Genomic DNA, 72089 nt, shown 5'->3' on the forward strand with positions numbered 1-72089 from the left:
AAGGAAGACCTAAAAGTCCCTTACTACTTAAGGTACATGGGAAGATTTTCACTACCGATGAGTATAGCCAAGAACTACAAGAATATTTCCAAAAGATTAAGGAGGCTATATCCATCTCGCAAAAAAGGCAAAAAGTTGCTGCTAACAAGCACAAAAGGGCCTTAGATTTCAAGCAACATTTCCCAAGGCTCGATTGAGGCAGACGATGGGCAAAAATCCTACGGGCCACCAAAAGTATTATGTTAAGCTAGCAAAAAGATTGTAACATTTAATGGCCTAAAATCTTATTTGTAGCGGAAATTAGCATGAACATAGTGGGCATTTCATTAGAATAGATTCCTAATGAGAATTACAAGAGTGCTTGGGTGGAGAGAGCAACAAAAAGCATAACACCTAGTTAGATAGCATCGACAATACTTTCAAAAGAGAGAGCAATTAAGCTATTGACAACAGTTGAGGACCGGATTTGCATGGAGCCGGTCCCCCCTCCAAAAGGCTTTGTATTATGGTTTCTCCCATCAAGAGAGACATTGTACAATACAATTCTTTGTGTTCCTTCAAGACGAGCTAGTGCAATGAAGATGGAAGCTTCATACACCAAGCAAAACACTTAATCAAACACAACTTGAATTATCCCCGTTCTCAGACCCAAGACCTCACACACCTTCGAAGATGGTGAGAGCTAGCAGGGTATGAGAGTAGATTGAGAGGAAAAAGAAGTATCTTACGAGAAAGAAGTACATCTCCTCACATAATCACTCATATTAGCATAGCTTAGCTTAGTAATTAGCTTGGTAGAGAAGATGAGCATGCATTGAAGCTTGGCTCTTGGTTGGATTTGCATCCACATGCCAAGAGAGTGTTGATGTAGGCTTCTATCTCACAAGCTTGGAGTAGGTGATGAGCTCTCCATTAAAGCTTGGGAGGAGATAGAGTATTTTCCCTTCACACATGGTCAAGTGTGAGAGTGTGAGTGTCAATGCCAAGCAAAAATCAGCCCCCTCTCTCTCTTGGGCGAGCCCTAGCTGCTAAGTTAGTCTGGCTTTTGCCTCATTGGACCTCCCCAGGTCAAGCCAATAGGTATTAAGCAGCATAAGTGATAGCCTTCTGACATGTGTCCCCCTTTCCCCTTTTGTGAGAGCTTTAGATAATTAAATAATTAAACTAAACTCTCATTGGACCCCTTTGCCTCCTGGCCAATAGGAATCAGGCAAGCCATGGGGCTCCTGAATGCTCATTGGACCCCTTGGGAGACTGCCCAATAGTCTTCTAGGACACTTAATTCTTATTGGTTTCTTTTATTAAATGTTTTTAAATTAATTAAACTAGATTTACTCTAGCCTAATTCTCATTGGTCCACTTCAAGGGTCTTCCAATAGGAATTGGGCACACCTTGTGGGCATCTGGCCTAGGGAGCTGACATGTGTCCCTCATTCCCTTTGTGTAAAGGGAGCCTGTGTGTGTGTGTGTGGCTTTCTCTCTCATCCCCTAGCTTTGGGGCTCGCCCCCTCCCATGTAGGGATGTAGAAAGACTTTTTGGGCACACACTAAGCATCCAATTTTCCCTAAGGTTGACCTTTGGACACAACCTTTGAATTTTGGAACCTTAGCATTTTGGAAGTCTTAATGGGCTGAACCTTAGGGTCTTTTTAGCCCATTGTTTCACATGGCTCTTTTGCAGATGGCCCCCCCTTTGGATCCCTATTTTCCCTCCTTTGGATCCCTACTGTGGCCGGTCTGCTAACTTAACCAATATTCTAGCTTTTTCTCCCTTGGCACTTCCCCACATTAAATGATCAGTTTAATATGAGAAAATCATTTAGGAGAATTAGATATTGATTATTATGACAAAGATACTATGGTCCTTTTCAGATCTTAAAACCAATCAATGAGATGGCCTATCAACTCAAGTTGCCCAACCATTGGCTCATTCACAATGCTTTTCATGTGAGCCTACTTAAGCCTTACAAAGGAGAGCCACCACAAGAGCCAATCATTGAGAACCCGCCCGAGATCAAAGATCGAGAAGAGGTGCTTTAGCTCGATCAATTCTTTGACATGAAGACAAGGTACTAAGACATGGTAAGATTATCCGATGGTATCTTATTAAATTCAAAAATTATCCTTTTGAAGATGATAGATGGATGCAAGGAACACAGCTTAAGGATAGTATGAACCTTGTCAATGCTTACAATGGTACAATAGAGTAAGCAAATGTAAATACTTTTTAAATGAAAAATGTTTTTGTCTTAAAAGACTAGCAGGCGAGCCCTACAAGTAGGAGATGCGAGAGACTATCACTTGCACCCACTCAAGGGTCACCCTTTCCACAAGAGGCAACAGGGACACATGTCAAGCTCCTCCTCATGTTGCCCTCACGGTGTGCTTGAATCCTATTGGCTAGGCTTTAAAGGGATCCAATGAGCATTTAGTCTAATTAAATAATTATCTAGGCATTATCAAGCCCTCTCTCTCAAAGAGGTAAGGAGGACACTTGTCCAAATGCTACCCTTGTTGCTTGATATGCACTAAGTATGTGATTGGCTAGGCTTGTAGGGGTCCAATCATATTCAATCATGAGCTACAAGGAGGGGTCGACCAAGGCAAGTTGGGGTGTGTGCTTGGGAGTATACTCTCTCTCACACACACACTCACATGCTCTCATTCTCACTTTGTGAAAGTGCAAGAACTTCATCTCCTTCTCCAAGCTTAAGAAGTGGAGAGCCTACACCAACATTCTTGGCTATGGAATGCAAATCCAACCAAGAGCCATGCTTCAATGCTATGCTTGCCATCTTCTTCATCTCCATTACTATGCTACTATGCTATGCTAAGCTCTATGAGTAATGGTATGAGAGGTCACTACTTCTTTTTCGTAAGAATACTTCTTCTTCCTCTTCCCTACCCTCATTCCCTGCTAGCTCTCTCCACCTTTGAAGGTGTTTGAGGTCTTGGGACTGAGGGCGGGGACAAGTTAATGCTTTCATTTAGCTAAATTACGAGCATAATTGTGGTGCATGAAGCTGTCTATCTTCATTGCACCATCAAGGTCTCAAGGAACACAAAGCTTATATTGTACCAAGTCTCTCTTTATGGGAGAAGCTATAATACAAAAGCCTTTTGGAGGGGGGACCGGCTCCACATAAATCCGGTCCTCAACTGTTGTCAAGTTCTCTAATTCTCTCTCTTGCAAAGTATTGTTCATGCCAAGCTAATTAAGTATAATGGCTATGTTGCTACCTCTAATCAAGCTCTCGCTCTATTTTCTCAAAGTATTCTCATCAAAATGCTCACTACAGTTCTTTAAATTCCGTTATTCTCAATGTTCATAGTCCAATTCCATTACTGAGCGTGACCCGCGGAAGGTCGATTGCGCGAGCTAGTTACATATACTCGGCAAAATTACCAAAATACCCTTCTAATTTGTAAAAATTTCCAAAATACCCCTCAAATTTCAAAAATTACCAAAATACCCTTGTATGTATTTTGGTTGGATTGTTTAGGATTTTCTAATCTTTATTCCTTTTGAATAATTAAGATCAGTTTCGGCGTGCTTAGCATGTACAAATTACCTCGCAAAAAAGGGCAATTATGTCTAAAAATAATGGAGCAATTCATCTCCAATGCTTACGTAACCGACTCAAATTCTAGTTTTAGCATCTTCTATTGATAGACAATCAATTTTCTTATGAAAAGCTATAAATTTTTTAATCTTAAGAGAAATTTAATCTGACGACCAGGGGCATTTTGGGCTTTTGGAAAAATTGAAGGGCACTTTGGGAAATTTATGATAAAAGATTGGGGGTGTTTTGGAAATTTTTTGAAATTTGAGGGAATAATTAGAGGGTACTTCGATAGTTATAAGGACAGAGCGGGGGCCTCAAAATCGTTTTCCCAGGTCTTGGGCGCTCATCTGCGCCACAAAATGAAGGGTTGTGCGCATTCTCAATGAAGTGTTCTTTCGGCATATGTACAGTGCATCGTCTCCTCACTATCGGGCATTGTATGCCGTGAGGTTGTATCAGTAGTTTCGATCAGGTACTCTCGCCATTCCCTTCTTTACATTAGCTGGTCCCTCTTGCAATGAGCACATGAAGGTGATGCGGCCGGCCAGCAATGGTTGCCTCTCTCGCTCTCTCTCTCTTCTCTCTCTCTCTCTCTCTCTCTCTCTCACACACACACACACACACACACACACACACACACACACACACACACACACACACACACACACACACACACACACCCATCCTTCAACTAAGCCTTCATTCACACTCATCATTCTTATCGGGGTTGTCTTAGATTCACTGCACTGAATCAATGCGCACAGATTACTGCGTCCTTACTTGTTCGTTTCATGCGTATTGATCTGCTTCAAAGTTGACATTTGTAAATCAAGAGCTGCGCGGTTTCCATTTTATATTGACAAGTTAAGCTTGAATCAATGATTTTACCTTGAGTGAAAGAATCAACCTCATGTATGGATTATGGTTGGGTTTTATCAAGAATCCAGCTTGTTCAAGGTCAATTTTGTTTGTTAATTGTGAGAGTTAGGGAGGCAACCAGGCGTCAGGTTTGCATAATACTCTTTTCATGTCTTTTGCCTCTTTATCTCGTTCACTCTAATCTTTGTGGTTGTTTCTCATTTCAATTACTGATATAAGATGCATAATTTATCTTTGCACAGGCCGCATTATGCGAATGAACTCTTGTATTTGTCATGTTTTACTCGTTTCTCAGACCCTTCCAGGGTTGATGGTTTAGTTTATGTATGTGCATATAATCATTTTGAAGCATGTCTGTTGGGGAAAGAAATTTTTTGTTTTCAGTGGAAGGAATGATTTGATTACCTCATATGAGAAGCATCGACCTTCATTTTCCAATTGCTTTGGAGTGTAAAATATTGTGTCTATTTATTTGCAGATGAGTTTCAAATATGCTGGGATTTCCAAAGGAAGAAGCTTCACATCTTTCTGAAAACCCAAAATTTATCGTTGGGCCAAGGGGGACTGCTGAGGCTCTTGCACGGTTGAAAAGGAATCTGAAAGGGGCATGGAGACTACATAATGTAAATGTAGTGTAGGGAGCTGATTGTATATGGAGGACAAACCTTCCTCTTCGAATGTATGTGGGACAGCTGAGGTTCTTACATCTACTCAGGCAAATTTTAAGGAGGTGAGCTGCAGTGTTGTGTGCTCTACTATTTTGCCACAGCTACTTGATTCGACATGCAACCTATCTGAAGATAGAGTGGAAGCCAGTTCCTGTGGAGGAGATCTGTTTGAGATTCTTCCAGATCATCTTATTGTAGAGGTGCTCACAAGATTGCCAGTGGTTAGTTGGGTCTCCGCTGCTTGTGTGCAAAAGAGGTGGGCAGCTCTTTTTAGGAGTGAGAGTCTATGGCAAACAGCTCTCAGGAAACGTTGGCCTAATGCAGAGAGGGATCGAAGATGGCCTGGACCCATAGGACGGGGGTCCCACAAAAGGTGCTATTCTGTTTTACTTACGAAAGCTAATTGGATACGACTTGTTTTTGCTCCCTTAGGCCTCAAACATGTCACACGTCATGCATTGCTTACAGATATGCAACTCAATTGTCTTTATTGCATGGTCTTCTTGTCTTTCTCGTCGCATTTTATGAAGAGCTCTATGTATTTCACTCAGTAATTGTAGTTGTGACTTTTAACACCTGCAAACATCTTTTTGGAGGTGTTACTTGTCCTTTGTGAAATGGTCAATTCTTTTCTGCACATTTGTGAACCCTTGTCTGCTGCTCTAGCCACTACAAGCTTGTGAAAGTTTGATTGTGATTACATGTTTTAAGAAGCGTTGGCAGCTTGCTAGCTTTCAACATGGGCTTTTGTACATTTTGGCAGACAGTATATAGCTTTACACACAAGCAATTATCTCTTCAGCTTTGAGGATCAAGATGGGGACATTCATGAGTTGGTTGGTCATGCTTATCTTTTTCTCAAGGAGCAGCTTCAGGTATCGGCACCCTTATCATATGGATTGCTTCATGGGACTGTTATAGGTATGCTTACATTTCTAAACTTTGTGACCTAATTTGTAGCACGAGTCAAGGGACCTATGGCGTGCTAATTGTGTTAAGATATATGCATTATCTCATGCGAATCACAATCCTTGAGAGGATGCTTTGAATGTTGTGACGGTTTGTAGGTATTTGTTTTATTCTTTCGTTGCCCTTGGAGAAAGAGGTGGGGTGGAATGGTAAGGGTTCTATAAGCTGAGCATGTGACCCTTTGTAGTGGATTAAGCAAGGTCCTCATTTGAGCCCCTTGATGAATGGCCTAAACTTTTTCATACAAGCTTCTCAAGTTACGTGTTTTAACTGTTTGTGTGTAAAGATGGCTCTTGAGGTTAAATAGGATGATGTTGTACTTCTTGAGTCACATCATGTCCACTTGTCTCCTGGTTGAGTTCAACAGTGCATTAGAATATAGCTAAGTAGAGTTTTTTTGCCATCAAGTTAGTTGTGTGCACGCAAATGATGGCTAACCTCTTATCCTTTTGATGTGTGTGAAGTGTCCAGTGTGTCTTTATGTCAAAGGTGCTACGGACAAGACCAATCAAATAATGATCAAGTCTACACTGTGAGCACAAGACCTCTCGATCAAGGGCACCCACCGGAGCTCAGATCCACCATGAGAAATTTCCTCTGAATCAGCCTCCAACTGCGGACAACCCTCTTTAGCAATAGTGCAAGGCCTAGGGCAGCCAGTATTGTGCACATGTGCTAGGGAACATGTCATGTGAAGCGGAAGGGTTAAGGATTTTAGCTCAGATCTAGTACTTCACACAAACACTAGGTTACTTTACTTTACTTGAAAGAAATTGAACACAATGAAAGAGAGAGATAAAGAGAGAGAGAGAGAGAAAATGATGCAAAAATGTTGGGCTGAATTGATGCAAAAGCACTGGCGACAGAAATGCTAGCTATTGAGGTGCTATGGGCCTTGGATTCCCCTGCGGGTATTGGGTTTTGATGTGATACTAGAATGATGAGGCAAGGGCTCTCTTATATAGGATCTTAGCTATTTTCTCTACGTACTTTTTATGAATGTTATGTCAAAGTTACTTATTAATAAATGACTTAAAAGTGACTTGTTCACATGCCTATATGCTTAAGTGACTATATTGTGCAAGTGAGGGTATGCAACTATGACCTGCGGAGACTCCACCTAACTTACGGATACTGTGGATGTAGGTACTGCTGCGATGTAAACACTGAGTAGCCGAGTTACTAGGTAGCCTTACTACAGAATACCCGTCTTGATGCTCACTCTATCTTGCGAGCAAGTGCTACCACCCGAATTGTCCTGTTTTGAAAACATTGCAGGTGAAGATGGAAGGTAAGGGTGCTTGGAGGTAATTTCCAATTGTTCATGTCGACAAAAGTCGATGCACGCCACATGCGAATGCAAAAGCAAAAGAAGGTTAGGGATCCTTTGTTCAACACCTTCCATATCCGCATAGGAGTTAAGTAGTTTTTGGTACTCAAGATCTAGATTGTCATGTATTCGATACCGATCTTCGCTCATGATGAAGAGATTATGCCTTAAGGGCATCCAAGACATAGCGATGAAGACGGGAGTGTGCTCGATGCGTGATGGCCTAAGAGTGGAAGTGGCTAATAAGTATGGGGCAGGAACATGCAACGTCTTTGAGAAAAAAAAAAACTGAGATAGGTTTCTTGGGTTCTTTGTTCTTCTTGTTTTTGGTTTTTCACTCGAGTTTGTGAAGCCGAAGCATGTCCAAAATTTTGATACCAATGTAGGTGCAACGAAAGGGTTTAAGGATTTCAGCTTAGATCTAGTACTTCGCACGAACACAAGGTTACTTTACTTCGCTTGAAAGAAACCGAACACATTGAAAGAGAGAGGCAATGTAATGTGCAGTGGTAGTGAATTGACGGTGTATGGCTCAGGATGAGTGATCAATGAGCCTCAAGGTTCCTTTTACTTAGCGGAAGGGAGAGCCTTCAGTACTTAGATAGAGAATGTGCAATGACCAAAACAAAGAGCGAGTGGAAGCTGTGAGTGCAAGTGCATGAGAGAGAGAGAGAGAGAGAGAGAGAGAGAGAGAGAGAGAGAGAGAGAGAGAGAGAGAGACGACACTAGATGGGGTCCTAAAACCCCCTCCAAGGGCCCCCCTCTCTATTGCTAGAGAGGTATTTGCTTTAGATTGCACAAATCTGGTACAATGGTTCTATGATGCTGAGATGCTTGAGGTATTGTCCCCCTCTCTATTGCTAGAAAGGTATTTGCCATAGTCACCCGGAATGCGGAACGGGAATGGTGACGGGCCTCCCCGCAGAACGAGGGAACGAGGAGGGGTCCGGAACGGGTACGGCACGGAACGGGAGGCATAAAAAACACCCAAATAATGCAAATTTTACCTTTGTGTGATTGAACAAAGTAGTAATAGAGTCCTTGACTCCTTTGACTCTACTACTCACAAAAACCTTGATTTGTATGGCAAACGTGGCACGACGTGTGCAATGTAGACTTGAGAGCTTGAGAGGGGGAGAGGGAGAGGAAGAGGGGGAGAGAGACAAAGGGAGAGCTCGAGAGGGATAGGGAGAGAGATTGTACTATGTAGACTTGAGAGCTTGAAAGAGGTTACAGCTTGAGAGTCAAGACTCGAGAGGGTAGAGCTTGAGGCTTGGCCCTTCAAAGCTTGAGCCTTGTGTGCATTGTGAAGGCAAGGGGTGGGGGAAGGGGCATTTTATAAGCTAGAGGCTCACAAGATAGAAAACCAAAACCTGAAAATTTGGCTCACAAGAACAAAATCTGAAAATTTGGCCGTTTTGGGCGGTTCCGAACTGTTACAGGCCGTTCCGATATCAATTGCTTGTCCGGAACAGCCAGCTGTTCCGAAATGTTCCTTGGCTTGATTGGATCCTGGAACGCCGTTCCGACATTCCCCCCACTTAAATGGGCGTTCCCCGATAACTATGATATTTGCTTTAGATTGCACAAAGATGGTACAATGGTTCTATGATGCTGAGATGCTTGGGATGCTTGAGGTACTATGCTGATGACGATGGCGAGCTAGAGCTAAAAATGCAAAACGCTAGGGCTGATGCTGGCTGAAAAATGCTTGTTGGTCTAGGGCTGAATTCTGCAATTGTGGTGGCGGTGGCGGTGGCGGCGATGACGATGCTATGCAAAAACTCTGAAATCTGAAAACGTTGGCAGTGTCTTGGAAACCCCACGATTTGGAAAAAGGCTAATAAGTCACTTAGTATTAAATAAGAGGTGGTTCACATGGTCGGCAGGTGGTGCTTCCCATGCGGTGCTATGCTTATGCTGGGTATTGATGCTCATGCTGGGTATTTATGGGTTGTGCAATCAGAGGGTATGTAGCTACTCAGTGCTTGGACATGCACGGCTTGTGTATAGGCTCACAAGGGTGCCAAAACGCTTTCTAGGCTGTCCTAAACCCTAGAAGTAGGTCAGCTTGTGCACATGCACATAGGGTTAGATGTGCACGTGACATCCCCCCCTTTTAAGGTGAGGTACTGATACCGAGCTGCATGGCTTCTTTGTAGTCTGCCAACGACTCGGGGTAATCTGTGAAAAAAGCTTCACCAACCCACAGTGCCTCGTGTGTGCCTCAATCTTTGAACTTCAAAAGGTACTGTCATGCTTGCTTCTGTGATCCATGGCGAAACCGATGTAGCAAAATCTGCTATGATTTCATGACTTTTGCTTCAATAATGATCTCTAGTTCTTCTTCTTTAGAAATGTCCTTTGGTGGGTCTCCTTGAAACAACTTCAACTAAGAAACATAAAAAACGTTGTGCATTGACCATGAGTTAAGCAACTGCAATCTCATAGAAACCTCGTTATCTTTTTAATGACTGGAAATGGACCATACATGCGAAAAGACAACTTTGAACTTGCTTAAGACGTTGCTTCATGATCCTAAGATAGACCCAATCCCCTTGCTTGTTAGTAACATCTTGACGATGCTTATTAGCCTGACATAAATAAGACTCCTGATCCTTGCTTAGTTGAAGCTTCACACTCTTAGTAATCTCATCCATAGATTGCTCTCAGCATTGGCATCGGGCAACCGACTCACTGATCGAGTGAACAAAGACTGAAACGGACGGTTAAGTGTTGCCTCATACGGAGTTCTACCAATGGCATTGGAATGGGTGATTCAAAACTGCTTGAACTAAAGGGAGATACTGCTCCCAATGAGACTGTTGATCATGCACATAAGACCTCAAAACATCAAAAGCCAACTGATTGTAGATCTCAGTTTGACCATCGGATTGTAGATGAAATGCGGACGAAAATTCAACTTGGTGCCAAAATTTTAAAAAATGCTTTCCAAAAATGTGATGTGAATTTGACATCCCTATCAGACACAATCAACTTTGGCAAACCGCAAAGGGGATACCGGTGTTTAATGAACAGACGTGCTACATCTTATTGTGGCCTTACAAGGAATCAACATGCAAAACTTGCGGAAACGATCAACGATGGTTAGACGCTAAGTATTCCTTGAATGCGAACTAGGTGGAAGATTAGTCACAAAATCCATGGAAATGTCTTGAAATGGGCTTTCGGGAATAGGCAGCGGGAGCAAGAGGCCTTGCTGCTTACCCTATGGGCTTATACTTTTTGACAAATAGAACAGTGTGTGACATACTTAAACACATCTTTTCGCATTTTAGGCCAAAAAAGAGTCTTTCTACCTTTTCTAAAGTGGTATTCATGCCTCTGTGCCCACTCGTGAGTGCATCATGTGCATCGTGCAATATGGCTTGCCTAAGAGGAGGCAACACACAAAGACGATGATGAAAATAGAAAAGACCCTCATGAATGAGATAGTTGCTAGGCCCTTCGGAAGCAAGGGCCTGCAACCATTGCTTACCAAACTCGGAATCTGCATACTTGTTGTTTGTCATGCTGTCAAAAGAGACTCCTTGAATGGAGACTTCCGAGCTTGACTCAAGAGCCAAGATCTTTTCTTTGCGACTTAACGCATCTGCAACAAGGTTCGCTTTACCTAGAACATAATCAAACCTCCAAATTGCTCAAAAAATTGAGACCACCGTGCTTGGCGGTCACCCCAATGTGCACTAGGCATAGACTGAAGCCATTCAAGGGCTTGATGATCAGTACGAACAATAAGCTCTCTATCATACAAAATATACTTCCAATGCTTTAGAGAATGAATGACAGAGAGAAGTTCCATATCATACACAAAATAATTCTCTTTCCTGCATTGTTTAACTTCCTATTGAGAAATGCAACTGGGCGGCCATGCTGTTGTAGCTTAGCTCCTATGGCGATGTTGCTCGCATTCGTCCATACCTCAAAGGGGGTCATCCCAAGAGGCAAGGATGAGACACGAAGCTTCAGTCACCACAACCTTGAGAGCTTTAAAAGCCTTAATGGTTGCCTCGGGCAAAACAATGTGCTGACAGCGAATTTTCACCCCTTTCAAAACATCAGTCATGAGTGGCAATGCGTGCAAAATTCTTTATATGCGAACTATATGCCCGACACAGACCGATGAAGATGTTGTCAAGGATACTATGCTCCTTGACAAAACCTGTCTGTGTCAAGGATACTACGCTCCTTGACAAAACCTGTCTGTGTTCCATGTATAATGCTCTCAAGAAGTGGCTTGATCCTCAAACTTAGAGCCTTTGCTAGAATTTTATAGGTTGAGGTGAGAATGGTGATGGGTCGCCGCTGCGGAATCTCATCCAAGGAGCCTTTTTCCTTGGGAATAACATAGATCAAGCCCTCACTCATGCTGTCAGGCATCTCTCCAATGTGTAAGATGTACTGATAGGGGCTGCAAAGATCCGAACCAAGCAAGTCCCAATACTCCAAAAAGAAGCTGGGAGTCAAACCATCCTCCCTTGGATAGCTACCTCGGAGAGTGCTCTGAGGGCCTCATGGAGCTCCTCTAGCTTGAGAGGAAGCTCTAGTCTCTGACGCATCTCCTCAGTAACAAGGCTAGGCATATGCGCTCAAGCCTGCTCTCTGCAACCATAGTTACCAGGGAACGCCACCCCATGGACTGGGAACGTTGGAATGGCGTTCGGGGGGGTTTCATGGTTTGGAACGGCCCGAAATGGCCAGACGTTCCAGACAGGCAGTTGAGGACTGCAAAGATCCGAACCAAGCAAGTCCCAATACTCCAAAAAGAAGCTGGGAGTCAAACCATCCTCCCTTGGATAGCTACCTTGGGGAGTGCTCTCAGGGCCTCACGGGGCTCCTCTAGCTTGAGAGGAAGCTCTAGTCTCTGACGCATCTCCTCAGTAACAAGGCTAGGCATATGCGCCCAAACCTGCTCTCTGCAACCATAGTTCCTGGGGAACGCCACCCCATGGACTAGGAACGCTGGAACGGCATTCTGGGGGTGGTTTCATGGTTTGGAATGGCCCGGAATGGCCAGACGTTCCGGACAGGCAGTGATATCGGAACGACTGAGAATGACAATGTTGCTAATTGGACTATTTTCTTATTTTTTTTAATGATTAAATCTCTTTTTTAGGATATTTTATATGTGCACTAAGAACTGTTAAAAAGATTGTAGCTACAGGAACTGCCATCAGGAACAGACAACTCTGATGTGTCATTTGATGAGTGACGGTAAACATCGCGAAGGAGTTTCCGTACGTTCGGTGGAAAGGGCCGGGTTACGAGTGCCTCTGATGCGTCACATGATTGGTGACGGGTGCATCAGTAAGGGGGCATCCCGTAGGCTAAGGAGGAAATCCGAACTGAGTAAGAAAATACGCGTAAGAACGCAAGCACAAGAATGAAGATGGGTTCAATGAAGCTTTTTACGAAAAGCAGGAACAATCGCGGGAAGGCAGACACTTTCCCGCGAGGAATCTATGTTTGCATTGCATTCGTGCATGTGGTTGCATCCAGGGACGCCTGGGAAGTGTTGTGAAATGCATTGGTTTTAACTTATAAGGTTTTATTGAGTTTTTGGGCAGGTTCAGACCAATTTTAAAATATGCCGGCCGCCCACTTAATAAGTGGGCATCCACTTAGAAGATAAAGCAACAAAACCAGCCAGCGAATTCTCTCTCCCTATTTCGGGTAGAACAACGAAAAAAAAAAAAAAAAAAAACCCGGCCGCGGTCTCTACGCGAGCTGCTATTCGTGCCGTGGCCAGGGAGCTATAAAAGCACCACATGCCCTCACTCAAAGGGGGTACCAACGTAAGCAAGAGAAGACTCTGCCGCAAGAGATCTCGAGACTACGAAGCACAGAAGTCGCTTTTTCCCGCGCAAGAGCGACATGTATCTATTGTGGATTCACCATACGAATTGTTGTCGCGTGTTTGTGTGGTTTGTTTTGCAGGAATCTCCCGTCTTACGGGAAGGCCCTTCACGGGAAGTACGGCTTCACGCCTAAGTCACTTACGGGAAAGTACGGCTTCGCGCCTAAGTCCCTTACGGGAAGGAATGGCCTTGTGCCCAAGCCCTTTACGGTAAAGCACGACCTACGGGTCTAAGATTACAGAACGGAGGGGTTTCCTCGGGTTCTCGTGCTTGTATAAGAATTCTCCCTGAATAAAAGAATACTCTTAACGGGGGGGGGGGGGGGGGGGGACAAGCCCATCTTCTGGTCCCCAATACTGTGTCGATCTTCTCCCTTCTCTCCCTTTTGCAAAGTATTATAATTTACAGATTTCTAAGTGCTCGTGTACGCTCTCGTTTGGTGACAGACAAATTTTCAAATCTGGGTGTTTTACCTTGTGAGCCTCCCCCTAATTAAATGCCGTCCCCCCCCCTCTCCTTCACAATGCACACAAGCTTTCAAGGGCCAAAGCTCAAGCTCTACGCTCTCGACTCTGGAGTCTTGATTTTCAAGCTCTAGGCTCTTTCAAGCTTTCAAGTTTAGACTCTAGAGTCTACAAGGCTAAAAAAGCTCTCTCCCTCTCCCTCTCTCTCTTAAGCTCTCTCCCTCTCTCTCTCAACTTTCAAGCTCTCTCTCCCCGTCCCTCTCTCAAGCTCTCAAGTCTACACGACATGTTTGCCATAGTAAGGTTGAATGGTCTTCAAATCAAGTTTTTTGTGAGTGTTAGAGTCAAAGGACTCTAATACTACTTCTATTCAATCACACAGAGCTTAAACTTGCATTGTTTGGGTGTTTTTATGCCTCCCGTTCCGTGTCGTTCCCGTTCCGGACCCCTCGTCGTTTCCCCGTTCCGCAGGGATCCCGTCGTCGTTCCCGTTCCGCATTCCGGGTACCTCTACTCTGTATGCATCCTAACGCTCTGACTGAGGCTCAGCTGACAACAAATCACGATAGAAGTCAATAGCAACTGCACGCATATCCTCAGGCTCTGAGACAATTGACCTGTTAGGTCTCCTCAATTGACTGACACTGGTGTGCGCATGGCGAACTGTCACCAGGAGGTGTATTTTTCTTGTTGCCTTCCGTAAATAAGTGCTAGATATTTTTATTTATTTTTATTTTTACTTGTTTTCCCCGGAACCCTTGAAAAGGTGCAAGTGGACATTGCATGGCCAGTGTGAAACGACTGCGGCCGAATAGGTTTCTCACAGCGGGAGTCTAGGTCGGTCAGTCTGGGACTGGTCGGGCCAGTTAGCATTGAATTCTGATGAGTATGGAAGCCTGTGTGCGCCAAATGAAGTCTGGGCCACTCGGAAAGTCACTTATAACTTTATAAGTCAGTGGGAACTAGAGAATTAACTCAAAAGGGGCAAACTGGACACATGGCGGTTCCAGGTGGATTTTCCACTTCCATCAGCAAGGGGGGGCGCCCAATTTGGGAGAGGAGGCTGATTTTTGCATTAAGTGACCTACAGTGTGTGTGTGAGTAGTGGGTGCAGGTCTACAGCTTTAATGGAAAGCTTGCCTTCTCCTCTGTCTCATGTAGCGCGATGACTTGCTCTCGTGCATCTCTCTCTCCCCTTTGGAACATATGGTAATGTCGCACTAGTTGGGCTACTCAGATGAACATGTACAGTTCTGGGGGTTTATGCGCGTTTACCAAGGCAAGAGCCTTCTGAACAGGAACCGGATTAGCTAATTGCTAATCCCCCACAGGTACGCATAGTTCCATCGCGAAAGATTGCGAGTTTGGAGAGTTTTCTCGCGTGAAAACTTGTCCAATTCACAAGGGAACTGTCCCATTGTGTGCGGGAGCCGCTCCGCTAAAAACGATCCGAAACAGCGAATTACAGCCTGCTGTGTTTTTCTGCAGGTTTAGGGTTTCGCACCTAAACTGCAAGGGAACACCGGGGAAGCCTCGTGAGAGCCTTGGGATGTGTGTACAGGCTTTTGGGCACCCGGCAGTGAAAAACAGGGAATTACAGCCCGCTGAATTACTGTGACAGCTCACCAGAAAGCTTCCAGATAGTGAGGGAATCCATCCTGGACAGGTGCTTTTGACCTACAGGGTTTTTGCGTCGTTATGTTGCCAAAATCAGGTTGAAAACCTGCGTTTTCAGCCCTCGCCAGGTTTGGACAGCTTTGTGAAAGCTTGTGCTAAGTGGTCGGATCGTGTACCTTAATTTGAATAAAGAAATATTGAAAGGGACGCCAGTCTTTGGGGCCTACAGGGTGTCGGTCTCGTGTGCGCAGTGACATTCTAGTCGCTGGACGCAACTGTGTTCTCTTCCCTTCTCAATGCTCTATGTAAAGTTAACAGGTAATTGAAGTAGTATCGCCCTCTACGTTGTACAGGCCGGTTATACGGGCCCTCTTCGTCTCAAAGAATTCGTCTCAGAATTCCCCAGTAACTTTGTCACCCACCTGGGTCCACTGAAATGCTAGTTAGCTCATGTCGAGCCTGTTGCATCTACTCCTCCAACCAAGGACTGTCTGGGTGGTGCTCGTGCATCCTCTGCAAGGAAACAATGCCCCCTCAAAGACGCTTCTCCTCCTCCCTAGCTGCAGCTAAGTGAGCTTCAGACTCTTGGAGGAAGAAGCAACTAAGCTCAGTGAGTCTAGAGGCCACTCTACCAACAGGGGTGTTTTGCGTGTCCAAACTCTCTGTCCAAAGTGCCACCACCCGCTCTCTAAGCTCTGGATCCAACACTCCCCCAACACACCATTGCTCTGCATGCGGCAAAGATACTACAATATGTGACCAAAACTCTGTTGGTGCATTTGCCGCATTGGGTGCATATATGTTCAGGAAACTTATAAGGCAACCCTAGATCTGCATAGTAATCCATTGAACCCTGCCTAGCACAATAATACCTCTGCCCACAATGGCCTGCTGTCATGAGTTTGCAATAGTCATACATACCCCTCCCTGGATGTAACAAACTGCTGACGTGTCAAAGCCCTGAAGAAGGGAGCCAACTTGCAGATGTCGGCCGAGGGGCCTAAACCCTAAGAAGAACAAGTTAGAGAAGAAGAAGTCCTACCAACTTATGGGGACCCCGTTCGATGGGGCCCCAAGTGACATAAAGGATTAAAATAAAGCAAGACCCGCACACACACACACAAATTGATGACGTGGCAGATTTTCGAAAATTGCATTGACATGATGACGTGGCAGGTTGTACGGATTTTCGCGTTTTTGTGTTGGCTGATGACGTAGCAGGCTGTACGGATTTCTGTGATTTACGTTGGCAGTTTTTTGGCTTTGCTTTTGGACGAGAAGCTTTTGAGTTTTAAAGGCTTTTTACTGTAACTGGTTTTCAGGCCAAGGGCCTTTAAATATGAGGTTAGGGCTCATTCTTTGGGATTCTTCCTGGAGAAGGTGCAGAGTCTGGAGTACCGGCTTGTATTGTGTTGATGCAATATAGAGAAATACGGAAAGGGGCGCCAAGGTTTGGGGCCAATACTCTCTGGGGTGGAATTCCGCCACTCCGTGTCGCGTGTGGTCTCTCTCTTTCAGTTCAGTTGTTATTGAAGTGCTAAAAGTCTGTTCAGTCTGTTCTTTTCTATTGGCACGTGGTGCCCGTCTTGTGACAGTGGTATTAGAGCATCATGCATGTGCTTTTCTGAAAGCATACCGGTCCTACAAAGAGCAGACAGAGCTATTGGAAATTTGTTTGAGGTATCTTCGCCCTCCAACCCGGCCACTCCCACCATTACTTCATCGCGCATCAGGCGCGCTCCCGTCTTCACCGCTCATGTCTTACAGTGCATAAGCCATTAAGAACCCAAGACTTGGAATTAATGGATTGAGCAGAGTATTTGCAGTTTTTGCTCAACGAACTCCACGACATTCTTTCGCGGTATCTTCAGCAGAATCTTCCGATGCTGCAAAGTTTTCAACAAATTTTGAACTACACGTTACCCCCTCTGATGCTGCAGGTGGTACCTCCTCCTCCGGCACCAGAAAGTACGAGAGCTTCCAACCGGCAACCTTCTCAGCCATCTGTTCCAATCGGGGGAGTCTTCAGGAATATGGTGCAGCCATCTGACCGTGATCCAGTGCAACCGCCTTTGCCACTGCCATTGCCCCCACCACCACCACCGCCGCCACCAGGCTACAATGGTTGGAGCCCATATGGATACCCTTATTATCCATACCCGGGATATGCGCCTAACCAACCCAAAGATTTCAAAGATGTTGGCACGACAGTCAAATTTTTCACTTTTTCCGGGGTGAAAGATCGCAAGAAAGCATTGCAATTCCTACAGCAATTCGACAACATCTATGCTTTAGGGAACTATACAGAAGAATCCAAGATTTCTTGAGCAGCGGGATTTCTTAAAGATAATGCTATGCAATGGTGGAGTTCAATCGCGACACAACCGCATGCTCCAAGGACCTGGCAAGCTTTCAAGTCAGTTTTTGCATGTAGTTACATGACTTCTATGTTTGAAGTCCGGATTTTGGCAGTGGAGCAACTCGAAAATGCTTGCCACTGGAACCATGGACGAATATAACCAAAGGTTTCTCGACGTGTACCTTCCAGTGTCCTTCTTTAGATCTGTTCCCTTGGAGGCCCAATGCGAGCGATACACCATTGGATACCATCACCAACAGGAATATTGTCTATCCAAGCAAGTCTCTACCATGCAAGAACTTATGGACTATGCCGCGGTCGGCTACAAAACTGATGAAGGGAAAGCTAGAGTTTACCACAGAAGAATCTTTGGCCACTAACCACAACTCTCGGCAACAACGACAAATTCTCGAGAGTCTCGTAAAAATCAACCGCAAAGGCCTCGTTTGATGCCTCAACAACGAGACACCTTACTACAAGAAGGCCGATGCTTTGGATGCTTTCAAACATGGCATATTCATTCTAATTGTCCCAAGCGCACTAATAGACTAGAGGAGCCGACGTCCGCACCAACGGTTGACGGAACCCCAACGCCACCTCCTGTTAAGAGAGCTAGACCCGCTATTGAACTAGTTCTGATATTTATGGCATACGCCTTGAGAGTACAAATGAATTGTGTCGAGCATGTGGCAAAGTCAATGGCTTCAAAGCCCTTATTTTCTTTGACCCCGGAGCTACAGAGAACTTCATCCATCCAAAATTCTTAAAGCAGATGCACGTTGATTATGATGTAGAGGGTGGAGAAATTGAAGCTGAGCTAGCCACAGGGCAAACTCAGAAAGTAGTACCGCTCATTGGTGCTCTTCCAGCGACTATTCAAGATTATCATGGAAAAGCTGATTTCCACATCATGAAGTCCAGCAATTGTGACGTTCTATTAGGCCTGCCTTGGCATGACAAGAATGATGCGACTCTCCAGGTTCGGAACCGAACCATCATCGTGATACAGAAGGGCAAGCCAGTCGTCCTCAAAGTTCGGCTGTCCGAATAAAATCCTGAATGAACTCTCTAGTCGTTTTATAGTTAGATACTTTTGAACTTTGTTTGAGAAAGTATTGTTTGAAACTTTGTTTAAAATGTATGGTATTTGTTTGAACCTGTCTTGGTGCTGATTTGAAATGTTTGACTCTAGTTTTAATACTGGTTTCATTGATTGGTGATTTTACTTCCGAGTGGAGAAGTGCGAAATACTGTTTTGGTATTGTTTGAACCTCGGAACGACGCAGGCCGATGCCTGGGGAGCGTTCCGTTGTATGCTAGAAAACCTCCGAACGACGTAGGTCGATGCCTGGGGAGCGTTTGGTTGTATGCTTGTAAAATAATTGTTGTTGTGACTCCTGGCCCGGACCTAGATGGTTATGCGGGAGGAGTATTAAGAAGTTTGAGCAGTGGTTACTCTCAGCACCTCCAAATGACGCAGACTGCGGTCTGGGGGGCGTTTGGTTGTATAAGGCCTCATATCTCCCGGCTCAGATCTTTTTAGGTTATGCGGGAGGAGTGATGAGGGAGTCGTTGAATATCTTCCGGCCTAGACCTTGTTAGGTTATGCGGGAGGAGTGTTCATCGGCGGCTTTATGTTTCTCTATCTTGTAACATGCATATGTGAGCATTTGTGTTGCATTGTGATGTGCCAACCATTGAATATTCTTAATTGGATGAGATTGCCTGGGTATGTAATTTTAGTGCATCAAGACACCCGTGGAAGATCAGTACGGTCTGGGTGTGATGGCTAATTTTACTACGCCGGAATATCAAGAGTTCCGATTTGGACGAAAGGAGAAGCTAACTCCTTGATCAAAAGAGCAGAAAGGAGAAGCTAACTCCTTAATAAAAAGGGCAAACTGATTGTCCCTCGGAATGTCCCTCGCAGATATGCTGTAATCGCGGACGATTACTCTCTTTCAGGAAGGGGAGATGTAACAAACTGCTGACGTGTCAAAGCCCTGAAGAAGGGAGTCAACTTGCAGATGTCGGCAGAGGGGCCTAAGCCCTAAGAAGAACAAGTAAGAGAAGAAGAAGTCCTACCAACTTATAGGGACCCCGTTCGATGGGGCCCCAAGTGACATAAAGGATTAAAATAAAGCAGGACCCGTGTACACACACAAATTGATGACGTGGCAAATTTCCGAAAATTGCACTGACATGATGACGTGGCAAGCTGTACGGATTTCCGCGTTTTGCGTTGGCTGATGACGTGGCAGACTGTACGGATTTTCGTGATTTACGCTGGCAGCTTTTTGGCTTTGCTTTTGGACCAGAAGCTTTTGAGTTTTAAAGGCTTTTTATTGTAACTGGTTTTCAGGCTAAGGGCCTTTAATATGAGGTTAGGGATCATTCTCTAGCATGCTTCCTGGCAAAGGTGCAGAGTCTGGAGTACCGGCTTGTATTGTGTTGATGCAATATAAAGAAATACCGAAAGGGGCGCCAAGGTTTGGGGCCAATACTCTCTGGGGTGGAATTCCGCCACTTCGTGTCGTGTGTGGTCTCTCTCTTTCAGTTCAGTTGTTATTGAAGTGCTAAAAGTCTGTTCAGTATGTTCTTTTTTATTGGCACGTGGTGCTCGTCTTGTGACACTGGATGACTCCAGGCCCAAATGCAGCTGACGAAAATGTCTCATAACGACCATGCAAAATCTGACCACGTCGTCTAACGCGGCTCTCACAAAGATATGCTCTTGAAGTATAAGAATATCAATCACACCACCCACAAGGCATCGCTGAAGCTCTTGACGCAAGCTACCCCGCTGACATTGAAATTGGGGTCCACTTAATCCCTGCACATTCCATGAGACAATCCTCATGGAGTCAATGGGAGAAAACCGATGCTGCAACAACAACCAACCTCGCTATCTTCGAGGCCGGCTTGGATGGGAAGTAATCCGAGGCCGGCTTGGATGGGAAGTAATCCGCATCTGAGCGACCCCGAGATAGTCGTGACTGTAAAGACTGTCAAACCCATGCCCAAGAAGAGCGTGACGTCCGTTTGGCTACCTCCTCTGTCCAGGAGTCCTCATGTATATATACATAGCATGGTGGACTCTGCATGCGAGCAAAAAAGTGTACCACAATGTGTGTACATCCTTCTATGTTCGGAGGTCTCACCTAGAACTTCGCCAACGGCCCCAAAGTCTGTATCAAATCTGTCACCCTCAAGCAACAGCGAAACGAGCAGCAACAGCGAGCGCATTTTTGGCTTTTCCATGGGTCATATTTAACGGAGCCTGGCCTCTAAGAGCAATTTACATGAAGAGAATTCAAGCTCTAAGGGCTTCTGGCCTAAAAGCAGATGCCCAAAAAGCTGCCAGCACAAAACCAAGAAATCCGTACAGCTTTGCCACGTTAGCAGCATGCAACGCAAAATGTGGGCGTCCGTACAGTGCCGCGTCAGGATGTCAGCGAAATTTCGGAGGTGTTCGTAGAGGTTTGCCACGTCATCAGCTAGCTGCACAAAGTTTTCTTAGTGCGTTTTCGCTTTATTTAATATCTTTGTGTCACTTGGGCCCCATTGGACGGGGTCTCATAAGTTGGTAAGGCTTCTTTTGTTGCTTCTTCTTAGGGCTTAGGCTCCTCAGTCGGGAATTGCAGGTTGGATCCGTTCTTCAATTGTAAGGTGAAGCGGAATGAATGTTGAACTTTGCTCAAGATGAGTGCTCCGAACTGTGCTCAAGGTTCCTTTTACTTACGGAAGGGAGAGCCTTCCGTTCCCTTAATGAAAGTGTGCTATGGACACAACAAAGTGAATGGACACTGTGAATGGACACTGTGAATGGAAGTGCATGAGACCGAGAGATAGAGAGAGAAGAGAATACGACACCAGAGACGTTGTAAAACCCTCCTCCAAGGGCCCCACTCTCAATGGCGAGAGTGGTCTACTATTGATTGCACAATCTGGTACAAGATGCTGATGCAAATCTAATGGAGCTATGTCGAGGCCGACGGTGGTGCCGACGATGACGAGACTGGCTGAAAACTGAATGCTGCTATGACGACGGTGACAACGACGACGACGCTATCTGCTACTGTGACTTTGTGTGCAACAAACGCTGTTTTTCTTATGGCTGAAAACGCTGGACTGTTGTCATACAACTCGCTGCTCTGCTGCTGTCCAGAAACGCTGCGCTTGCTAGGTTTCAAGCGCTGAATTTGCAGGTGCAAAAACGCTGTGGTATGGTGCTGGAGTGCTGGTGCAAAACGCTGATGAAGGCTGTCAGAAACGCTGAGGTGGTTGTCCCAAAAACGCTGGCTGAGGCTGTTCAAAAACGCTGAAGTTGCTGGTCTTTGGAATCGCTGATTTGGCATGCTTGAAAACGCTGGTACAGGAGCTGCAATGGCGTTGTCCAAGGCTGAAAACGCTGATGCACCAATGCTGAAAAACGCTGATACAAGGGGGCTGAAAACGCTAGCCTGATGTGAGGGAAAAATGCCCGGCTGAGGGTTCTTGTTCTTACTTGAGATTGGCCTGTTGAGCAATGCTCATGCTGCCTCTTCTGCCAAAAAGTGCTAACTCTGGTTTGCTTATATATTATCTTAGCAAAATTGCCCTACTAGTTTCCAACAAAAGTCACTTAATAAATAGTGAAAAATGTCAAAAAATAGGAAAAATAGGTTTAATGCATTGGAAAACTCCCCTGATGGATTTTGATGGTAATGCTGATGATCATGCTGCGTGCAACCGGAGGATATGCATCTACTCTACGTGACTGGTCATGCATGGTCTGCGAACAGACTCACAAAAGTGCCAGATCACTTCCTAATCTAGATTGACTTGACTGAACTGAACCCTGGTCATGCTGTAGCTTGTCCACGGACACATAGGGTTGGATGTGTTACATGACATCCCCTCTTTTTCAAAGTGAGGTACTGGTACCGAACTGTATGGCGTCGAGAGAGATCGCCAATAACATCCGGAATCCTGGAAAGGACTCTTCGCCGGCCTACTCTGATGCGTGGATTGTGCGATACTTGAACATCATAAAGGTCTGCAACGTTTGCTTCTTTGGGCCGCGCCAAAAGCGACAAAGTCTTTTGTGGCTCCTTCAATGCTTCAACTTCGTCTAGAGTCATGCTTCTTCCTTCTTCAAGGATCTCCATGGCTGAAAATTCCTGAAACCACTTCCAACACAAAAACATGAACATCCCTATTCCATGTAAAGTGACTGGAAGAAATCTTGTCTTCCTCAAAGACTGTGCATGCAATGTAGATGAACAAAGAGACGGAGTGCCAAACCGTTCACCACACACACGCAAACAATGAGATCGAATCTTGTCGTGCCGATCTAAATCAATCAATTGTGGCAAAACACAATGGAAATGCCCATGCTTGGTGCTCATAATTTCTTGTTCGCTTTCTACAATTGTGTCGTGCCAAGGAAGAGACATGAAATGTGACCTCCTTGAATGTATACTTTTCAGCTTTTCATGAACAATCCGCATACATTTGTGCTCATTCATGAGTGAAACGTGCTCAACGTACAATATGTCATGCCGAGGAAAAGGGATCACATAAAGACGATGACTAAAATACAGGAAAAGATCACGAATGAAACACTCGAATAATGCGTGCTGACGGATCATTCGAACACATAGTACTTTCTGTAAGGGTTCTTTGGACCTATGCTCGAGAGCCCAGATTGGTTCTTCTTGATTGGTCGAATCTTCCTGTGGGGATTCTTTGGACCTCGACTGGAGAGCCAAAATCGGTTCTTCATGATCGATTGAATTTGCAATGAGGTTAGCTTCGCTAGAGAAAGTATCAACCAACACATCATCCTTGGGAACAATCCCGTCTTGATCACACAAATCATCATGCTTGTGAAAAATCACATCTTGATCATGCAAATCATGATGCTTGTCCTTGTCATACAAATCATCATGCGTATCATTATCAATCAATTCATCATGCTTATCATCATGCAAATCTTGTGTGTCATGCTTTGGAGAAGACGAGACTGAGAGAGTCTCCGTCTCGTGAATCCTTTCAATCTTCGTTGCACGTTAGAAATGAGAGATGAAGAATGAACAACTTGCTCCACAAATGACAATGGGAGAGTCACTTTTGGCATTGAAAGTGAACGTATTTTCTGCCCAATCAATGAAAGGATTATGCTCACAAAACCATCGAATGCCCAAAATCATATCACATCCTGAAAGAGGAGAGACGAAAATTTTTCTACAGAAAGCAGCTTGTTGAACTGTAAACAACACATCAATGCACTCTTTCGTGATGAGAGAGTCCATATTGAGAGCGAAGCCAATTACCTCGAGAGGAGATTTCTGACTAACCTCTAAGCGGGCTTTCTCAACAAGAGAGGGACTAATCACATCATGCATACTGTCTGGGTCAAACAATATGACAAAACGTTGCCCCATCATATGACCATAACATTTAATGAGAGACTCATCAATGGGAGGATCACGAGAAACTTGGGGCACACTCGTGTTCTCATTTATTGCATTGACAGAGGAAGTGAGTTCAGTGGATTCTTTAGATTCATTTGATTCAAGCTTAGGACAAATTCCTTGTGCTACCTTTTCATCTGGAGTGAGCTTAGGTTTAGCAATTGTGTTAGCTTTACCCTTAGGTTCATTTTGAGAGTTCTTTTCTGAGAGACTATTGGAAGATTGGTTAGAAGAGTTACTGTTCTTACCAGTCCTACCGTTCTTACCATTCTGAGGGTTCTGAGAAGTTTGAGATGTAATTGTGGAAGTCTTGTTTTTCTTAGGCTTTCCCTTGTTGTGCTTCATCTCCTGTGCGAGAGCAATCGCTACCGCCTTGTTGAGATTGATTGGATCGAGCACCTCGACATCATACTTGATATACTCGTCCAATCCATAAAGGAATGCCTCCCTGCTCTCCGCATCCGATTTGCGTAATTGAGTGCTGAGCTGCAAAACACGATTAGAGAAAGACATCACTGGCATACCATTTTGCTTGAGAGCGCGCCAATCGTCCTTCAATTGTGTGAGGTACTAAGGTGGCATAAACCGCGCCTTGAGCTTGTCTTGGAAATCGGCCCAATTGAAGGAAAGGGGCGTGAATTTGTCGGCTTCATCTAGGTGCACGGCTAACTGTGCCTCTTGCCTTGCGTGGTACCAATTGATGGCATCACCGCCAAGGTACATAGCTGCCGTCAAAACCTTCGTATTTCTTGTCTTCTTAGTTGTCGCAAAATAAGCATTAATTTGATGCAACCAAGAATGAATAACCGTAGTATCCATCTTACCATCATACTTACTGAACTGGATCTTCTCTGTGACTGGGTTATTGGAGTCCGAATCTCGGCTTGCGCCACTTGAGGAACTACCAACATCTTTGGTTGGCTCGGACTTCGAGACGAGAACATGTCGTACAAACTCTTGCATGCATTGTTCACTCTGTGCCGCACGCGCTGCCTGTTGTTCTTCGGTCGCCAAGCGCGCTTGATCATGCTCACGCTCCAAGGTGTCTTGTCTGAGTTGGCGTTCACGCTCCAAGGTTTCTTGTCTGTGTTGGCGTTCACGCTCCAAGGCTTCCTGTCGTTGTGCTTTTCTTTCTAGTTGTGCCATCGCAACGCGATTCGTTTCTTATTGTTGTGCCATCATCTCCATCATCGACTTGACCATCGCCTCCATAGGATTAGGTACAACTCGTGGCATAGATGGGGACGGGGGAGGGTCGGGAAAATCTCCTGGTGGGGAAAACTCTTCTTCGCCACTCCCATGCTCACCACCTCCATGCGAAGTATCCATTCCGCTTCGGGTGATGACTATACACTGTGATATTTGGTTCTTAAGTTCACGAGGAACTTGGGTTCTTGTGCGTCTTGGGTTCTTGGGTTCTTGGGGGTCTTGAGTTCTTGAGGTTCTGCTTTTGCTTGCAACCTGTGTTAGAGAAGGATCTTCTCTTCACCCGCCAAGGTTGCCTTTTCCCACCTCACGTCGATTGGCCGGCTGCTAAGTGCACGGTCCGCTCTCAATGAGTGAAAAGAGGCACAAGGGGATGCTGGACAAGCCCTTCTTTCTTGGGTTTCCTGTCACTCTTCAAAAACACGACTAAGAATCGACACGCCCAAGTATCCTTGGGTTACGTGCGACCGCAGCAAGCAAAAAAAATTATGTGGTTCTTTCCTTGAGTGATATAGAACACTGCCAGAGCTCTGATACCAATGTAAGGTGCAGCGGAATGAATGTTGAACTTTGCTCAAGATGAGTGCTCCGAACTGTGCTCAAGATTCCTTTTACTTACGGAAGGGAGAGCCTTCCGTTCCCTTAATGAGAGAGTGCAATGGGCACAACAAAGTGAATGAACACTGTGAGTGGAAGTGCATGAGACTGAGAGATAGAGAGAGAAGAGAATACGACACCAGAGACGTTGTAAAACCCTCCTCCAAGGGCCCCACTCTAGATGGCGAGAGTGTTCTACTATTGATTGCACAATCTGGTACAAGATGCTGATGCAAATCTAATGGGGCTATGTCGAGGCCGACGGTGGTGCCGACGATGATGAGACTGGCTGAAAACTGAATGCTGCTATGACGACGTTATCTGCTACTGTGACTTTGTGTGCAACAAACGCTGTTTTTCTTATGGCTGAAAATGCTGGACTGCTGTCATACAAATCGCTGCTCTGCTGCTGTCCAGAAACGCTGCTCTTGCTAGGTTTCAAGTGCTGAATTTGCAGGTGCAAAAACCCTGTGGTATGGTGCTGGAGTGCTGGTGCAAAAGGCTGATGAAGGCTGTCAAAACGCTGAGGTTGTTGTCCCAAAAACGCTGGCTGAGGCTGTTCAAAAACGTTGAAGTTGCTGGTCTTTGGAGATTTGGCCTGCTTGAAACGCTGGTACAGGAGCTGCAATGGCCTTGTCCAAGGCTGAAAACGCTGATGCACCAATGCTGAAAAACGTTGGTACAAGGGGGACTGAAAACGCTCGCCTGATGTGAGGGAAAAACGTCAGGCTGAGGGTTCTTGTTCTTGCTTGAGAATTGGCCTGTTGAGCAATGCTCCCGCTGCCTCTTCTGCCAGAAAGTGCTAACTCTGGTTTGCTTATATATTATCTTAGTAAAATTGCCCTACCTAGTTGAAAGTTCCCAACAAAAGTCACTTAATAAATAAGTGAAAAATGTCAAAAAATAGGGAAAATAGGTTTAATACACTGGAAAATTCCCCTGATGGATTCTGATGGTAATGTTGATGATCATGCTATGTGCAACTAGAGGATATGGATCTACTCTACGTGACTCATCATGCACGGTCTGCGAACAGACTCACAAAAGTGCCAGATCACTTCGTAATCTAGATTGATTTGACTGAACTGAACCCTGGTCATGCTGTAGCTTGTCCACGGACACATAGGGTTGGATGTGTCACGACATCAATGGCTTGACACGTCAGCAATTTGTGACATGCCAACGGAAAAGATGAACAACTTTAATCACTTCAAATAACACTGAAAGAGATGCACGACACACGAGACGGGGAGTGGCGGAGTTCCACCCCAAGAGAGCATTGGCCCCATACCTTGGCGCCCCTTTCGGTATTCCTTTATATTGCTTCAACTTAGTACATTGCCGGTACTCCATCCTTTGCACCTTCACGCAGAAGCATGCAAGAGAATGAGCCCTTGGCCTATGAAAAACAGTTACATGAAAAGATTTAAACTCAAAAGCATTTGGCTCAAAAGTTGTCAGCGTAAACTGTGGAAATCTGTACAATCTGCCACGTCTGCAGTCAAAGCATTTTGCGGACGTTCGTACAATGCCACATCAGCATGTCGGCGCAAAATCCAAGGCGTCTGTATTGGCTTGCTACATCATCAATTGGTTGCGCATCTTCTGTGTGTGTGTGTGCGTGTGTGTGTTGGTCTTGCTTTTTTTTATCTCTAGTCACTTGGACCCCCTCGGACGGGGTCCCATAAGTTGGTGGGAACTCCTCTTCAAAAATAGGCCACTCATCAAGACTTTGCCTGTTGGTGGAACTTCTTTTGTTGTTTCTGCTTCTTCTACTAGGGTTTAGGCCCCTCGGCCAGGATCTGCAAGTCGGCTCCGTTCTTTAGTGGCCTTACACGTCAGCAGTTTATGACATCCTCCCTTCTCGAAAGAAAGTAATCGTCCGCGATTACAACATATCTGCAAAACGACTCAAGTTAGCTCAAAAATTTCCGAGGGACAATCATTTTTCTCATTCCAGATTAGAGCTCTTGATATCCTGGGTCGTTGGCTTCTCAGAAAAATCTCATCCAATAAGGAGTCTAATTCCAGATTGGAGCTCTTGATATCTTGGGTCGTTGGTTTCCCAGAAAAATCTCATCCAATAAGGAGTATTCAGTGGTTGGCACATCACAATGCAACTTAAATGCTCACATATGCGTGTTACAAGACAAAACAAACAGCGTCGTTGAGCACTACCTCGAGAGACGGTCTGTGGTATGAAGCTACTTAACAACTACCCCCCCCCCCCCGCAAATAACCTAAAAAGGTCTAGGCCATGAGCTCAGAGGAGTGATACAACCAAACACTCCCCAGACCGTAGCTTGTGTGGCTTGGAGGCTCAAGCATACAACCAAATGCTCCCTTGACATCTTGTCTATGTCGTTTGAAGGGCATCCGTCTCAAAAGCTGTCAGCGTAAACTGTGGAAATCGGTACAATCTGCCACGTCAACAGTCAGCGCATTCTGCAGACGTTCGTATAGTGTCACGTCAGCATGTCAACGCAAAATCCGGAGTGTTCGTACTGGCCTGCCACGTGATCAGTTGGTTGCGCATCTTCTGTGTGTCACTTGGGCCCCCTCGGACGGGGTCCCATCAGTTGGTGGGAACTCCTCTTTAAAAATAGGCCACTCGTCAAGACTTTGCCTATCGATGAAACTTCTTCTGCTTCTTCTGCTGCTTCTTCTAGGGTTTAGGCCCCTCGACCGGGATTTGCAAGTCGGCTCCGTTCTTCAGTGGCTTGACACGTTAGCAGTTTGTGACAACTGTACCACTACCGCCGAAGAAGTCAAAGCATCTCCAGCTCGCTTTGGACACTTCCTCCAATAATGGCCTTCCTCACCACAACTGCAGCAATGCTGTTCCGCCTTCAAGGCTTCCCGCTCAGCATCACTTCTCTTGTCTTTGGTATTGTTGCTGTTCTTCTTACTCTTGTGCTTCTTGTTGTTATTAGAAGAACCGATCAAGGCTTCGGAGATTGACTTCTTCCCCGTATTGAACGGCTCCTCCTGGCCCAACACCATTGAAATAATCTCGTCCCAAGAGATAGTATTCAGCCGGCAACTCATAATCAATGAAGAATAGAAGTTGGGCCAAAAGCTGGATAGCCATATCCTCTGAACTGATAAGCTTTCCCATATGAAGTATCTCTTGTTGAAGCTCCTGCATCTTGATCCCGCATGGAAGAGTTCTTCGCATCGAGGGTCCTTAATTGCACCTCAAGGGATGTCCGCTTCATTGGAGAAACTCGATCAGATAGAGAAGAAAGCCGATCAATAATCAACTTGGCGTCTTTTATCACATGTATGTGACTAATAACTGATGGTGTACTGTTGGGATAATGAAAGACCGGATTCGAGCATTGACTCGCTCCCGCAGGGTCCTTTGCAGAGAGAGAGATCGATGGTGAGAGAAGACGCTAGAGAGAGGGGGTGAAGCCGCGCACAACCAAAACCCTAGCAAGATGAAACACTAGAGAGAGTGTGCCCAAACGTTGGAACTCTGCAATGATCACAACATGCCAAAAGTACAAGGGGAAGGGTTGCACATATAGGCAATTGCCAATTTGCCCTACCTACTGCAAAACCCCAAGATCTTGATAAATGGCCCTAAAAATGCTAATAAATATGTAAACTCATTAAAAGTGACTTGACACAAATATTTAGTAGCAGATTTGCAGAACACTTGGGATTGACCCCGGGAAACCCTAGGAACGGAGTCCCACCTCATTTTTGCCTACCGGGTGAGCAACATAGTGGAGTGCATCGTCGAAGAAAGGTATGTCTACCTCAAATACAGCCGGGCACAACCACAAAACAGCTCTTACTCTCTAAACTGCTTCTGGGAGATACTGGAGCCACCACCGGACATGAATCTGAACTTCAATAGTTACGGCAGCAGGGGTGGTGGCGTTGACTTCTATAGAAGTGAGCAGCAGGGCGACGGTCGCACGAATGAGCGGCAGCAGCACGGTCGCACGAATGAGCGGCAGCAGCAAAATAGGGTAGGGCGGTGGCACCAATGAGCGGCAGCAAAGGGCAATATATAGCGAAGCAGTGCGGGTGGGGGGCGCTAGGTTAGGGTTGCAGTTAGGTAGGCGGCGCTAGGGTTAGGCTTACAAGCGGGGCATCTTAGGGTTAGGGTTAGGCGTGACTTTTCTCTCTCCTCATAACCTCCCTCTCTCTCTCTCTCTTTTTTTTGTGGAAAAAGTCAGGGTTGTATATTACTGAGTACAATATAATCCCCAGCGGATGCCAAAATAGCCTATCACGTGGGGTGTACAAGCTGAATGTAAGGAGGAGAGCCACTATAGTGACAACTCGACTAGAAGAATCTCATGGTGGTCGGTGTGACGAATGGAGGAGAAACCACCGAGGAGGGGCATAATGCCACGTAATCTCGCCACTTGTAAGTGTGAAGAAGAGTGGGGATCGCGCCCAACGCCGACGGAAGGCAAATCGGCGAGCCTCGGTTGCTCGAGATGTACGTGAGGAAGAATCCCACTGCCAAATCAGGGTGTGAATGATGTCCAACCAAATGGCAGTGAGGGTATCCTGAAGGAGCTGTGGAGCGGCACTTAGAATGTGGAGACAATGAGCTCTCCAAACATTCCATAGTGTAATACTAGTGACGACTGAAAAAACTTCATCACGTGTCTGAGAATCCCCTGCCAAGCAATCTGTGGTAGCATAGCCAAAGTCCCTCGCCGATAGCCAGCTGAGGTGAGCATAAAGACTGGATCTGTGTCTGAGCCCTCGTAGAAAAGATGGGGGCCGGGCATCGGCATAACCATGAGACAGATCCCCAAGTAAGAAATCCATGCTGAACACCTGCTCTGCTAAGTAGAAAGCAAACTGCAAGCCACACTACATGGGAAGCTGAGCATGACCAAAGACAGTGTGCAGGTGACTCAAGTAGTCGCAAAGGACAGCGAGTACATAACGGATCATGACCCATAGTAGCTAGCCAAGTCCCAACTGGAAGTCCCGCATGTGCAATCATCCACATGAAAAAAGAAATACGACGAGCTGCATGTAAATCCTAGATGGCGGACCAAAAATGCTGCAAATAGGCATGGGAGAGGCTTGAATGTAACCAAAAACGCATATGAGTGGGCTGCCCTGGCTGCTGTCTCATCAATGCTAACCGTCCAATCCTGACAGTGTACTCAAAGAAGGATACAGGTGCACCGGTGGGGTCAGAGTGAGGCCAATGCCACTCGCCTGGGTCCTAATAAAGCTGAGATAGGGCACGACCCTCCCACACCCAAAGCCTCCAAAGTGCAACATTAGCGGAAGCGAAATGGGGGTCAACACAACGACGCTTCCTGCGGGAGCCAACTACTCTGATGGCCTCCCATCGAGCTCCGGGAAGGGCAAGGTGCGGAGAGGTGGCATCATATGTCAATCTAGCATGAATCCCCTGAGACTGGTCAGTATCAACTGTGAATAGCATGGTGTCTAAACGAGCTAATAAGAGAGTGCTCTGAGTAAAGAGGCCTTCCCAGCCACAATGGGGAGGCATCTGAAGCGTGCCTCTCATGATTGCATCCCACTGTGAAGGAACGGCGGAATCAATCTCAAGCAGTCTGTCTGTCACCCCACGACCAATGTCATAATGTTCTGCCACAAAATCAGCATACGTGTCTCATGAAACAACCGCATAGAGGTAGCAGGGCCAGTGTCCCAGGCAGCCCAATCAATGTGAGTCCTCTCTCCAAGTTGACGGGGTGGATCAACCGAAGAATCAAGATCTGCAACATTCCAAATGAGAGGCTTGCGCTCAATCTCCTCACGACATGAGGGAGGTGAGCGAATGATAGCCCGTCGCATGGAAACCCAAATCTGAAGGAGCGATCGGATGAAGGGTGAGAGGGAGGCGGTGGACAAGGGGGCATTAGTAAAGAGAAAACGATACCCTGTCTGCCAAGTATTACCATCTCTAGTGCCGAGTCGTGGAGTCACTGCGCAAAGAGCGGCCTGAAGAAGCATCTTCTTGTCCGAGAAAAAGACCCCGAACAATAAGCTTGGTAAGAGGGGCGTGACTCTGTAACTCTGGATCAATAATGCCAAGGCCTCCCTTTGACCTAGGACGAATAATCGTGGACCAACGAACTCGAGCACGGGTATCAGTAGTCCCATCTGTGCCACTCCATAAAAAGTTCCGCACTAAGCGGCGGAGCGGAGCTGTCACACCAGAATGTAACATCCAACAAGAAGCCGTATACCATACTGTAGCCTGAATGACTTGGTTGGCGACCAATGCACGGCCAGCCAACGACAGATGACGTGAAGACCAATGGCATAGCTTCTTGCGAATAGACTGTAGTACGGGTGCAAACTGCTGATGTGAGGTAACATCGAATCCAACCTGAAAGCCCAGATATCTGCATGTCTGACCCGATCGCAGCCATGTGAAACCATCAGCTACCCCCCAAGCAGGTATGTCATCACTGCCAACCAGTAACCCATAGGATTTATGCCAGTTAATGCGAGCGCCACTGGCAATGCAAAAAACCTCTAGGGCCTCGCGCATGGCATCAAGAGCAGCTAGCAAATAGCATAACATGAGCATAGTGTCATCAGCGAACTCCTGATCGATAAGGTCTGGAGCTGTAGGTACTGGCATGGTCAAGCCACAAAATGCTTGACTCTGAGCACGAAGAAAGTCAGACATAGTCTCTCCTACAACCATATACAGATATGCTGCTAGAGGACATCCCTGACGGACAGATCGAGAAAGCTCAAAACTGCGACTGACACGGCCACCAATAGTAATAGCACTGCTGGCAGTCCTGAAGAGAGCGGAAATGCCTGAGATCCATCTCGAAGGGAAACCCATCCTGGCTAAAGTTCCTTCAAGAAAGTCCCACTCAACACGATCGTATGCTTTCTCGAAGTCAAGAATGAAAAAAGCGAGAGGCTCAGAAGATGATCTGGCCCACTCTACCGCCTCATAAAAAGTAAAGATATCATGACAAAGCCTGTCTGAGAAGTATGAATAATATCTGGTAAGAACAATCGCAAGCGATGGCTGATCATTAACGCTAATATCTTATAGACCGAAGGGAGTAGGGTAATAGGTCTCCACTGTCGGAGCTGAGTGGTGTCACCCCCCTTCGGAATAAGAGATATGAGACCCGAACAAAGATCCGGATGCATAAATCCTGATGCAAAGATGTCCTGACAACCGCGAAGCAGTGGTATATGCAATACATCCCAATATGTCAAAAAGAAAGCTCTAGTGAGGCCATCCTCTCCTGGACAGGAGGATGGATCAAGACTCTCTATAGCAGCATGGAGCTCTGCAAGTGTGAAGGGTGCCAACAAGATCTCTGCCATAGTGTCTGTACAACGGTGTCGCGTGTGATGCCAGATCTGCTCACGGGCAAGTAAAACCTCAGTAGTGCATACATCAGCAATGAACAATGTCTCAAAATAATCTGCAGACATATCAAGTATAACATCAGGATGCATATGTAGTGTCCCTTGAGCATCGCACAAAGTCCGAAGGGTGGTGCCAGGAGGGCGCTCTTTATGCGCAGCGAAGAAGTCTTTATTCATTCGATCAGCTTTAGCTATCCAATGAGATACTGAAGCATGATGAGTGCACTCAGACCTAGCATCCTGTACGCGACGAATCTCCTCTGTGAGCTCTGTCTGTCTAGCAGCGAGGTATGCATCCTGAGGCCACTCCTCAAGCAAGCGCTGAGTGGAACCAAGAGGGATGTGAAGATCAGACTCCCGTACTCTCAACTGACGATGAATAATAGCGGTCTGATCACGGCAGTAAATACTAGACTGAGTAATGCAATGAGCAAGAAACTCTCCAGGGGGTCCACAATAAGAAGCATCCGTGGACCATAAGTCACGAATCTGCTGCTGCAATACTGGGGTGGTGAGAACACTGTCAGGGATGCGGCAGCCTCGTCTCTGTGCAGAGGATCTAGTGAAGGAGATAAACAATGAGATGGGTAAATGATCTGAGAGGTTGGTCCCTCTCCATATAGTAGTGAATCCGCCTAGAGCTGCTGCCCAAGGGCCAATGTAAAAACAATCAAGTCGCTCTAATAATCTCCCTTGCTGTCTCTGAAACCCCCAAGAGTAATGAAGTGTAGCAGAGTGGTGATAAAAAGAGGGTATGTGCCAGGCGTCAACACCTTGAATAGCTAGAAGAAATCGATCCCAAGCTGGTTGCTCATCGGGAGAGATGGATGATAGAACTGGAGGTGTGATGGCTCGCCAATCAGAGTCGCTCTCAACGTTGTTGAAGTCACCTCCAACAACCCAAGAGTCTACTGCAGGTAGAACAGCAGCCAAAGAGGACCAAAATGTAGCCCTCTCCCGAGGAGTAGTGGGTGCATAGACTGACATAAAACCAATGATAGATTCCCGAATCCGAATAGAAACATAGACTGCTCTGCCAACGACAAGGGTGCCATGTTGCTGAACTGAGGCCAAGTAACGTGGTCCCACTGAGATCCATACACCGCAACTTTGTCCATGAAGGCCTAGAGCAGGCTCCCAAAATGTGCGGGCGCCCGAGGGCATGAGATTGCCAAAGGGAATGGCAATCTTATGCTCCTGTACTAGCAATATATCCACAGTGCCCACTACATGAGCGTGTAAATCTCTGCGAAGTAAAAGCTTACAGGAACCTTTTGCTCGAGAAGTTTGTAAACCATTAGCATTCCAAGAAACTACATGTAAATCCATAGACTGCATGAAAGAGTTTGAATAGCATCTGTCTAACTGCGCATCTTCTTGGAGACAGCTGGGCCATCCAAGGAGTGAGCTTCAGGTGGTAGAAAAGCTACCCGCAAGCCCTCTCTAAGATAGGGTGTCTCATTGCACCAACTGCGTACCTCAGCTTGCTTACATTGCATTACTGATGCTGCAGCTTTGACACCCCAAATGCGCATAGACACAGGAAGCACCACATCTGAGGATACATGAATGACCATAGGCAATGAATAGCAAGCATAAACATCACTCCACTCCATAGCACCAATACATGAAGGGTAGTGAGGAGACAAAACATCAGGAGCGGAAGTAGACAACCATAAATGAAGCTGAGCCATAGTCTGTGTGTGCACAAAATGTAGAACCTGATCCTCGGACCATTCCTGAGCAGCGTGGAATGGAAGGAAAAAGGAATGGGCATTAGGTAGGCTGAGAGCGACAGCCTATTAAAGAGGGAACACAACCTGTCTTGTGATGCATAAGATGGAGCTGCACCCACAATGGCCCTTTTGAGTCACCGCACATGTCAGCCCGATGAGTGCCCCAGGAAAGAGGGCAAGAGCTGAGAAAACTGCGTGAGACGTAGGTATGAGCTGCTGAGGGAGGGAGAGGACCAGAAGGAGGAGGGGGGAGAGTCAGGGTGATAGGAAGAGGAGGAGAAGGGAGAGGTAGTAGCGGTGAATGATCCATCTGCATGGGAACAGGGACCTCGGGAAGAGGGGAAGGAGCGGGCGGGGGAACTGCAGGTGAAGGAGCTGGTAGCAGAGGCCAGTGATCCTGTCGCGAAGAAGAAGAATGGCGAGGAGATGCAGGGGTAAGGGGGTGGTGGAAACTTGAGAGGGAGCAGGAGAGGTAACACTAGGAGCTGGCTACGTTGTTGGTTGCTGACGAGGACGGAAGGAATGATTACGACCCACTGTCTGCCATGCTTCCTCAGTGGGAGCTGAAGCCGAGGGAGGAACATGGAGGACAAGAGCTCGAGGAGTGCCTGTAGGCTGCTGAGGTGCTTGAGTAGTAGATGGGAAAGAAAGAGGAACCGGCTGTTGACGCTAACCACGTGGCTGAGCATGATTGCCGCGGGCCGGCTGTTGTTGCCGCCGATGTCGTGGCAGGGTGGGGCCATATCGCGCCAAGTGTCCCATCTCGTGACAGCGTAAGCACTGTCCTGGGCGGCCAGTGACTACCATACGGAGAGAGTAGTCTCGATCGCGCACAGCCACAGTAACTCTATCTGGTAGTGAAGTATCCCCAAACACCAAGACCTGAATGCGAGGTGGGCTAGATGAGAAGATGCAGGATCCTGGAACTACCGTGCCAAAATGAGCAGCAATCATCTGGAGGAGATGTTCATCGATAAAATGGAGAGGCATATCCGGTAAGGAGAGCGTCAGAGGGAATCTGGGAATAAGGTGTCGATTGTCAAACTCCTCAGTGGAAAACTCGGGATACCACCTCGTCAAGTATATCATCCTGCGAATTAGAGAGTATCGGAGAGCGAGCCAGGAGAGCTGAGGCAGTGGCGGGATTTGAAAGACGTACCATGAATATGCCTCTGCCAAGGAGTGTAAGCTCCGAGATCCGTCCCTGAGTAGTGCCCAATGCAGTCTGACACCAATCACGTATAGAAGATCGGGGTGGAGATTGTCCAATCATTCGGCCAACTAAGGCATGCTGAGCCAAGTGTTGTACTTTGGAGTCAATGCGTGTCAATAGGTCGCCAGTGCAATCCACGCGACAGGTAAGTGGTGATGGAGCGCCGTGAGGAGCACTCGAGACCGGCAAAGCCGCCATGAAGAATGGGCGAGACTGGCAAATGATAAAAGCAGGACCCAAAGTCTCTCTCTCTCTCTCTCTCTCTCTCTCTCTCTCTCTCTCTCTCTCTCTCTCTCTCTCGCAGGCAGTAGGCAGATGCGCGCAGCCCACAGTTAGGGTTTCGCACAGTTAGGGTTTCGGGCAGTTAGGGTTTTGCACAGTTAGGGTTTCGGGCAGGCGGCAGCAGGTTCGCGAAGGCAGGGAGAGACGCGCGCAGGCAGCAGATTCGCGCGCAGTTAACTTTCGCGCGCAGGCAGCAGGCAGACTTGCGCAACAGCAGCCATAGTTAGGGTTCGCGCACAGTTAACGTTCGTGCGCAGGCAGCAGGCAGAATAGCTTGGACTCTCTTTCTCCCTCTCTCTCTCTCCCCCCCTCTCCCCCTCCCCTCTCAAACCCCCAAAACTTTTCCATGTTTCTATGGGTATTTTATGGTTTTTCTTGCCAATTTAGTGCTCTTTATATGGGAGGTGATGGGATCCATAATTGTATTGTCACATGTGCTTCATCCATGTGGATGGAAGTAGACACCTGAGAGACACCTCGAGCTTTTGTAAATCATAAAAAAGACTCGACATTCGTAATGTTCTTTATGAGGGCCAGCATGTTAAGTCATGTTTCAAATGTGTTAATCACGTAAATTTGAATGTTTGAAAACTATCTTGGTGATTCTGGAGTCCGTGATGTGTTTTATCTTGTTGCGCCATCATTTCCATTGACCGTACTTGGTCCCTTTCCACGGAACTCGTCTTGGAGAAATTGCTGTGCGGCCTGTCGTTACACAGCCACACGATGTTCCCTCCCCTTATCACTGCTACATTGAGTTTCTTGCAAAATCGTCGATCATGCATGGCATGTCTTCTCTAGTGGTGACATATTTTAGATCCACTGAAGACTACTTGAGAATTTTGGGAGGACATCATATTGTGGTTCGGGCTACTCTGTTCACCAAGCTAGAGGTGCAGTTGGCTCCGATGCCAACCATTTGGTAAGAGCGGAAAATGGCGTATGGCTAAAGACTGCTTTCCCCATGTGTGCAGTAGTTGTAGGCATACTTCGATCCTAGGCAATATTTCTAAGCATCAATTTATGAAACAAGGTCAGTGAAGCAAGCAGGTGGTTGGCAGTAAAACGATGAGCATTGTATACCTTCTTCACAACTCCGACTACAAACATAGCACCTCAACCCCCTGCTCCCAAAATGCTAATGTCTTTGGCAGGAAAGCTGAAAGGTCACTTGTTTTGTTTTTAAGGGGAGTGTACTTTGAAATGGTATCGGCCACCGATTATATAGTGTTGTCTAGCATCATTCATTGTTCATAATCTGTATGTCTTGGTTGGCAGATCAATTTCTTGCTTGTGGAAAAAAGGGACACTTGGCGCACGAACTAGCGTCTCAGATATGGTTGGCTGTAATTGACAATCTCGATGAAAGTGAGCATACGTTTCATCTCCTCATGCAGATTGTGGAAGAATGGGAGGTATAAGGCTTTACGTTGATTTTTTCTTGATTTCTGGTCTGCCAATATGAAGCCCCCCCCCCCCCCCCCCCCCAAAAATAAAAAAATTAAAATAATAAATAAATAAATAAATAAATAAATAAATAAATAAATAAATAAATAAATAAATAAATAAATATATATATATATAGAGAGAGAGAGAGAGAGAGAGAGAGAGAGAGAGGGAATCTTCGTAGATTGTGTCAGTATTTTGGATCAATTTTGACACCCTTGATTGCTGTGAGTCTTGGAGAGATGGATGATGCTGTCTTGCTATTCCTAACAACCCAAATTTCTTTGTTCCAGGTATTCCTTCCCTACCCATATTCAAAATCCCACGCCGTGCAATGGAGACTCTTCGAACGACTTTTTACTGATTTTCGGGATTGTCTCACTCGATTTGACTACTATAGTGTTTTGACAAGAGCAAAGCACAAGTTTGAATGCATTCCGGCCACGTGGTTAGGCTATTAGGAATTGGATGTGGGAATTGCATTGACTATTCGTCTGAAAAATGTTATGTAAATAATGAATTGCATTTATTTGTGTGCATGCACACATTGTACATTTTGTAAAGAATCTATTTACAGGTTTGTACACCACACCATTGATTGAAAGGTCCGTCATTTATGTAGATCGTTATTGGAAGGATCAATAAGGGTGCCATCTTCAGGAACTTTGTAATTGGCTTTCAAAAACAAGCCTTAGTGCAGAACAGAGTTGGGAATACATTTGATGTGAAGTATTGATAGGTTGAATTTATTTCTTTGATATTTTACTTTGTAATGGAGTTCTTTCATTTAAGACATATGGGTCCATTTCATTGAATTGTTCAAAATGCCAATGTGACCCTTCACCTTGTTATATTAAAAATATGTGAGACATCATGACATTTGAGGAATTGACAATTGACATCTAACCAATTTGTACCCGGTAATGAATGATGTGCATATATGTTCTCCCCCACATTTTTGTCCCAGCATCCATGGTGTGCATTTTTACTACTATGGAAACAATGTCAACCAAGACTTTGAATTTTTCCCAAGACGTTTGCACATGGTCATTACAAGTGAGCTCTGGCCTACTTGGCCAATTTTTAATTTCTTTGTATGTTGTGCCCTAAATCCATTGAAGTTCCATGTTTGGTGGGCTTATTGCATACACTTGGCTGGCATCTACAGTGTGATTATGGGTTATTGCAAGTCACAAACAGGATGCGTATCCGTCTTAATCACCAATTAAGGCTCTAATATTATTAACTTAGCTTCAATCTCATTGAAGCATCCATGATTGGGCTTTTTCTAATGATGAGCACCACATACAATCTTTGGAGCCTATTTGCATTGATTGATTTTGGAGCTTGTTTGCATCGCTATCAATGACAATACTTGTCACCGCAAATCCTTTGTATTGAAATGTAGAGGATAGTTGATCATGCTGAAGTAATCAGCACCAATTGACGGATCTTGTGTAGGTATCATACTTCAAAGAGTTTTGACAATTGGATGCATGAGCAAAATCAACATGATTTCTTTTGCCAACATTCATGATCCATCTCACTACTTTCTCCTGAGGTACACATAATTATAAGTTTTGTCTAGTTGGGTCTCGAAGTAGAACAACTTGATGAGTTCCAAATGACCCTTTTGTAGAAAGTGGTTTTATGTGGATCAGCTACAGTTTATTGAAGTATTTACATTCTGTCCTCTTGATTCCTTGATAGAAAGGATAAAATAGGTACTGTAAGTTGACTAGAAGAAAATGGGTTTGTAAGTTATCTTGTTGCCTTGGTATTGGGTTTGCTTCATACACATGGTAGATGGGGATGATCGTATCACATACAAATCATCCCGTAAGGTAATCATCTCATTGTAGGAATCACATGGGTTTGGTTCATACACATGGTAGATGAGGATGATCATATCACATACAAATGATCCCATAAGGTAATCATCTCATAGGGTCTCATAGGGTAATCATATCATAAGAGAAAGGTTTAGAATCATACATGAAACCCCATTTTCTAGCATTTCTCCCCTTGTGATTTAGACCATGACAAGATGGCTATAAGAAACATGTCTAGCCTTACCATATGTGAAGTTTCTCCCCTTGATTGTGCATCCCTCTTGTTTCTAGACTTTAGCTTGAAGTGAATTTATGACATCTTGTAGGTTAGGGTTTGATCATTTTCTTCAATGATGGTCACTAAGTCATCATAGCTAGAGAGTAAATGTCACCACTGTACAAATATCTTGTCCTCTTTTGGTACTTGACTAATCCTGCATTTAAGGTGGTTAACAAGACTAGCCATATCCTTTCTTTACTCCATTTTGACTTTATACAATTACTTATTCGGCTAACTTCGTTTTCTTTTTTCTTGGCCCAAAGTTTTTCTCAAGGACTTCCCATGTGTGTGTGGATATGTAACACTCATCTTTTAATTGACATAATTGTTATGCAGAGAGGTAATTATTGTTCCCAGGGCTTGCTCATCTTTTGCTAGGTTTTGTGCACTCATAGAGTGGGTTTGTGCACCTTCATTAGTAGATGGGTCCCTAAGAGTTAGCTCGACATTTCCCCATAGCGTCTTTTTCATTAGGCACCCTTTTAGCTTGGCTTGTTATGTGTAGAAACAATAACTACCATTTTATCTCTCCATCCCCTTTTCTCCATTGTGCTTATGGAGGGGTCCTTGCACTTGGCAGACTCTGTAAGACCAGTGTCTGGACTCCTTACACTCCCAATAACAACATCTCCATAGATAAAGAAAATTTAAACATCCATTGCAAATAGATCGTGTTAGGTTGCAAAATTTAGAGAGAGAGAGAGAGAGAGAGAGAGAGAGAGAGAGAGAGAGAGAGAGAGAGAGAGAGAGAGAGAGAGATCTTCCTTTACCCAAATAAAATGCCCTTTGTAGGTTGTTGCTTGCTTGAGAGACAAATCAAAAAAATTACACAGACCAACTTCTTAGCTATAGATAGATGTGGTTCAAATTCTACGGGAGTACCTTCTTGAGAAGCAATAACTCCAAGTTGTACTGGGAAGTGCCTCCTAACTGGGCATAGCAATGGGAGTTCTATGGGAATAAGCCCTTAGATGTTATTAGGATTAGTGGTAAGGCCTCAAGGGACATTTGCTTGTGGGAATGACACTTTCGGACCTGACCAAAGAAATACGGTGTTCTAAATAGGCCCTTACATTCTCCATTGAGAAATGTCCGAAGAGCGAGGAATAGTTCAAGATCTTTGTACAACTTAGACATGATAGTGATTTTGACTTCAAAAGCCATGAAATCCATTAATTTGGAAATATTTAATGGCACTTTTTGAGGTTCTATTCCGTGACCTAAGTTTGGTGAAGATGGGATCTCCACTTCTTTGACGGGGTTAGATATTCCCTTACTAAACATCCTCTCAAATAGATAATGTGTATGCCCAATTTGTGATGTCTTACACTCACTTTCTTCTTGGATGATACTAGGTATGGCTAATGACTAATGGTGTTCCCTCACTAAACATCCTCTCAAATAGATAACATGTATGCCTAGTTTGCGATGTCTAACACTCACTTTCTTCTTGGATGATACTAGGTATGGCTAATGGTTTATGGTCTTTGTGAGGTTGAAGTTGCATGGGAAACATTATGCGTGTAATCCTAATCTACCTAGGTATTGGCTCTAGTTCCCTTTGGGTCTCCTCTACCAGGCTTCTTCAGTGTTTAACCCGCTTAATCTCCTCTATAGGTTTTGGGTAGGTCCCAATCTTCTTCGTGGTTTCCTTGGGTTTTGTCTCTTGTGGCTCCTCTTGGAGGTTCTCATCCCTTTTGGTTAGCCTTGAGGACACATGTTGAATCATTGGTGGTATGGGAGTGGTTTAATATGCTCCCCCCTCTCCCTCCCCCAGTAGTGTCCTTGCGTGACTTCTCTTCATAATCTATGCCTTTTTATTGTGCATAACCTTTTGCAACAAGTCGAGCCTTATAGCGATCAATATCACCATCCAGCTTGCGTTTCAACTTGTAAACCCACTTTGTATCAATGGCCTTTTTGCCAGGAGGCAAATCACATAAAGTCCATATGTCATTTTCTATAAGTACATCATATTCTGATTGCATGGTAGCCATCCAATTTTTTGAATTCTGTGCTTCATCAAAAGATAGAGGTTCCTCAACATCACGTAAGCTAGACACAGCCAAAGCATAACAATTTGATGCATGAGATGCATGGCGAGAGCCTGAATGAGTGCGGCTAGACAAAGGTGCATCCAATTTACTGTCATGCAATGTATGCACCAACCATTTTGGCATACCTCTAGGCTACTCATTTTCAGCCCTTTTCTCATCAAGTACATCATGTACATCTGCATCAGTAATAGGCTGATCTATAACATTTTCAAAAACCCCCATAGGTTGTACATTTGCCTCATTGGAATTTATATTCAAACTTCCACCACTGAAAAGAGGCAACAAAGTGTCATAAATGTCTTGTGAGCTTACATTATTGTCTCTAGTACATGACAGCAAGGGTTGAATAGAATCTTCCACAAACACAACATCCCGTGAAACTAGAATACGCTTTGTTTACGGATGATACAACCTGTAACCTTTGCTTTCATCACTATAACCAACAAAAATACATTTGACAACCTTATCATCCATTTTTTTGCGTTGTGTTTGTGGCACCAAAGCATATGTCAAACATCCAAAAACACGCACGTGCTCAATAGAAGGCTTTCTATCATGCCATGCTTCATATGGAGTCATAGACTGCAAAGCTTTTGTGGGCACATGTTAACTACATACGTGGCACACATGATGGCCTCAAGTCAAAGAATGCAACAAAGCTTGACTTTTGACCATTCATCGTGCCATTTTTATAAGTGATCTGTTTTTCCTCTCAACAACACCATTTTGTTGAGGCGTATAATGCACTGTACATTGGTGTTTTATCCCACGAGTAGCCAAAAATGCATTAAATTCATGAGACATATACTCCCCCCCTTGATCAGAACAGAGGGTGCCCATAGTACATTTGGAGACATTTTTAGCCATAGCCAAAAATTGTTTGAAGTACATAAACACTTCGGACTTTGCGTTAAGCGAATACACCCGTGCATGCCTAGAGTAATCATCAATAAAAGTCACAAAGTAAAGGTAACTATCCAAGGACGAAGTTACCATGGGCCCACAAACATCACTATGCACAAGCTGCAACCTGCATGTGGCCCTAAGTGAACCATCCTTTGGAAACTTAGAACGCTGCATCTTACTGAAAATACAACCTTCATAAACATGTTTGACAGGTGCTTTAAGAGGCAAAAAAAAAAGCAACCATATCAAATTTTTGCAAACGCAGCAAATTGGCAAAATTCAGATGACCAAAATGTGCATGCCAACGTTTTGCATATGAAATAGCCTTAGAATCTACAACTGAATTTGCAAAATTCTGCCCACACTTGTCATACAAAGTGAGCTTATACAGCCCATGGCATAAATGCCAGATGCAACATTTCATCACCAAAACTGAGATCGTGTACAATACATCTGTCATCCACAAATTTGACTACAAGACCCAGTCTAGCAAGATCAAATACAGACAAAAGATTCTTCTTGATCCCAGGTACATAAAGTGCATCAACAAGTGTGAAAGAACTGCCATTTACAGCAGTAAGCACAATCTTTCCAACTCCCTGAACCGGATAAGAGGCATTGTTGGCACAAGTAACAGAATTCCCATGAGGGACAGACTCAAGAGAGGTGAAAAAATCACAATGTGAGGTAATGTGCTTTGTAGAACCACTGTCAAAATACCACACATGTGAATCTGCAGCAACTAACATGCATGCATCATGAACAACAGGATTATAAGTGCACTCTGCACTAAAAGCCCATTCGTCTCCTTTTACAGAAGACTCAACAATAGCTGCAATTGTAGTGGAACCAGCGTCAGTAGTGGAACCGACCTCTTTCTTCTTAGCCTCTTTGGCCTTCAACTTAGGACAATGCTTGATTAGCTGATCATTAGCTTCACAATAATGGCAACGCATCTTCTTTTTGCCCTTATCACCAAAATTTCCAAACGAATTTCTGCCAGCAGAAGCATTATGAATAGGTGATTTTCCACTCGCAGAAGAACCATGAGAAGTAGCTGCGTTACTGTTACCACCTTTTCTGTGAGCAACAATAAAGGCTGTTCAACTGCACGTTGTCTAGTCCTATTTTTTTTGTAAAGCGACTCTTGTATCAACAATGTGCATAATGCATCAAACTTGACAACTTTAGGATTTGCTTGGGTCATAAGTCTCCGAGTACTAGCAAAAGTCTAGTAAGAATGTGGCAAGGCATCAAGAACAGTCTGCACAATGGAATTGTTTGAAATGACTTCACCTGCAGAAATAAGTTGCTCATTGATATCCTTGCCATCAGCAAGGAAAGTGTCCATATCGTCTACCTCATGCATAATGTTCGACTCCTGCTCTTTATGTAGTAATGCAATTTTGGCCTCGTTGAGGCTTGCATAAAGGCCAACCACAGAATATTCCAAGCCTATTTTGCAGATTTCGTTGAACAAATGTGAGGAGTAATCATGCACTTCACAAACAACGCAATCAATGCATGAGCCTGCGTATCTTTTACATCTTGAACACATTTGTGTTGTTCTCGGCCATGGCGAATGCCTGCACCTGATGTGAAAATTGCTCGAAAAGAGGAGAAATGAAGCGGGAATAACATATGCTATATAGCACAAACCGTAGAAGACTATAAGGACCTGTTATGCAAAAAATGGCACTGAAAAAAATTTTGCACAAAATGACGAATAGCCTACACAGTACTGTCTATAGTGGAAACGAAGGCCGAAATGAGCCCGAATAAAAAATCCTGAGTAAACTAAGCTCTTCGAGCTACCCTCAAATATTTTTCAACCTACAAACGCTTACTGAAGCTCACTAAAATTGAAGAAAGTGAGCAGGCATGTGCAGGAGTTGCTGGCGACTAAGCTTGGGAGGACGCAACCTGTTTTGATACCAATTCTTGGAATTACGATTGCAGGAAAACACACACAGCTTGGAGAAGACGAAGGAAGCTCTAGGCACACAATAGAGAGTATTTTACTTGGTGTGCAATGGAAAGATAGATAGCCCTAGAATGATGGGCGTTTATACGATGCACGGGGGAAAAACAATAGAGAGTATTTTACTTGGTGTGCAATGGAAAGATAGATAGCCCTAGAATGATGGGCATATATACAATGCACGGGGGAAAAAGCCTCCTAGTAAGGGAAAAAATATCCCAACAGTCCTAAGTGTGTTCACACACATCACTACCACATGTATATGGTAACAAGAGTGAGTAACACATAGTCTATTTCCATACCATCCTGCAAGGTGAATGGTTCTTCTTTCTTCCCTAAGGCAAGGGCTAAAATTACGTCTTTAAAATCGGCGTCAATAGCATACTCATCTATCATAGAAGATAGATAATTGTGAGTTTCTATGGGACACCTCATTGGCTCTTGGCCGTCGTGATAGTGCATTAGCTACTTGATTGTGCTTGCCAACAATGTGAGTAATATGAAAATTGAATTGCGAAAGAAAAATTTTCCACCTCATTTGTTTGTCAGAGAGTTTGGTTTGTGTCATGAAGTACTTAAGACTTTGATTTGTGTCATGAAGTACTTAAGAGTTTGGTTTGTGTCATGAAGTACTTAAGACTTTGATGATCCGTGCCTGGGATGAATGGAGTCCCCAAAAGATAGTGCTTCCATGTATCGAGGGCATGTAGGACAGATAGTGCTTTCATGTATCGAGGACACGTAGGACAGCTAGTAGCTCCTTCTCGTAGATTCCCAATACTCGCTCATTGGAATTGAGTCTTCGACTCTCATATGCTATGGCATGCCCTTCTTGAAGCAAAATTGCTCCAAGGAAATCTCAACAAGTATTACATTGGACCTCAAATGGTTTTGAGAGATCCGGTAGTGTAAGCACGGGTTGAGAGGTAAGCTTTTCTTTAAGCTTTTCAAAAGCACTTTTCTCTTTAGCAATCCATATGTACTTAAAATTTTTCTTGGTCAAGTCATGTAGTGGTCCTGTTATTTGGGAGAATTTAGCTATGAAGTGTCTATAGTATGCACACATGCCAATAAATCTTCGTAGCTCATGTAGATTCCTTGGGTTAGGCCATCCTTTTATTACTTCAAGCTTGGTTGGATCCATACGAATACCATATTGAAAGATAATATGATCCAAGTATTGAATCTCTTGGAGGAAAAATTCACTCTTCTTTTGGTTGATGAAAAGTTTATTCTCCCTCATAGCTTGAAAAACTAAGTGGAGGTGTTGCTTATGCTCCTCCAAATATTTGGAGTAGATGATAATGTCGTCGAAGAACACTCCAATGAACTTGCGGTAGGGTCTAAAGATTTTCTCCATTAGGCGGTTGAACATGGCTGGAGCATTTGTCAAACCAAAAGGCATGATAAGATATTCATAAAGACCAAACGTTGTACGAAACACGGTCTATACGATATCTTCATTCACTATCCTTATTTGATGATAGCCACTTTTAAGGTCAATCCTACTGAAGTAGGTCAAACCTTGTAGCTTATCAAATAGATCTTCTACCCGCGGTACGAGAGATTTGTTTTTTATAGTGATACGATTTAATGCTCGATAGTCCACACACATGTGGGATGTGCCATCTTTCTTTTGCACTAAATGGACTGGTGAACAAAAGGGAGAGGAGCTAGGCGCATGCACTTGCCTCATAATCTCCTCTTGTTGAACTTGAGAAACTCTATAAGGAGGTTTATTAGGCAGTGAGCTCCTAGGTAGAAGCTCTATCTTATGGTCATCATCTCCTCGTTTTGGAGGTAACTCCATAGGGATGTCATCGAGATAAATACATCTTGGAATCTATTTAGAAAATTAGACAACTTTAATTCTTCTTGATTCCTACCACTTTGTTTTGTTAAAACATTAGCAACATTTAGAGACTCTTTGACAAAAATCATGTACGAGGAAATCGAGATTTCATTGACTTATCAAAAGCAAGTAGTTTACAAGTGGTATAGTACAACCAGACTCATTAGCATCTGTATACATGCTCTTTTCCTTGTAGGCGAATTAGATTCTCCTTTTAAGGAACTTCATGTTGGCAGTAGTGTAGTTGAGCCATGGTACCCCTAGGATAACATCCTCATGTTGGAGAGGAGAGATGAAAAAGTCTTCTTTGTTGACGTAGCTTTGGATGATGCCTCAACTTCCCAATCAAGGGAGTAACGAAGGCTTGCTGTCCCTTGAAAACCCCATTGGTAGTTACAGTATCTCCCATTTAGAGTGCTTGTATGCCCAGCTTTGTGGCCAACTCCGTTGATATGAAGTTATGAGTAGAGCCGGGATCAAATAGGATGAAGGCATCATGCTCCCTCACCTTCCCCCAAGCATATGAAAGGGATAATGCTTTGCAATGAGCATCCTCTTTTGGAGCTTCGACTGTGGAAGCTCTAGGAGTCTCATTACGGGTATTTCTTTTGGGGCAAGAATGATAGGCATGTCCTTACTCCCCACACTTAAAGCATTTGTGATCTTTGCGAAAAGCCTCTAGCTCTTCATCATAAGAGAGTTTGTTTTTACCTTTGTAGACTCCTTTATCCTTAGTCTTGTTGTTGTTGCTGCCGGAATTGCCTTGGGAAGACCTTTGAGCATTGTTCTTCCCCTTTGCATCATTTTGATCTTTGTTTTCCATGGGCTTGGCATTCCTTTTAGCCCCTTGTTGAAAATTGATACAAGATGCAACCATAGTGTGGTGGATTCATTCGATGATAGAACCAGGCCGTTGGGAGTTGACATACTCGACCATTTCTTCAGGTAATCCCGCACAAATTTGTTGCTTTTGCTTGGTGAAATCTATCTTCTGAAAGGTTGTAGCTTTGAGACGTAAATCCCAAAACTTGTCTTCATATTTGTGGATAGACTCGTTGGAAAGTAACTTCAAACTCCACCATTCAGTGAGCACTTTATCTTTGGCGGCGCTTGCAAGAAATTGCTTCATGATGGAAACTCGTAGAGTTTTCCATGTCTTTGGAGCTTCGTCGTTGCCACAAAGGCTAGCCCACCATTGATGATCAGATTTTTGAAAGTGCATAGCTACATGATGTAGCTTAGAGGATTCAGTGAAGCCCTCGTTTCCAAATGCCACATCAAATTGCTGGATGAAGACCAATACTTTGTCAGTAGCACCAAAGGTGCCATCATAGGTGAGAAAAGAGATACTCTTTCCTCCCTCTTTGAACTTTTTAATCTTGTGGGACCTTTTCCAAGAAGGGTAGGATTTGCGATTTCCTCTCCTCTTGTATTCTCTAGGAGAACAATCGTTGTTTTTGTCGGAAGAGGAGGAAGGTGATGAAGAAGGAGAAGAGGGTGACCTCTTTCTCCCCTTTTTCTTTCTTTGTTTTCTCTCTTCCCTTTCAAAGTGACAAGGAGAAGGACTATATGATGATCTTTTTCTCTTGGGAGGAGTTGGGAATCGTTGAGACCACCGTCTTTGTGGAGCCACAACTTCAAAGGAATTCAAAAATTCACTTCTTTCTCGTTCATTGGATTCCTCCTCTTCTCTTATCAAAGAGAGTCTTCTTTTGGAAGTCTCAATAAGAGGCTTCCTAAGCTCTCTCTCTTCTTGGAGAGGTAGGGAAATCTCATAAGCACGCAGTTGTTGGGTTACTTCAGCTTGCAAGGGAGGGTTTCCCATAGCTTGTTGCAACCTAGTAACAAGATAGTTCACAAACATTGGGGCATCATCAATAGCACCTTCATGTGCAAAATCAAAGTTGTCAATATTCATTCTACTCTCTTTATTATTGTCAGCCATGCTAACTAAACTTATGTATATGCTACTTTGTGCTTTGGTACCCTCAAAAACCTTAGTTGCTACTCTTCTTTACCTTTGAAAATTAGCTCTAAAGCAGCCACACCCGTGGTCTAGAGACTGTTGATTGCAAAGAGTAGTGGAGAGGGTCTAGCATTGCTTGGTTGATTATGGTTCCTGTTGAGCTTGCTAGTAGCTCAATGATGATTGGAGCCAAAGGCAACCCCGAGAGACTGCATTATTAAGTCCATAGTTCCCAACCGTGTACCTCGAACTAAGTCCTTTTTAACTAAGATAATAGATCCTGTCCCACTTACCCTCTTGCAATGAGCAGGTCCAACCTTTCAAGGACAACTTAAGGACCTCTGTTCTTAAGCAAGAAAAGAAAAACCAATAGCTCTGATACCAATGTAATGGAATTAGACTATGAACATTGAGAATAGATGAATTTTAAGAATTGTAGTGTGCATTTTGATGAGAATACTTTGAGAAAATAGAGAGAGAACTTGATTAGAGGTAGCGACATAACCATTATACTTAATTAGCTTGGCATGAACAATACTTTGCAAGAGAGAGAATTAGAGAACTTGACAACAGTTGAGGACCGGATTAATGTGGAGCCGGTCCCCCCTCCAAAAGGCTTTTGTATTATAGCTTCTCCATAAATAGAGACTTGGCACAATACAAGCTTTGTGTTCCTTAAGACCTTGATGGTGCAATGAATAAGAGACTTCATGCATCACAATTATGCCCGTAACTTATCTAGATGAAAGCATTAACTTGTCTCCCGCCTCAATCCCAAGACCTCAAACACCTTCAAAGGTGGAGAGAGCTAGCAGGGAATGAGGGTAGGGAAGAGGAAGAAGAAGTATTCTTACGAGAAAGAAGTAGTGTCCTCTCATACCATTACTCATAGTAATTAGCATAGCATAGTATCATAGTAATGGAGATGAAGAAGATGACAAGTATAGCATTAAAGCATGGATCTTGGTTGGATTTGCATTCCATAGCCAAGAGTGTTGATGTACGCTTTTCACTTCTCAAGCTTGGAGAAGGAGATGAAGTTCTTGTTTTTTCACAAAGTGAGAATGAGAGCATGTGAGTGTGTGAGAGAGAGTATACCCCCAAGCACACCCCCAACTTGCCTTGGTCGACCCCTTCTTGTAGCTCATGATTGAATTTGATTGGACCCTTGTAAGCCTAGCCAATCACATGCTTTGTGCATATCAAGCAACAAGGGTAGCATTTGGAGAAGTGTCCTCCTTACCCCTTTGAGAGAGAGGGCTTGATAATGCCTAGATAATTGTTTAATTAAACTAAATGCTTATTGGACCCCTTTAAAGCCTAGCCAATAGGATTGAAGCACCATGAGGACAACATGAGGAGGAGCTTGACATGTGTCCCTGTTGCCTCTTGTGGAAAGGGTGACCCTTGAGAGGGTGTGTGCGCGTATGTCACACGTGTCAATGCAAGGAACTTGCTGATACACTGTGTGCAAGCTACAAATGTCTCGAAGCACACAACAAGCCTAAACTAGTAAGCTCAAAGATGGTGATGGTGTGTCACTCACCGTTCTACGCTTGCTGTCGTGGAGGATTCCTCGCTGCGAAGAAGAGGGAGACGCTGCTACACCGTGCTCAACCGCCTTGCCGCCGTCGTGCCGCCGCAATGCTCGATCGCACACTCTCTCTCTCTCACGCATACACACACACACACACACACACACACACACACACACACACACACACACACACACACACACACACACACACACACACACACACACACACACAAGGAGATGAAGAAGAAGAAGATGGAGATGGAGCAAGAGCACTCTTCAATTGCACAAATGAGAGAATGAGTGAATTTTAGGTTTAGTTGACTTTTATATGAGCTCGCCCCATTCACACTTGGGTGCCCATGCTTAGCCAACTAATGCCTTGAATGTTCCAGTTAGAGGGCGCCTCTCATCGGCGATCACTTTGACCCTTTTCCTATTGGAACGACAAGCCCGGTACCTGACTCTACCAAATAAATAATACGACGTCCGTTGTAGGAATGTGCATGAGGGTTAACATGCCCCTCTTTCTGATGTAGATTCCGTCCTCAGAAGCTATTGAGTTGAAGCTCGTTCATTGAGGTGGAAGAGCATTTGAGATGAATGTCCTTAGCCTTCTTTAGTCACTGCAAAATCAAACAACATTGGCACAGTAATTGCATTCTCATATACAATTAAAAAGCATATGCATTTTTAGGCAGACAAATTGATTGGTAGTATAATTTTAAACCATTTGTCAGCAATAAACATTAAATTGCAATATAATCAAACGCATAAACTGTTGGGAAGGTAAAAAACTAAACAAGTTCGGGGTCGCTAATTCAACGGTCGAAAGGCACTAAAGATCGACTATTAATACCATGGGTAAGCTTCTTAATTTTCTCTAGTCAATTAAGCTGTTTAATCGCGAGAGCCAAGTATTTCATGTTCGAGGGTTGACTAGAGGCTATACCTAGAAGACCTTGTAGTTAAGCTATGATAAAAGGAATTTCTCATGAAATCATCGCCTGACTGATTACCTTTTCTTTGACCCCCCCAAAGTCTTTTCACAGTGATTCAATTTTGATGTGTCTGCTTATTTTGTATGCCTTGGGTTTTTTGCTTGTCAAGGAAAAGCGCCCACACTGGGAACCTCTAGGGCTCTAGTACCATAGGCGATACATGTGAGTGAAGTACCCAATCAAGTTGAGATTTCTCTTCCAGCTTAAGATTTTACATTGTGGCACTTTGATTTTTTTTGTTTGTTCATTTTCAACATTTTAATTTTGTAACTTTGGGGGGTCATATAACACTGTTACCCTCCCTAGGCTCATCACACTAGTAAACTCCCTTTATAATACTTAAGCTAAAGGTCAATAGGGACTAAGCCCACTAGAAAGCCCTAGTACATTTCACATAATGCTGCCTAAATTGGATTAAGAACCTAAGTAACCATTGATAATTAGGAAGGCATTCCCCATGGTATTAAGAGAAAATCTCTAACGCCTAGCTTGGTCAAACTAGCTTAGTCGGACTGCTTGATTTTTAAACCTAGACAAGTGATTATGACAAAAAATTACATTGAATTAAATGTTTGATACTAAGCAAATGTGTTGGATATTATGCTATCAATCACAATTAAAGCAGACAAACATGGATGCAAAAAGATAGGGGCAATGCTAATGGATAAGAAACACATGTTTGTGTTGATGGTCACTCTTGATTTGAAAAGTCGATGAGAGAAAGATTCCATGAAGGTCCAAATCCTAACCATAGCAACACGTTCCTGTACACACTAGGAAACACAAAGAATACCTCTAGGAGGCATATCAGTGGGAAGAAAGAACTTTGCTAATCACTAAACTATAAAATAGAAACACTCCTATCGTACTAATCCTACCTTCCCTCCATCACTTGAGTGATGAGGATCAAAGGTGTTTTAAGACATAGGTTTCTGTTTCAGTGTACCGGATGTGAATGTGTAGGTCTGGGTCAATGCTTTGACTTTTATTGTGCATCATCGTTTGCTAATTGCTCTTGCTCTTTATTATTTTTGTTTTTTGTGAGTATAAGGCTTTATATATACATTCCCCTAAGATTGGGAGATTGAGAGGTCAGGGAAGAAGGTTGAGAGAGAAGCAAGTGAATGATGACTATCAGCAAACACTCCCCCCTTCCTTGGGTAGATCATACCATTTGAAATGTGCTCATCACCCTTTGAAACCAATTGTCCCAGTTAGTCATAGGTGAGGATTTTTGCTGGTAGTTTTCTATTACCTTAGGTGACTCATCAAGTTGCAAGGGTGGTAAGGTACTCTCCCAGGATCGAACTTGAAGTGGTTCATCAGGTGATTCTTGAACACTGGGAGGTGTGGATTACTTTGTAGCTTTATGGAGGTCCACTATTGTAGGTGGAGGCTGTGGAGAAGCTTTTACCTCTATGGATGCATTACATGAGGAGCTAGAAGCTTCATGGGACTCCCCCCTTCCTGAGCTAGGTGGAGCAAATCGTTCTTTCTTTTGTACCCAAACTAGCTCTGGAGCGGGTGTGTAGCATTCTGTGATTTTTTTCTTTCCGCGATCGTCGATTCGTTTTGGAGCTATGGGATTGGGCTCACATGGGTCAGGTGACAAGTAAGAACACAATCTACGTTTTGGCACCCAGATTTGATCATTTCCTTGATAGCAGCCTTGGGCTTCCAATAGTCGTTTAGGAATCCATCCCCATGTTTTCTTACATTTTTTGTGGCGAGTGGAACGTTTCTTACAAGGGTTTTGTTTTTAAGCACTAGCTATGGTCGCTAAAGAAGCTTTAGGGACCCACTTGTATGTTTTCTTCGTTTAATTAGGACGAGTCTTGTCAGAAGCTATATGCATTGCTTGTAGCATATTTAAGGGTACGAGCATTTCATCCCCCTCAGGTGTTACCCATGCCGTCCCCCTGTTTCCCCAAGTGTCTATGGTTGCTGCTAAGTGGACCCAATCCACATTGTCCGACTTAGTCATCCCAGGTAGTACATCCATATAAGGAGAATCTTCCCCAACATCAGTGTCCGCTATACACGTGTAACAATACTGCAATGGGGCCGAGTAAACTGTGGTGTCAGATCTATGATCAATTCTAAACCTATTTCCTAGAGGATGTGGTTGATCGGTTACAAGATCCACTCTAATGACAGAATCTTGGAACTACAGGTAGACATGGTTTTTAGACCAATCATGCACCATTTTTGCTTCTCTCATGAAAAGACATCCTAAGATCATCTCAAATGCCATAGTGTGTTTGGAGAAATCCATAACAATGAAGGTAATCCTTATTTTATGTCCAAAGACCTTGATCTTGAGATCCTCTAGCATCCCAATAGGTTTAACAATAGACCCATTGGCCATCTTCACTACTATGGTTGTGGTCGCAAGGTGAGGTCTCCCCATAGTTTCCCAGCAATTTTTAGTCACAATGCTAACCCCAGCGCCACCATCAAGGATTCCCTTCATAGTTAATCCCTTAGTAGTGATTGGTATGGTTGCATTGGATTTATCACCCTCAAAGTATTGTCCTAACTTGTTAACAGGTATTTCTATAGCAAGGTTCTCATCTAGGTTGGGTTGTGTATCTAAGTGTTCCTCCTCTATTGGCATCTGCCTAGCTCCATCCATATGTGCAAATTATGGTAGCCCAAAGTTTAGTTCTCCATTGAGGAAGGCTCAAAGAGCTGAGACTAGCTCAGGGTCTTTATATAGTTTGGACATGATGGTGGTTCTGACTTCTGAAAACATGAAATTCATCAATTTGGCAATGTTTAACGGCACCTTTTGGGCTTCAATCCCTTGACGTGGGGAAGATGGGATCTCCATTTCTTTGATACGATTAGGTAGTCCCTCTGTAAACGTTCTTTCCATCAAGAAGTGAGTACGCCCACTTTCCCATGACTTTAAGTCACTTTCTTCTTGGATGACACTAGGTATAGCTAAGGGTCTATGGACTTGGTGAGGTTGTTGTTGCGTAGGGAACACGGTGTCTGTAATCGGGATCTACTTAGGTGCTGGTTCTAGATCCCTTTGGGTATGTTCTACCAAACTCCTTAATTGCTTGACTTGCTCAATCTCCTCTGTAGGGTTTGGATAAGTTCCTATCTTCTTTTTGGATCTTGGCCATTGTGGCTCATGAAGATCTTCCTTATTGGTTTCTATCTTAGTGGTCATTTTGCTCTCCATGGTTTCACCTGAATCAGAACCCTCTTGAGCATCATTCATATAGACGGGGTCGTCACCAGTCCCTATGTTGGTTTTTGAACTGGGGTCTGACTTCGCTGCTTTCTGCGATCTCTTCCTTCGTGTTTTCTTCTTTTTCTAATATTTGGCAATTGATGCCGTGTCTCTTTCCTCAAGAATATAATTTTGTTTTTGGAGCATTGATCGTGTGAGTATGTTTTGGTACCACATGTGTACTTTGTGATGGCTCCTCGGTAACTTCAATCAAGTTTAATGGCATGATCTTCGGTGCATTTGGATTATTTGGACATTGGGCAATCAAATGATGCTACAAACGGGAGCGCGGAGAGCCCTGCAAAATACGATCGAAATAGCACATAGCAAGCCATAAATCGACAAACTGTATACTTGGTTAACATCATTGCACATACTCCGAGCCGTACGCAATACGAGAGAGACAAAGAGCGGGAGAGGGCAAGAGAGCGTGTGCAGGCGCATCTCCTAGAGAGGAGTGCTACGCCTGGCACGACAAGAGAGAAGAGAAGAGAGGAGAAAAGAATGAGACGGACACTGGGTGCAATCTCCCCCCGTGCAAGAGTGACCATTTCCCTCTTGCACATATTTGATTTATAGATTTCTTGAATGGTCCAATTGGTTACAAATTGGCCGGCCGGTCATAAATGGCCAAAGCTCATAAAGAGCACTTGAATAATCAAATATACATAAAATATAATATCCTTATGCATAATCCATTATCTGCTAATGCTTTTGCCACCTGTCAGCTGTAATAAATGGATAAATATCAATTCCATAACATACCTCTCCGTTGGAAAGCAACTGTCCTCAGTTGCGAAGATAAGAATCTGGAAACAATATTGTCAAAGACAATGATTGGAAATCTGTATCAAATAGTTTAAAAAATCCATAAAATTAGACAACATTGCTTATGCCTGCCGTCATCCGCATACTACCTATTCTAGTGTCCCATACCACTAGAATAAGGAGTATGTGTCATACCCTGATGAATCATGATATCATTGATCACACTCATCATCAATCTCATATTGTCAAGTCTCATCACATAAACACTACCGTGATAAAATAGTCATCAGATACCAAATCCCAATCCAATTCCAATTCCACAATATAAGTTCAAATCGAAATCACTTTCATTATGTACTCGGGTAACAAAATCATATCAGTTTGCAGTGGTGGCCAGCCCACTTCAGCATGATTTTGTGATTGGTGTTGCCTCAACTGGCAAATCTACACCAAGAAGATGTGCTGCCTAGATCGGCGAATCTGCACTAATGCTGCCTATATCGGCGGATCTGCATTTACCATTGTGAATAGATCTGCAATTTGTTAATGTGCTTCCTAAATCAGTGGATCGGCACAAATAATTGGTGTTGCCTAAATCGGCGAATCTACACCAAGACGAGCATTTACACACTGCCTAAATCGGCGGATCTGTGTGCATGTGACCAATGGACTAGGCAGGGCATAAAAACATTAAAAAAATGTAATACCTGTTTCACACCACATTGGAGTAAGATTGAGTAACAAAGTACTGACAAATTGGTATTTAACTGAAAGCACCGCGACTCACGTGAGTAGCTGCATATCTCAATGTGAAATGATCGCAATAGCAATTTCGTTTAATACAAGTATTGGCACAATGTTAGAGAATGCATGTAATTAAAAGAGCCATGACTTCTTTCAAAATGGTAATCAAGCTGATAAGTAAGCTACATGTGTTGAATTTATGTACCGTTGTTGTTCTCTGTGGAATGGTATTAAGAAATATGTGTAGGACTACGAGTATTTGAGAGAGTGTTATCAGTGTATAATTACTTGTGTTTCTGAGAAGATTTTTCAAAACCCAAAATGAAAATGTGGAGAGAACTTACCTGGTTGCTCTCTATAAATCATTAGACTCTGGATGATGTACTGCATTTGAAATATGTACTAGTCTGTGCGTGGGGAGAGAGATACAAGTAGGAGAGAACTATAATTAGCAAAAGTCATTTACAATGATGAGTCTCGGATTAATCGAAAAGTGAGATGGAATCAATATATTGTAGATTGTTGTTGTTTGAATACGAGGACAATGCATCCACTAGGAAAGAGCTTCTTCCACATCATCTTTGTTGGGCCCAACAAATCTTCCTAGCAACGCCTCTAGAACCTCATGGAGTTTCTGAAGAAGAACTTGCGGATCAAGCAGGGAAACCTCTTTGATCATTACTTCATCAGAGATCTTTTCTACGGCTGCCTATGCTGCAGCCTGCCCTTTCTCAAACTTTTCGGCAATATCACGAAGAGAGAAGCGCCTATGAAGCTTAGCAAGACCGACAGCTTCTTTTGCAACTATCTCCCTGGTAGAAGGTGAGGGCAAAGCTAGGTCCTCTTCATCATCCATGGTATCAATGGCAACACCACGGTTGGAAGGAATAAACAAGCCATGGGGAGGTGCTACGAGTGCGACGTTAAATGCCACGCTGCCAATGTGGTGCTCTACAGAGCTGTGGCTCATTTGCCTCACAATCGTAGAAGATGGGCTCTATGATTCTCTATTGCAAAGGGCAAGGCATCGAGCATGGAGATCGCAACTGAGAGAGAGAGAGAGAGAGAGAGAGAGAGAGAGAGAGAGAGAGAGAGAGAGAGAGAGAGAGAGAGAGAGAGAGAGAGAGAGAGAGAGAGAGAGAGAGAGAGAGAGAGAGAGAGAGAGAGAGAGAAACTCTGTTTGGTGGAGCTGCAGAGAGAGAGATAGATCAGAGAGACGGCCGGTACTTGTTGTGTGGGTGTGGGCGCCGGCATGCGTACCCTGCGATAGGTGGTGGTGATTGTGGGCAGCTCATGACTGCATGGGTGGGTTGGTAGACGACATCCACAGAGAGTGGAGAAAGAGAGGGAGTAAGGTTTGGTTTTGACTAGCTGGTGATTGAGAGCCAGAAAAAAAATGAGGGAATGGTGGGCGAGTGTCGCTGAGAAGAGTCCAAAAGGGGTGGCTGCATGGCTTACAAATGAGAGAGAGATACTGCAGGACATGCAACTTTAAAAAAAACACTGAGCCGCAAAGTTTAGTGGAGTGTGTGGGCTGGAGCTGGGGTTCAGTGTGAGCCTCAGAAGGAGTGGTAGCTGCGGCATGTAGCCGTTGGTAAGTGACAAGATGGCCCAGTTAGTCTAAGGCCCCAGGTTAAAGTGAGGACCAGGTGGTGAGTGAAAGAAGCACTACATGGCAGTGGTTGGCGGCCGTAAAAAAAAAACTCGTTTGGAAGGAAGTTGGCGGCACTACTCTACTGTATGGGTAAAGTGGCAGGGCAAGCCGCTGGTTTGCTGCATGGTGGGTGCCCCTAGGGTATTGGAGACGACAGGCTACATGGGTTGTTTTACTGGCATCCAGTGGTGGGCGCCAATGATGACGAGGGGGGTGGTTGAAGACAGGCGGGTGAACTGCGATCGGCGAGAGGGAGAGAGAGAGAGAGAGAGAGAGAGAGAGAGAGAGAGAGAGAGAGAGAGAGAGAGAGAGAGAGAGAGAGAGAGAGAGAGAGAGAGAGAGAGAGAGAGAGAGAGAGAGAGAGAGAGAGAGAGAGACGCCACAAAGCACCTGTACTAGTATACATTCCTGGTAGCGTGAGGCTTCCTGCGGTGTGGTATGTGGTCGGTAAAAAGAGTGTGCTACCATGACGTCAAGCTGAAAAATCTAATTTAGCATGGCTTGAATCGTTATAGCAGGATCTTGTGCACACATGGTCACGAAGGTGAAGGATGTCGCTACTGCTGCCGAGCCGCTGGTGCCCTTGCAAGTTGGGAGCTCATAGACAACACAATGCATGGTGCAAAGGCTTACCCGTAGGGTTTATTCCTACTAAATTGAAGCCAAAACAAAATTTTTAACATTTTTTTCTATCTTCGTTTAGCAGATCTCTCCTTGATCGTACACATGTGTTGTCATTGCATACCAAACTTCCTATGTGTCCATTACTCTCATAATTATTCACGCAAATGATATTGAAAATGAATTCTAATGCTAATGAATTATGTATTAATTCTAATATAGCTAGCCGCTGTGAATCATAAACAATTGATTCTCCGTGATGCAGTTCAAGCAACGATGCACTAAGGAAAAAAACATTTATTCTGAAAACATCATAATACAAACTTAGCTTCGCTATATGGAAGCGATGAGGATCACCATAGTCATAAGTTGGTCGATACGTCTTCCTTTATTGTTCTCCATAGTATGCAGGAGCATCTCCTTGAGCTCTGATACCACTGCTACAAACGGGAGCGCAGAGAGCCCTGCAAAATACGATCGAAATAGCACATAGCGAGCCATAAATCAAAAAAACTGTATACCTAGCAAACATCATTGTACATACTCCGAGCCGTACGCAATACGAGAGAGACAAAGAGCGGGAGAGGGCAAGAGAGCGCGTGCAGGCGCACCTCCTAGAGAGGAGTGCTACACCTGGCACGGCAAGAGAGAAGAGAAGAGAGGAGAGAAGAATGAGACGGACACTGGGTGCAATCTCCCCCCGTGCAAGAGTGACCATTTCCCTCTTGCTTGATTTATAGATTTCTTGAATGGTCAAATTGGTTACAAACTGGCCGGCCGGTCATAAATGGCCAAAGCTCATAAAGAGCACTTGAATAATCAAATATACATAAAATATAATATCCTTCCGCATAATCCATTATCTGCTAATGTTTTTGCCACCTGTCAGTTGTAATAAATGGATAAATATCAATTCCATAACAAATGATCTATGCCACATCGATTACACATGAGTATCGGCATTGTAGACATGCTCGCTTGATTGGTTTGCATTAGTGTGACATTCTTTTGTAGCCTAATAGGACACTCGGCTACACGATGTGGACCTCCACACTCATAGCATTGAAGAGGTGGTCTCTTAGCAGTGTAATTGATATTTTGGCCTCTTGCAGCAAGAGTAGCTACTTGATATACAGGTTTGACTTGTCCCCAATATTCCTCCATGTAGTATTGTGGACTTTCTTCAAACACATCCATCCCATAGGCAATATTAGGATCTATGTCTTCATCACAGCCTTACAAACAAGCAATAGATGACTCACAACCCACTTGATTCACATAAGTGATTCTCGGATGTGGTGGTTGTGGTCCTAGCACTGGAGGTGGTAAGGGTGTTGTTTGAACAACATTTTGGGCCCTAGGGACCATGTGTTGTGCTGTTTGTTCAAGAGGTGGGGCCGGCATCAATGTAGGCACTCGAGGTGTGTTTGTCCATGCTAAGGCTGGTCTATTGGCCATCGCGCGCTTAAATACTATGCAATCCTTAGCTTGATGACCATACCTCCCATAGGCATTGCAGTTCCCATTGAATTTTACTCTAAAAGTAGGGCATTCACTGGTACTATGCGGTCCATAGCATACTGAGCACCATTGTTGCTCCCTTCCTAGATACATATGATTGTTTTGCGGAGCACGATTGTCTCTAAGACTCTCTTGAATAGCCTTGATGAGATCTTCTAAAGTCATCTCAAATATCTTTGGCTCCTTAGCAATAGGCTTTAGGGTCGTTGGTTGATGCCCTGATGCTTGCAAGCTGATAGATTTAGGCTCAACAGACACTCTTTCTCCTTGAATCATTAAATTATCCTCCAATTGGATTATATTGGTGGTGACTGCTTCCCAAGTGGTGATACCTCTAATGACTAGGCCATTGTAGATATCCTCATGTCGTAATCCCCTAATGAATCTATCAAGCAATTGATTATTATTGAAGCGCTCATTTGGATTACAACGAGAATTGAAATGCTTCAAGTGACTAATAAAGTCTCTCACCGACTCTCCTTCGTCTCGTTGGGCTTTCTGGAGCTGAGAGGCTATACCCCAAAGCACTCCCTCTTGCATGTATTCTTTCAAGAACAGTCTCCTAAGAGTAGGGTAAATCATTTTTTCTTCCACCCTTAGGGTTCTATACCAATCCCCTGCCTTCCCACTTAGGGTTAGGCTTAAAGCATTACTCTTATGCAGGTCATTGTGTTCTCCTAGAGAATTGCATATTTGTTCAAACACTTCGATATGCTTTCTCACATCCTCGCCTCCACTAAATTTTTGTGTGAGCTTGGCTATTTGTACTGCCTTACTTCTAGGCTCTCTATCAGGTGTGTTACGCATATTCTCAGCAATAGATCGACCAATAGCTCGAGCAAATGTTGCCAAGTCACCTAAGTGAGCAGGCATTGAACTACCATGTATCGGTGCTTTACTAACAAATGAGGTCCATGACGTGTTTCTTGGCATGCCCATCATTGGGGTAGGCATGGTAGCCATGAGGTCATCAAGGGAAAGATGAGCTAGAATTGGAAAGGTAAAGCTATCACTTGTGGGCTCAGATTGCACTTAGAACCCTGGAGAAACAACATATGGAGGATCCATCGGACTTACCGAGGGAGTCTCCATTTGCGATAAGGTCGGTTGTTTACCCTTTCCTGTATTCAAGAATCTCATGAGACCCGTTGAAGGCATGTTGATCCCCTTGTTCTGTCTCTCTAACTCAATAACCCTATGGATGACCTCACAAACTCTTTGTTGTTGATCCTCCACACTAGTAGCACCCATTGTGGATTGTAGGACATCTAACCAACCCACGTGATAGGTGTGACCTGTGTATAGGTTGGTTAGAGTTTCCATTTGTAGTTCGTACTCCCAGTTCTCATTTAAGAACGCTCCATCTAGGATTGAGGTGCTAGGGGTGTCCTTTGAGCTAGATGCAATGTTGCTTTCTAGAGGTTGGCCCTTATCGGTTGCTAAGTTAGGAGCACTCGATTGATCTCCTAGCAAGGATATTGACATATGGGCTTTCGCTTTTAACTCTCTTCGTTGCTCTGCCTTGCGTAAACTCTCGACTTCCTTTTCCCTTGCTGCAATGATATATCGCTCAACCTCTTGCACTTCGGCAAGTCTTCTACCATCGGGTAATATGACCTCGGAGGGAATTAGCTCTGAAGAGTCAGCAGGTGCAGTGAATGAAGTATTCACGTACACATTCTCTAAGGGTATAGGGTCTATGTTGGTCATGAATGGAGAATTTACTTCCCCACCCCCTTCATTTACATCATTAGCTCCATGTTTGGAGCGAGTGGCTCTACTAAAGGTTTCCTTCAAGCGGCTAATCACGCTCGGCCCGGACCATGGGCCCATGGCATGCAGGTCTTGGCTTGAGCTATCAGGATTAGGCATTGGGAAACCTTCCATGACGTCGTAGTCAGAGGAAGAGTCACTAGCCGCTATGTTTAGGTCTTGGTTTGTACTACCTTGGGTCCTCGCCGAGGGTCCGGAACCTAAGCTAGGTGGATATTGAGAACTCGCGTAAGTCGAAATTCTCTCTAGTTGCTCCGTCTCTAGCATACGACCAGAGCGCAGATGCATGTGTCTTTGGCACCCTACATGCGTCGGCGAGTAACCTCGAAGGTTAACCGCTTACTTTTTTAGGTGTCCATTTTCACTCGTTTTTTTTAATGTTTTTTAATGATCGATTTTTTTATTAAAGTGTGTGATAGCTCAAAACGAGCATATCACTCAAAGGGTCGCGTTGTGCTTTACAGCACAACGTTCGGTCCCCTGAAGCTCCGTTGGTCCTCAAAAAAGTCGATTTTTAGCTACGTGTGAAGCTAAAATACGTAATTTTAAAGGGCGACTGAGGCCTGAGCTTGAGCGTGAGCTTGGGCTTGGGTCTGGGAGATATTCCCGATCCTGGTCCTACCTTTAAAATTTTAATTTTAGTTTTTTTGTTTTTTTTGTTTTTGGGATAAGGTCGCCGCGGCGTGCGTGCGAGCACACACACACTCTACCTATCTACTTACAACTGATACACCTACTGTTACACACTAACACACTTCGTTAGCTCTCACAGATCTACTTCCTACTTACTGTACTTTACATTACATAGAACTAACAACCTTAATACTAACACCTTACACAGAGAAAACACAGTAACCTTTCAAAACTTCATTAACAAAGAAATACACAGTAACAACACAAAATCCTTCTTCTCAACACACACACCTTCCTTCCCTACCCTTCCTACAATTTAAATTGCACCACAAAAGAAGCATAGAGTTCCATTCAAACTTAGTGTATGGCATTCCCCGGCAGCGGCGCCAAAAATGTGCACTTATGTCGCACGTGTCAATGCAAGGAACTTGCCGATACACTGTGTGCGATACACAAATGGCTCCAAGCACACAACAAGCTTAAACTAGTAAGCTCAAAGATGGCGATGGTGTGTCACTCACCGCTCTACGCTTGCTGTCGTGGAGGATTCCTTGTCGCGAAGAAGAGGGAGACGCCGCTATGCCGCGCTCAATCGCCTCGCAGCCGTCGTGCCGCCGCAATGCTCGATCGCTCTCTCTCTCTCTCTCTCATGCATACACACACACACACACACACAAGGAGATGAAGAAGAAGAAGATGGAGATGGAGCAAGAGAACTCTTCAATTGCACAAATGAGAGAATGAGTGAATTTTAGGTTTAGTTGACTTTTATATGAGCTCGCCCCATTCACACTTGGGCGCCCATGCTTAGCCAACTAATCCCTTGAATGTTCCAGTTAGAGTGCGTCTCTCATTGGTGATCACTCTTACCCTTTTCCTATTGGACCGACAAGCCCGGTACCTGACTCTACCAAATAAATAATACGACGTCCATTGTAGGTGATAGGAATGTGCCTGAGGGTTAACAAGGTGCAAGTGATAGTCTCTCACATCCCCTACTTGTAGGACTCGCCCCCCTCATTTTAGGCCTTGGTTTGACCTTAAGCTTCTCAAGTACCTTGTACCATAAGCATGAAAAGCATCTTAAGCACCTTAGTCAGCAAGCACGACAAGCACCTCAAGCACCTTATCAACAAGCACGACAAGCACCTCAAGCTTGGGTCGACGGGCTCCCACCTCAAGCTCAATCCTAGCTTGCATAAGGTCCTAGGTCTAAGGACTTTTAACACTAATCTTTGGAGGTCTTTAATGAAGCTTACCCTAAGGTATTTCGAGCTCCATTAGCTAGCATTGCACTTTGAAGATCATCTCCCATTGGACCCATTGACTTTGGTCCCATGCTGAGATAGATCCATAAACACATGTCTATATTCCAAATCTTGTTCCCGTTTATTCTCCCACATCAAATGATCAGTTTAATACGAGAAAATCATTTGGGTCAGTTAGATATTAGACTTTATGACACACTCACTCTTACCTACGATACATGTATGAGTGAGTGTGTATGTGTGTGTGTCTTTATACATCTCCTCATGACACACATGGTATTTATAAGCTCTAATGATAAATTTTGGCACCAAATGGAGAGGGTCATGATGCTGTGGTTATAATTCACATGGAATTATATTGAGAAGTTGTCTAGAACCTCCTATGCATTATTTGTTGATCAAACTCTTTTTGCGACAAGGTGTAGAGGTTGACTAAGCTAGGCTATAAAGAAGGTGCTTCAATGAGATTAGGAATCAAGACCTACACCAAGATGTTATCATCAACCTCAAAGATAACCACTTTCATCACCTACGATGCAACTACTTTGACACGTGTAGTTTGTATGGTGTACCTTTGCAACCCCAAAGATTTAGACATAGGTCCTACCCACAATAGCATTGACCTCCTTGACCAAGTCTCCTCAGACACCGTGTTGGTCATACAATGTCCAATATAAATCAGCTCCATTGTTGAGCTTATGTACGTAAAAAAAGTGGCAACTATTGCTTGAGTCAAAGCTAGGCTTGTAAAACCACAACTAAGAATGATAAATGGTTAATGGAGAAGACAGAGGGAGCAACAATTGGACTTCATCCCATGGAATGTAGGTCGCAGAGACAAACAAGTGGAGTGGGTGCACTTGCAACGTTGCTAGGACACTGTGCGTCTGAGAGAGAGAGAGAGAGAGAGAGAGAGAGAGAGAGAGAGAGAGAGAGAGAGAGAGAGAGAGAGAGAGAGAGAGAGAGAGACTTCTTTCATGCTCTTAGCATGTCCCAATGTTTGCATTTCTCTATCACAAACAATATTTTCCTAGCTATGAACACATCTTTCCATTTGTCTATGCCTTGCTTTGTAGCTAGTGCTATCCTCTCTCCTCCAATTTGAGGACCCCTATGGAGTTTAGCCTATTTGTGCTACTTTGTAGGTCTTGTTGATCCATTCTCTCACCTGCATGTCTTCCCACATCATCCTCTCATTGTTGGTCAATCCCTCTCACTGTTGCACCCAACCTGTCATGCTTTTCTTCCCCACGTGGCCTCTGTATGTTATGTTGGATGGTATCAACTACCCTACAACTTGCTTGCCTTCAACCCTAAAACGTGCTCTATCAAATTGACATCAAGTACCTACACTCCAATCTTGCAGTACTATCCACCTTACCCACCTACTTAAATTGCGACTTATTGTCTTTCTAGTCGGGCCACTATCCAAGCTCCTCTACCACCTTCGATTGCCTCGCGCTTGCCAAGCTAGCACCCACTGTTGCAGTCATGAACAACGTCCCCCTTGGCCCACATTGACACCTCGCACCTATACATACATGAGCTTTGGTACCCTCAAAAACCTTAGTTGCTACTCTTCTTTACCTTTGAAAATTAGCTCTCAAGTAGCCACACCCGCGGTTTAGAGACTGTTGATTGCAAAGAGTAGTGGAGAGGGTCTAACATTGCTCGGTTGATTATGGTTCCCGGTAACTTGCTAGTAGCTCAATAATGGTTAAGCCAATGGAAAGCCCCAAGAGACCCCATTATTGAATCTATAGTTCCCAACAGTGTACCTCGAACTATGTCCTTTTCAACCAAGATAATAGATCCCTGTCCCACTTACCCTCTTGCAATGAGCAGGTTCAACCTTTCATGGACAACTTAAGGACCTCACTTCTTAAGCAAGAAAAGAGAAACCAATAGCTTTGATATCAATGTAATCAAATTGGACTATGAACATTGAGAATAGCGGAATTTAAATAACTGTAGTGAGCATTTTTATGAGAATACTTAGAGAAAAAAGAGAGAGAACTTGATTAGAGGTAGCAAAATAACCATTATACTTAATTAGCTTGGAATAAACAATACTTTGCAAGAGAGAGAATTAGAGAACTTGACAAAAATTGAGGACCTGATTTATGTGGAGCCGGTCCCCCCTCCAAAAGGCTTTTGTATTATAGCTTCTCCCATAAAGAGAGACTTGGTACAATACAAGCTTTGTGGTCCTTGAGACCTTGATGGTGCAATAAAGATAGAGAGCTTCATGCACCACAATCATGCCCGTAACTTAGCTAAATGAAAGCATTAACTTGTCCCTGGCCTCAATCCCAAAACCTCAAACGCATTAAAAAATGAGGGTAGGTAAGAGGAAGAAGAAGTGTTCTTACAAGAAAGAAGCAGTGTCCTCTCATACCATTACTCATAGTGCTTAGCATAGCATAATAGCATAGTAATGGAGATGAAGAAGATCGCAAGTATAGCATTGAAGCATGGCTCTTGGTTGGATTTGCATTCCATAGCCAAGAGTCTCGGTGTAGACTCTCCACTTCTCAAGCTTGGAGAAGGAGATAAAGCTCTTGCACGTTCACAAAGTGAGAATGAGAGCATGTGAGTGTGTGTGAGAGAAAGTATACCCCCAAGCACACCCCCAAATTTCCTTTGTCGACCCCTCCTTGTAGCTCATGATTAGATTTGATTGGACCCAACACTCACTTTTGAAACGTTTTGTCAGTTGGACACGGCTTGGTGTTCTTGTACCCACTCTCGCAGGTGTGAGGATTAACGTATGCTTGCGTGGCTACAAACTTTGCTAGTCAGAGGTTTTTGCAATTTTTTGCAGGCAGTTTCTCTGATGGGATGCGTTTTGAGCTAGTTTGCTCTCTACTTGCGTATATGGTTTTGCACTTTACACTCGGTTGAGCAGTTTGTCCCAGGTTGTGTGCTTGTTGCAGAGTTTGCAGATTGTGGACTTGTTTTATGCATATGTGAGTGTCAATTTTGATGCGTTTTGTTCATGCTTTTGAGCATTGTGTAGTGGTCGAGTTACCTCCCACTTTTGTTGCCATTTTGACATTCACTTATGGCAGCAAACATGTGTGATAGTGAGAGACAGTGGTCTCATTCTTGCTGATACATACAATGTTGGCAATGTGGTCACACAAGGCACATTAGGCGCTGTTGTTTCAGACGTATGAGATAGCAGCGGAGATGTATGCGTGATGCAGATACAGCTTTGACGTAGGTTACAAAGGCAATTCCAGTGGCAGTGTGTGCCAGTGATGGTGATGTCATGCTTGCCTCGAGCGTACCTCTTGCAGATATGCCTATGGGTAGCAAACTTTCTCCACAGTGGTTATTAGGTAGCAATGCTACTTTTCATGTCACACCATGTAGTGAGTGGTTTATCACTTTTTCTAGTGGGAGACTTGGTTGTGTGCGACTTGCTGATGGTTGAGCATGTGACATAGAGGGTGCATGAGATGTTTGTTTGTCTTTGCCTAGTGGTGCATCTTACACGCTACGGCATGTGCGCTATGTTCCTCAGCTGAGACAAAGTTTGATCTCAGTGAGACAGTCAACAGCTTTTGCCTGTCAGATACTGCTTAACGAGCAGTCTTTTCAGATGCATTGAAGATCACTAGTAATTTCCAGAGGAGCCCGCAGTGGCCTCGTATATCCTAAGCATGTGTTTGAGGTTCAAGATGGCGTAGTCTTAGTTTTGTTGTTGGCATGCATTCACCGAGAGACGAGACATGTCTCTTTTTCCAGTGATCTCCATCATGCTCAAGAGATAGAGCATATAACTATGCAGGACGTGCAGGTAGACTCTGTAGAGACAAAGGTAGAGAGGCAATGCTCTAGCACGACATAGCAGGTGTTGTCAGAGTTTGTGCATGCAGAGGTAGAGCAAGTATGCTCCTTAGAGACACAGACACATATGACAGATATAGAGTTTTTCAACATGCTTATGCTAGAGGCTGATTAGTTGATGCCAGGATACATAGTTTTGCCTATGGGTGAGAGGGATGTAGCTACCCCAGTGTCAACAGTGACACATCCATACGTGTTGAGTAGTCCTGATGATGTAGTACATGCATATAGCTCAAGAGAGGCTAGGATAGCCATGTTTGTGCATATTTCTTCAACGTTCGGGCATCTCATGTACGCCCTACTTGTGTCGAGACCCGACCTAGTAGTTGCAGTGGGAGCATTTGCAGCAAGGATAGTCAGTTGTACGGTGGTTGACACTAGCATGACGCTTTGTGGAGCTTTGTAGACCATACAGAGTTCTCTACAAGATTTACATGCAGGCTCTGGCGTGGGTATGCACGCTCGCCTACCACCAAAGCCAACATGACTATGTGTAGATCAACAGAGTGAGCGAGTGGACATAGGTTGAGAGAGTCTCTCACCTAGTTTCTTGTACATACTAGTAGTTTAGCTAATAGGTCTCACTTATCGGTGCATCACCTTTAAGTGGGAGATTGTTGGGGTAAAGGCGCTATGCTTTTGCTCAGGGCCAAACGTCCGGTGTCCAACCGCCCGCCCACTGTGTATATACACTTCCTTATTCTTTCTATACATAAGAATAAGGGGCACTTCACTCACTTGAGTTACTTTCTAAGGTTGCTCTACCCACATTGTCTTGTGCTCCTCCCCTTCCCCGCACGCACCACACCGCGCATGCACACATGCATCCGTGCACACGCGCACTCACACTATTTGCATGCCACTCTTGAGTTTTCCACTCGTGGGATAGATGTTTATAGTACCTTGAAATTATTCCTGCAAAAATAAAACACCTCTCTCTCTCTCTCTCAATAATTACCAAGCCCAACAGAACATTGCAAAAATCAGTTTAAATTCCAAATTAGTGCTAGAGAGGACACTAAAAATCACATGCATACACTTATGTTATTGTGGGATGTTTACGGCCACATGGCAGCATATGATCAAAACACTACCTTGAATTGTGGTTGGCCACCCTGTGCACTACCTCTCTCTTACTTGGGCTAGGGTGAGGGGCCATTAAGGGTACACCTAAGGAAATCCAAGGTGCTCCATTTCTCTACGTTGCTCTATCACAAACAGTATTTGCCTAGCTATGAGCACATCTTTCCATTTGTCTATGCCTTGCTCTGTAGCTAGTGCTATCCTCCCTCCTCCAATTTGAGGACCCCTATGGAGTTTAGCCTATTTGTAATGCTTTGTAGGTCTTGTTGATCCATTCTCTCACCTTGCATGTTTTCCCACATCATCCCTCTCATTGTTGGTCAATGCCCCTCTCACTGTTGCACACAACCTGCCGTGCTTTTCTTCCCCACGTGGCGTCTGTGTGTTATGTTGGAGGGCATAAACTACCCTCCAGCTTGCTTGCCTTCAACCCCAAAATGTTCTCTATCACATCAACATCAAGGACCTACACTCCAACCTTGCAGTGATATCCACCTTACCCACCTACTTAACTCGCAACTTATTGTCTTTCTAGTCAAGGGCCACTATCCAAGCTCCTCTACCACCTATGGTTGCCTCGTACTAGCGCTTGCCAAGCTAGCACCCATTGTTGCAGTCATGGACAACATCCCCCTCGCCCCACATTCACACCTCCCACCTATACATACACGTGAATTGGGGGGAAACCTATTACATCCAACCCTTACTACCATAAAAAGTTAAAGCGAACAATGTGTAATCTCGTGCAGTACAACAATAGCAACAAAGAAAACTTTTTACATCCGTCGTCATAAAAAGAGAGAGAGAGAGAGAGAGAGAGAGAGAGAGAGAGAGAGAGAGAGAGAGAGAGAGAGAGAGAGAGAGAGAGAGAGAGAGAGAGAGAGAGAGAGAGAGAGAGAGAGAGAGAGAGAGATTTTATTATTGTCCTCTGAGGTCAAATATGACCTATGGGACCAAAGTTACATGTGATGTAGTATGTGTATGGCTGATGAGTGACTCTCGATGCTCCAAAATTGTGGTGATGAGAGTCGCAATGGAGAGCCCACATTGTGGCTGGGAGAGGAAAGTGTGTAGGTCTAAGTCATGGCTGAAAATGTGAGAGAAGCAAGTTTGGATGTGACCAAAATCTGAGCACTCTAGTAGTGTGTGGTACTCAGACTCTTGAACTTGCAATGAGCATAATGTGCACAGTCGATTTGACTCTTCTCCATTGCCCCAACGCCCTGTCTCGCATCGAAAGAAATGGGAGCTAAGCCGAATGGCTGCGATCGTGCGTATCACTGACAAGGGGATAGGTTCAAGCATGTAAGTGTGAGTACGGTTTCCTCTTTCAGTGAAGAACATGGTTTTGTAGTTGGGGGCAATATGGCTGGTGTAATGTATGAAGTACATTGGCATTGTAGCTTCATTCACTTGGGAGTCAATTGAAGCATCATGTAGCAAGTGTAATGCAACCCATCTCCCAAACCGCTTCTTTATGTCTTGCATCCATCCCGTGCTCAAGATCTTGCTTTTCTGCGTCGTTTGAACTTTTTTTCTTGCTTCACATGCAATTGTAGGAAGTCGATGTGAGGGGTTTTGACGCATCTTTATCATGTACTCCACAACCCTTTCCATGCCCATAACCTCAATTGGAAGAGATCCCGACTCAAGAAGTAGTAGCATATATGGTGTTTGTGTCTTAACTTGGAGAAAGTTTGTAAGAAAACACTTTTGGACATTCTCAAACTCTTTCCAAGTAGACTTTGAGATGCTCCCGCCCCACACTTCAACTCCAAAAAGAAGAAACGGTGTCACCAATGCATCAAAAAGATGCTTCTTGAGAACCCAACACTTGATGTTTCCCGCATTACATGTGTTTTCAAATGCATAATATGCTCTTTTTTAGCACATTCATGCCACTTGTGATTGGACGAAACCTCAAGGCCAAGGTACTTAAAGCTCTCAACAACTTCAAGTGTCTCATTGTTGTACACAGTGCATGGCTTCTCCTTATGGTTGGTTTTCACAAGCATAACCTTTGTTTTGGATTCATTCACAATCAACCCACTATGCAAGCAAAAGTTCTCAAGGACAACCATAAGCTTTTGTGCATCTTCTAAAGTGTGTGCTAGAAGCACTACATCATCCGCATACAACAAAAGCATGATTACCGCATTGCAAATAGTGACCTCTTCAATGCCTTCTTCTTGCATAAAGTCAAGTAATATTTGTTCCAATTGATCGATGCATAGACCAAAGAGAGTTGGTGACAAGGGACATCCTTGTTTAACCCCAATAGTGCTTACAATTTTTTTTGAAATTTCTCTTCCCATGTGCAATTGGCAAATCACCTTCTCATAGATTTGAGAAACCGCAAGCATAAACTCACTTGGCACTTGGAGTTCTTCCATCCTTCTCCACAAATTGTTACGTGGATTCATATCAAAGGCTTTCTTAAAGTCCACAAAAAAACAATATAATCGATTGCCTTTGTAACATTTAATGGCCTAAAAACTTATGTGTAGCGGAAATTAGCAGGAACATAGTGGGCATTTCATTAGAATAGATTCCTAATGAGAATTACAAGAGTGCTTGGGTGGAGAGAGAGCAACAAAAAGCATGACACCTAGTTAGATAGCATCAACAATACTTTCAAAAGAGAGAGAAATTAAGCTATTGACAATAGTTGAGGACCGGATTTGCATGGAGCCGGTCCCCCCTCCAAAAGGCTTTGTATTATGGTTTCTCCCATCAAGAGAGACATTGTACAATACAATTCTTTGTGTTCCTTCAAGACTAGCTAGTGCAATGAAGATGAAAGCTTCATGCACTAAGCAAAACACTTAGCTAACACAACTTAATTCATCCCCGGTCTCAGACCCAAGACGTCACACACCTTCGAAGATGGTGAGAGCTAGCAGTGTATGAGAGTAGATTGAGAGGAAGAAGGAGTATCTTACAAGAAAGATGTACATCTCCTCACATACTCACTCATATTAGCATAGCTTAGCTTAGTAATTAGCATGGTAGAGGAGATGAGCATGCATTGAAGCTTGGCTCTTGGTTGGATTTGCATCCACATGCCAAGAGTGTGTCGATGTAGGCTTCTATCTCACAAGCTTGGAGTAGGTGATGAGTTCTCCATTAAAGCTTGGGAAGAGATAGTCTTCTTTTCTTCTCACATAGACTGTGTGAGTGTGTGTGTGGGCTGAACCTTAGGGTCTTTTTAGCCCATTGTTGCACATGGCTCTTTTGCAGATGCCCCCCCCCCCCCCCCCCCCTTTTGATCCCTATTTTCCCTCCTTTGGATCCGTACTATGGCCGGTCTACTAGCTTAACCAATATTCTAGCGTTTTCTCCCCTAGCACTTCCCCACATTAAATGATAAGTTTAATATGAGAAAATCATTTAGGAGAATTAGATATTGATTATTATGACATTACCTCTCTCTTGAAATCATAGTCGTCCTCGACTATGGTGTAGAGAAGATAAAGCATATT

General features: G+C 44.2%; 1 protein-coding gene across 2 annotated transcripts; it reads left to right on the forward strand.

The window, feature by feature from the left end:
* Positions 1-3880: 3880 nt before the first annotated feature.
* LOC147431294 (uncharacterized) lies at positions 3881-38802 on the forward strand. Of its 2 annotated transcripts, none has more exons than XM_086493905.1 (5): positions 3881-4038; positions 4924-5486; positions 5877-6034; positions 37867-38003; positions 38328-38802. In XM_086493905.1, exons 2-5 carry the CDS (start codon positions 5098-5100, stop codon positions 38493-38495), a joined length of 852 nt encoding a protein of 283 aa, XP_086350031.1. In that variant the 5' UTR covers positions 3881-4038; positions 4924-5097; the 3' UTR covers positions 38496-38802. The 2 variants fall into 2 exon arrangements, with proteins under 2 accessions (XP_086350031.1, XP_086350032.1); XM_086493906.1 differs by having other exon boundaries at positions 3911-4119.
* The last annotated feature ends 33287 nt before the right edge of the window (positions 38803-72089 follow it).

Source organism: Adiantum capillus-veneris, chromosome 21 (assembly GCF_014529385.1).
Source record: "Adiantum capillus-veneris isolate H3 chromosome 21, ASM1452938v2, whole genome shotgun sequence".
Taxonomy (NCBI): Eukaryota; Viridiplantae; Streptophyta; class Polypodiopsida; order Polypodiales; family Pteridaceae; genus Adiantum; species Adiantum capillus-veneris.

Coding starts and splice junctions, on each gene's coding strand:
- LOC147431294 (XM_086493905.1), top strand. CDS start 5,098: ATGGAGGACAAACCTTCCTCTTCGAATGTATGTGGGACAGCTGAGGTT. Junction 5,487..5,876: donor GGACGGGGGTCCCACAAAAG/GTGCTATTCTGT, acceptor ACATTTTGGCAG/ACAGTATATAGCTTTACACA. Junction 6,035..37,866: donor GCTTCATGGGACTGTTATAG/GTATGCTTACAT, acceptor CTTGGTTGGCAG/ATCAATTTCTTGCTTGTGGA.